Below are 50700 nucleotides of genomic sequence, written 5' to 3' on the forward strand. Positions count from 1 at the left end.
CTCTCAAATGCATTGCCTCTTCCACCTTTGTTCTGCTGGTCCAGAACTGTATTAGACTAACTAGTTAGTGAGATGCACGTCCCAACGGTCCCAGAGAATCACTTTGGATACCAATTATAGCTGGCCATTACTGCTCAACTGCTGCACAAATCAAATCTTTCTAGAACTGCATCCTCTCTAAATCTGCTACAGGTCCTTGCAAGCACTCAATCTTCTTTTGCTCCACTATCGCACTTGTTGCGTCCTCCACGCACTTCAGTTTCAGCCTAGAGAGCAGAAAAACTGTCAGAAAAAGTAAGCATTATTTTCATTTCATATGTCAGCACGGAAAAAGAAGATAATCCAAACCTCAACATCTATACCACCTGAAGTGGAAGGCCAACATGTCTCCACCATCCACCAGTGAGATGTGCAACTGTTTAATGTTAGTCAATATATGATCAGATGCTTTTCAGAGGGACAGAATAAAATATGCACCCCATCAGAAGAATTAGAAAGTTTAAGAAAAAACATTACTACTTGAGAATGAGATTGTAAGCCACTTTGACCTGCACTGCTAATGACTAAAGTACAGCCAACCTAAAAGTTTATTGGAAGCATTGTACCAACAGGGCAGGGAAATAAGCAATAGATACAGCAGTCCAGAGTTGTTCCAGGCAAATCTATACGGCTAACTAGATTCTACCTCCAGAAATCCTATTAGTTGATCTGTCTAGGACTCCAGGAAGCCAAAATTTTCACCTCAGGACAGCTGTCAAAGACAAGTGAAAACCATGCAATCTTTATGCTATTAGTTGGCTACATGAGAAGATCTCTAGTATTGACATTCTGGGCTGTAATTTCCCACATAAACACATATATGCTACTAATCCAGTCTACTCAGCCATACTCATGTTATTTACTATATACAGACACTTCTATTAACACATTGAAGCAATAGTGGAAGAAAAGAGTTTTGTTTGGTTTATGTTAAAGTTCAAAAGACACAGGAGCATGGATTACACTAAAAAATTTTATTGAAACTTGTCCAAAATCCAGTCAGGCACACAATTTATCCATTCCACTAAGGCTTGTCGTTCTGTATGGCATAGAAAAATGCATCTCAAAAAGTTGAAACATCAAACAACTAAATTAGTGAAGTTAAGGCACTTGAGATGTGTGTTAATTTAGCAAAATTGCATAAGAATTAACATTCTACTCTGAATAATATAGTCCTTTCCAAGATTCAATCTAAAGCATCCAAATTCTGTAACCCCTTGAGACAGGGGAGAGGCAGAAGCAGGAGACAAAAGTCTCATCATATTTTCTTCTGACTAGTAACCTCCAAGGCCACCACGGCCTACAGAACGAAGTGTTACTGAATCAGGCTGCAAAGATTTCCTGTAGTACAGGTGCTGAACTACACAGCAGTTTGGGCTGAGGCACAACATCTTCCACTCAAGAATCCTTAAGGCAAAGAATCTTTGTGAGATGAGAGAAGGAGAGAGCAAAAAGCACATGCATTCAACTGTAAGGCTAACAAACCTTTCCTGGGGTAACAATATTTATCCTGAGATTAGATATCTCTGCCCACTCCCATATTCTCCCCAAGGATAAAAACTTAGAGAAAAATAAATGGAGAATGCAAGAACTTACACAGTGACCAAAAATCTGATACCTGTTGGTTTGTCAGGGTTCTGAGCAGTAACTGGAAAGCCAGTTAGCAACTTTTAATTCATGCTACAGGTAGCTAGTTACCTTTGTAGTTTTGGTTTGTATTTTTGAGAGTGTGAGTGTTGGTCAGTATAGGAATATTTTTTCTGGCTGGCTCTGAGCCAACATTTACAACTTAAATGCTGCAGTTTCAGCATTTGGCAAAGAAAGTTTTTCATTAATAACTGAATTAATAACTCAGTTCTACCTTTTGAAAATTCTCCCTTCATCTGTGAAACAACCTCTTGCATCATACAGCAGTTAAGGACTCCTCTCAAAAATGAGATACAACTCCAGGATGTGCACATTCCACACTGGAATTTGGAGTATGCTCCAAGGGTTGCATACAGACTGAAAGAAAAGATTTCCAGAAGATGTTTTCTCAACCATGAAAAGGCATGACAGAGAAGCTGTTGTCACCTGCTATGCACAAACAGGAAATAAAGTGATAAATATTTGAGGGAAAAAGAAACACATGGAAAACAGATTATCCAACTGAATTTAAAGTACTGTTTCTAGTTAGTCTATGAAAATGTAGCTCTAAGCATTAAGTTCTGAATTTTACTAGAAGTAGAGTTGTTTAAGAAGACATAAAGCTTACGAAAAAGAGATTGCATCTTAATACTCTGTGTCCTTCAGAGCAAATTGCTTGTTATATTTAAGGCACTACATGTCGTCTTTGGTTCAGTGTTTAACTATCTCATTCAGTGTAAAGAGAGGTAGCACGAACCATACATATTTAGCTCTTCCATTCCATTACACGCAATTTCAAAGTCGCCACCTTTCTGATGTTAGAGATTCTGGAATCCTTTAACTCATCAGGAAACTGCAGGAACAAAATAACAAACATTCTTATTAATTTTATAAGAGACAAAAGGTGTGCAACATTCCACTTAGCTTTCATATATGCTGAGAAAATCAGAATGAGAAACTGGGCCTGATGCAACTACGACGTAAGCAGCTGTGGAGAAGTTGCTTAAAAGCGAGTCTTCTAGTAATTCAAAAGCCAAGACAACCACATCTTACCTACAACAAAGTTAGCAGAAGTACGCAAGACCATTGCATAGACCAGAATCAAAGCTGACCAGTTATTAAAGAGTGAATAAGTTCAGCTCTCTTCCAGTCTTGAGAAGTCTTTATGAAATAACAAGTTTTATTATTTAGATATTTTAAAATAAGAACTGACTTCTCATAGAAAAGGGATAATATTTGCCTATGGGATTAGCCTTCCAGACAAATTAAACTCTTTGCAGAAACTGAAATGGTCAGGAGCTGGTCCCTTGACATGTATTTATTCCTTCAAAATTCCTAAAACCTAGTAAAAACACATAAGATACCTATACTGATCATATATATGTATTAAGCAGTCAATCAATAGTGTTAGACTCTTTACAGAAGCAATCCCAAAATGTATGCAGGTTTAAAGCATCAGCCATCCTCCTTGTTTTCACAAATAAAGATTAATAATCAAGATGTATGAATATGTAGGAAAAAGTAGAAAAATAGGACACACTTATTTTCAGTATAAACTGGCTGAAATATCACTATGAAAATAGAAATATTTTATAATATCTAATGGCATGAAAAGGAGAGTACCACAATCTTTCCTTTGGCCAAACTGAAAAATTGTGATATCCACCAAATACCGTTATTTCTGGTTATTATATTGACCAATATTGCCACTCTTTAAGAAGCAATTAGACTTCAGAAAATATGCTCTTTGCCTATTTCTCTGTTCTGGTTTATAATATTACCAGACAAGGAAATGCCAGTCAGCAGGAACAGATTCATTCATAAGCATGCAGTCCAAGTAAAAGAAAAAAATAATTAAAAAAAAAATCTTCTAGTATCACTCAGTCTTTTAAAGTCCTCATTTGTGTTTACCCACTTCCTTCAAAAACGTCTATACTGGTGTAGCTGTATTGCAATGCACAGGAAAACAATGAAGGAGCAAAAAAAGACGTACCTGTATGGGTAGCCGTGGTATTTAGACCTGAAGACAGACAGCAACCAGCTGAAGAACAACACCACCAAGCCAATACCAGCAATACACATAACTGCAAGAGATGCAGAATAAGATTCTGGTAATGTGACAGCTTGTCACTGAACACACCACAGTGACTGGGGTTTTCAAAAACATTCTGTAATATTTACAGATTTGGTCAGATGAGACCTCTAACAGAGTCACTGAGAACTAAATTTACCCATTTTCTTTCAAATTCCTACTGTAAATCAATTTTATACCATTTCTTCAAGACAAAGTAAGTGCCTTCTTATCTCCCTTACTAACAAAATGCTGCAAAGCATCTTTTTATCTCTCCATCTCCCAAAAGGGCTTTGAATTTATCTTGCAGTTTGCTAAGCAACTCCAAATGCTGCCGAAAAAACAAACAATTCACTTCTGCTTAGAGGTGGCAAGTGTACAAAAACCCACAGTGCAAAAGCATATCTATTAAATAGTGTATCAAAAATCTTTACTGAATATGCCCTCTCTTGGAAAGAAAAGTATTAGTACTCACTTTTTCTTTTCCCCACATCCATGTCAGAAGTAGCAGCTTCATGAAGGAGTACCATTCCTAAAGTAACACCACCATCTGTGAATGTTGTTTAAGGCTAAATCAACAAAATACAATAGACTCAATATAATACACTCATTCATAAGCTTATAAATGCAGTTCCCACACCATACCTGGGGCATTAAAACTCACTGGAAAAACTAGACTTCCCAGCCCAACCAGCAACTATGGGGGAAAAAAGCAACTGAAAGGCATTCATAACATCAACTTTTAAGAGAAAATAAATACAAACTTTAAAACATAAACTGGAAGGTATAGTAGGTGTTGACACAAAATTAAAAACATGCATGTATTATATCAGCTTGTAAAGAAACAGCATGCCTTCCCAGAGAGCTCAGTCCACACCTACTACTGTTCTACTCCACTGGAAAATCCCCAAAGGAATTCAACTTGCATTTTACTCAGGTAACAGAATGAATAAAATGCATGCAATATTTAATCTAACAGGGTATCTTTCAAGTAGCAATATTTCAGTCTTTTCTAATTCTTCAATTAAAAAAAACCTTAAAGCTTGTAAAATTAAAGAAGCACAGACAATTTAAAAGGCCTGACATTTGCAAAAAAAAGAATCCTAGCAAAGCAAAATAATGGATCCAGTGGAACAAAAGACAGAATTTCCAAATATTTAACTCCATTTCACTATAGATGTTCAGTCCAATCATCCTCCTGAAATGAGAAATATTTTTCATTGACTGCAACTGGACCGTTAGGAAATCTTTCCATTTCAGATGTGGTCTACCTTCAGCACAAGAGAAAAGTGACTTCAACATACAGAAACCTTGCTAACTTCTACAATTTTAAATGTCTCTGGTGCCTGGTAGATTGGGTCCATAATGTAATGGACAGCAATAACACAAATCAACATCAACAAAAAGTTTCTAGGTTGAACTTGACTGAGTGCATCAGAAGTACAGTAATAATTAGAAAAAGACCAGAAGTTCCCCTCCAAATGGATGTTTTAAGTTAAAAAAAAAAAATCTTTGATAATGAATACACAGCAAGAGAGTAAAGTTCTTTTAACACCAGCATATTTAAACATCAATTGCTTACTTTACATTATTTTGTTACAAAAAACCCAATGCATCACTTGCTGAAATTGGTATTTTGAATAGATAAAACAAAAAGAGAAAAGGGAGAAATGAGCAGAAGGCACCCTGTTAAAGAACACTGCTGTTGCAACAGAAGAGACTTGTTCATCATGATCAAGCAGTGAAGAGGACAGGTACTTTGAATGAAATTTTGAAATTATGTGCCTGTAGTAAGTCTGCTATTCTGTATACTTGTGTACTATAAAATGTAAACAGCTTGGGACTGTGAAGCTGCAAGAAAAAAAGATAAAATTAAATAAAATAAAAAATCCTGTATAAAAGATAAAAGAATGCACAGGCTGACACAGGTGACAAGACAAGGAAGAAAAGCTTGAGTCAGAAATTACTAAAGTTACAGATGATGGATCAAAAACATCCATGTGGGAAAAGAAAAGAACATTCAATTTTAGAGTATTCTTACGACTCCAAAGAAACATTTTTATACAAATAAGAAAGGCAAAAGCTCTCAACCTGCAAGTTCCCGCTTGCCTTTCTTGACGGCATAATACTAGCATGGAAAAATCCTGAATCCTTAGCATGAACAAGTGGTAACATTAAAAGTAAAGAAGGTAAGCAAAGAAATAAGAAAGATCTGTAACAGAGGAAGGAATTCAACACCAAAGCAAGAACTAAGTGAGATTGAAAAGATAAGAGACATGCACAGAGGAACAGGGGCTATCATGAAGAATCTTATGATTCCACAGAGATCCACATCTTCCAACACTGTATTCAGTTCAGTCATTAAGCAAGGAAGAAGGTGGTGAGAAAGCAATAAACATTTTTCTATTCAACTTAAAGATCACTGGCATAGGAAAAGCATAGTTGTCAACACAGAAAGGCTCTACAAGCTTCTGCGTCAGTATTAGGTGACAGTTATGAGCCTTGACAAGGCACTCTCATAGAAAAGGCAGCAGCATAAGCCAGCAGAAAAATCATCACCAACCCCATGCTTCTCAGTATGAAGGATACTAAACAGAAGAACAATGTGTGTTTCTGCCACAAATTGGGCTTGGCTGCTTCCATGGATATAGTTCTGTAAGAGACAAAGAGTAACTGATTTTAGAAAAGACTGAAGTCAACTTTGACACAAAAAACAGCTATAGAGCTTGGAACTGGGTTTTGCACTGTCTCTTTCAGAAGTTGGAGCACAAACAATTTCATTTGTTGACCACTGATTTTGGGGGGAAGCTGTGTCAGCATCAAAAATCCTTCTTCTATTAACATGCACAATCAGCCCTAAAGTACCATTCAGATTATACTAAGTTCAAGTGCAACTACAACCTTCACGGTCCAGATCCCCTGTTCAGCAGGGCAAAAGACTGTAATTATGCCCTCCTGCACCCACTGTGATCCAAGTCTGATCCATTCCCTGACTTAGATTCTTAGGTTACATACATTGCTCCTCCGCTTCGGGACAGTCTCTTCAATCTGCATGTGAACCCTACTCACTTGGCTGCAGAACCAAGCATTTGAAATATTTTTCATGGCATACCAGAAAAAGGAACATCACTACCAATACCATTGAAGCTTCCTTCTTCAGTCTCAAAAAGGCTTAGGAATGATGTAAACAGAAAAAACAAAAGGAAGCGTTTTCAAGAAAACATGTAAAATACGAGAACTTCCACTCGGTAAGTTGGCTCAGTTTTATTTACATTAATAGTTTACTAACCAACTGGGTTAACAGAAAATTTGAAATTTGTGAAAGAATACCATTTTTTAATCCCTTATGGGAAGCTCTACATCACTATGGCTGTGATGTTATATCTAAGCAGGAAAAAAAAAAAAAGTTTGATAAGCAGATCCACTTTTTATAGAAGAATACAGAGGGCCTGACCCACCTAACCAGGCATGAAAGGACATTTCACCAAATAAATTCCCTTCTGAGTAAAATACATGAGAAAAGCCACTATGTGATCTATAAGCACCTGAAGAAATGCAATGCTCTCAATACATTCTGACTGCTTTTACAGTGTATCTCATTCTATATTGTGTACAGAGCAGTATATTTCAAGTGATGTTAAAACTGATTTTTCCCAAGAATGAGGTTTCATAAGTCTAAGGTCACTAGACATTAATTTACCTCAAGAATCTCAAAGGAAGACATTTTTATATGGAAGTCATTAGATGGTTGTATAAGCTAAAAAAACCAGGTTAGACATGAAATTGCCAGAATCAGCAATAGGACTGTTTAGCATGTAAAGACTCAACATCACACCTTTATTTTACTGTTAGCAGCTTAGAACCATCATGTCTCTTCATCACTAGAGATACAATATATGTACGAGACAGAGGAAAGCGAATGTCACAGGTAAATAACTACTGAAAAGTAAACATGAAAACAAATAGGAATGGTTAAAAGACACATAGGAGGTCAGAGAAATGGAAGAGATCAGGTAATTTAAAACAATCTACCCCCAGAACCTAAGCAAAAAAAGCATTGTCATTATGCCTCCTCCAAAATGTATCATTTTTTTTACTTTTAGATTTTGAAGATGGAAAACAACAGGAGGGATGAAAGAAATGCTTACCTTCGGTTTTGAAGCAAGGGGGGGACCGCCCCCCCATCCAAATAATATGTCAGCAAATAGTCTTGCTTACTCTGTATGCTATCCTCTTAACCCTAGAGCATTTTTTAATTACCTTCTTAGCTTTCTGTGATTACTAGAATAATCAAAAGTTTCCACACACAAGATGACCTTGAACTCTCTGTGTATTAACACAACAAAAACTCCAAGGCAACACTTTGGAACCAGTATGTGCCTTTTCCAACACAGTACCATCCATATGACGGCTGTCTGATGCTTTACTGCACGGAAAGCACTTTGAGCAGTTTCTAACAAGAAACTGAACATGCTGCTGGATAGTAAATTAATCTTAATATTCCTTATCTGACTAAGAATTGTATTTTTTATTCTATCTCTTAAAAGATTATTACTGAGCACAGAAAGCAATACACCTAAAAAAACCCTGAGTAACATTTGTCCTTACTCTCTGAACATCACAGAACTAATGCCACCATTCTTCCAGAATTAATGAATCATTGAACAAGACACTGTAGGAACAACCTTCCTATCAAAATGGAATTCTAGGTAATGGTTGAAGTTATCACACAGCAATTACACAAGAGAGCACTTTGCTTTGGATTACAATCAGTATTTTGTGCTTTCTCAGTAGTAAAGTAAAAGTTTGCAAACAGAGTTTCCTCTTCTATTTGAGCCAAGAAAACCATAAAGCTAATTGGAAGAAAATCTAAATCATGACTGGAGCTCTAACGCTCCTTCTGTTTAACACAAAACAAACCCCCTCTTTTACAGGTGTATTTTAAGAGAAGACATATCCTCTCTGAACTAATCAACAGCTATTTTGCATTGCTCACTGCAGGAGAGGTTAGCATCACTGACTAACAAAGAAAGAAGTCAAAAATAGAATTTGCACTCTGACTTGCCTCTTTTAGTATCAGCCTTATTATGTAAAAATACAGTAGAAATGCAGAATAGAAAACGAAGAAAAGACTTACAACTTGTCCTGTATGGGGATTCTTATGAGCATAGGGTGGACCTCTAATGTGGTTCCACATCTGGCCTGATGTCATTGCTAACACAAAACACTGAAAAGGGAAGAAAAAAAACACTATTTAATAAGGGGGTTTTATTTTTTTATGCAATTTTTTTTCATTTCCATACCAAATCATACTGGTTTGGAATACAATCTTAGGCTAGGTATTGTCCTAACTTTTATTATCTTATCAAGCATTAACTGAGCTGAAAAGACCAAGATCAAATAATATTATCAAAATACCAAAAAATAAAATTAAATGCACCTCATTTTCCTCTACCAGGTTTAAGCATCTTTAAATACAAAAGCTTTTAAAGACTTGAATTACTACAAAACTCATGACAACATGCAGACAAGACTTGCAATTACTCACCAAAGCAGCAAATGCCCAGCCAGTTTTGTTATACAGAAAATCCAGATTGCTTCCACGCAAATATACGAGGCCTCCGATGACAGCCAGCAGCAGTCCTAACATCAGCGGTCCAGCATAGTTTGGTGGCCTTATCACACGAATCTAAACAGAAGGTACTTAAATTGTTTTCCCTCAACGGGATTATACATTATTGGGATTGTAAATTATATCCGCACTCCTGCTACCAAAATCCACAATATATTAGACTGGAAAAAAAACATCAACACACAGAGAAAAATTTTCTGTATAATAAATCTGACTTGGGAAGTAAATAATGCTTCTTCCCCCATTACTGTAACTTCAGTTTTATACACATTTACCCTACCTAATAATTTAAAGACTGTTTTTCTTCCACAGGAACAGAAAAGGCAGAAGGAAGGCGATGAGTTTTACCATCTTATCAAATGCAAAATTTCACAAAATATTAGAACACAGAATATAAGGAAACTTAAAGATGTAGTTATGGGCCCAAACTAGATTTTGTAGACAAGAACTACTTAGAGTATCCGAGAGTAGATTGTTAGCCACAGAACACAACCAATATATTTCATAGCTGGAATTACATAGTAAGGGAGTCCTGCAGGGGTGGTGATGGGGAAAGTCTGTACATACTTACATTGACATCAGTTCTGTCAGCCACCCAACGAGCAAGCTGTTCAGCTGCAAAGCCACGCACCTGAAGTTCATATGTGTCACCCCGTTTAGGCTTCCCTTTAGCAGGAAAGTTAATGAAGGTTGGAGCGGAATTCATGTTTAGCTGTATTTAGAAAATTCAAAGAAGATACAGCACCATGAAAGCTCTATTTAGTAACACAATTCTATTCCATTTGTATCTTGCAACATCATCACTAAATCAATTAGAAAAAGTAACTATTCAATAAACAGATTTCACTGACAATAACTTAAAAAAAAAAAAAGAGACAGCACACAGTATCTTGCAATTCTGTATTTCATAAAAGTAATCAATATACTCCTGCAATTTTCCTTTTGTGTTCGATGCTGTTTTCTCCTTTTGATATTGAGAAACGAAATTTTTTTTAGTTCTGTCACTAGCTGTTCTGGATTTCTTCCAAAAAAATTGTTACTTCTTAGTAGGCTTTTTTTTTTTTTAACACAGTTGAGCATGCTTTCTGAAGTGATTGACATTGCTTTGTTAGTACTCAGACCTATAACTACTGATTCAAAAGATTCAGACAAGTTCAGAGGAGATTATAATAGGTAAATAGAAGTAGTTGTTTACAAAATGCAGTTCTATCTTTTCCTAACACTGTTTTTCCCACAGCATTTCAGGTTTTTTGAATGTTTCTTCTCTAAATACTACTTTTGGGAAAGAAATGTGCAAAATAGGAATATATAGAATGATCTATAAAGGCCATAGCTTGATGAATGAATTTTTGATGTAACACTATGGGAAAACTTAACAATAATAATGAAGGACATCCCTTTCCACTTCTCCAGTCCAAAAGCTTCCATTTAATATAATATCATTCCCTGAATTGTGTAGCTTTTAAAGAGAGATAAGTATCTCTTAAAAAAAAAGTTAAGATTTGCAAAACTATAATGAACTATTAATGCAATCTACAATTGCAAGCATACATGGAATGTTCTCATATGTTTAAAAAAATCTGGTTACACGTTAAAAGAAGAGCAAAATGACTGGGTACTTGAAAAGAAGTAAGTTAACCCATACTGAAAGTCTAATCTATCATCCTCTAGTAATCTAAAAACTGTAATAGCTGTTCCTAACGACATTGGCACTTTCTATCTTGCCTCTTAGTGTATCATAAAAGAATTCCATTAAGAATTACAGTGTAAGTTATTATAGGAGACAAACTCAGAAAAAAACAGTCAGAGAAGCCAGCTCACTCCTTGTGCCTATTCCTGATTTCTCAGTTCTGTTAATATTACTGCCAATATGCTACTGCCCTCTGCTCTTCTCATTTCTTCTGAGTGGCAACCTTTAACTTTTCAATTATTTCTTTAATCATTGTAACACTAAATTTTGTATTCATCTTTACCTTCTTGCCCTCAGTCTCCAAACCCCAGTTAAAAATAACATTAGAGGAGAAAAAGACAGGCATTACCATCTGAAATACATCTGAGCCTTCATCAAAATCTACCATAGCAAAAAAAATCTTATTGGTAAATGCACTGGAATATCGCCAGGAGTTTGCCAGGATCTGGTATTCCTCATCAGCTTGCCTGTAAAACACACAAAGTGAGATGCTGTATCATATGTTTGTCCAGAACACAAGTTATAAAACAGCTGAGGGAGCTGTAGCCACCCACCCCATTAATGGGTGCATCCCACACACCCCTGCATTAATTTTCTAGTGTTAAAGAAAAAATTTAAGGCCAGATGCTCATCTAACAATCAAGTGAAGCATCCAGCACCACTGATTCTTTAAATGCAAGGACAAGTTTTGTTGAGGTCATGAACACAAGCAGTGATAATTTCTAAATTGAAATTTGAAGTGGAACCCAGCAGCTCATGATTTGCTAGTCCATGGAGCACCAAAACAAGTATAGGTATACCCTCTTTTTCATGTCAGAGGATGGGAAACCAATTAATTTCAACTAACTAGGTATAAAAATCATCTTTACAGACCTCTGCTACCTCCAGATTAATACATGAAAGCTATAATATGGTTAAGGATCCAGCACATTACAACTGTAAATAATTAATACGTTGATTGGCAACAGCAACTTTTAGACTGCATGGCCAGCAGTAATTCTACAAATATTTCTTCAGCAGCTCATGCCACGTTAAGTTGAGTTTTCACCCTATCTTCCTCCAAAAGCCCATCTGTATGAATCTTGTTTCTGCAATGCAGTGATTATTTTAGGAGGGAGATAAATAATTAAGGACTATGTAGTTTTCTCGCATACATATCACACGCATATTTCCACGCATTTAATTTCAAAGATAATCCTACTATAATGCGCCCCAGCATATTCCTCCCACATACGTGAAAGTTTTATCCTAGTCTTAATTTCCTACAAAGCATATGATGACTTTCAAGTTCTAATTTAGGACTAAATTAAGCCCATACTTGCACACAACACACTGTCTGTGAGGCTGAAGAGCAGTGAACATCACAATCACCGAGTAATTTCTGGGTGGTGCCTTCACAAGGCGTCGAAATTTGTCTCCATTCATTCGAATAACCGATCTTTTACTAGCCCACTCCATCAGCTGGTTCACTTTTTCCGATAAGACCATCTGAAAATAAAGTCAGAGAAACCCTGTTGGTTTTTTGTGTGATTTTTTCCTAGTCTCACAGTACACTCTTGAAGGGTTTCAGATTTGACATAACAAACAGCTGCACTGTATTTCATAAGAACACTGACCGCATGATGTGATTCTTCATTAAGATTCTTGAAGGCATTCACAGATCCTTTTGACAGTCATGTTAGTATTATTCATTTACTTTAAGCACTTAGTAATACACACGCTTTAAGCACTTTGCCTTTAAGCAGTTCATATCACACATGCTGGTGAAGACTGTTAGCTCACTACTTCTTCCTCATGTCACTAACTGTAAGATTTCTTTCAGATGTACGTGCTGCCCCAAACCACTCCACAGTATGTGATGCTAAGCATCACACTCTGTTTCAGATTTCAAAACTTGGTGAAAGTAGAATCAATACTAAAGATAGAAGCACTATGGAAGCGAGCTCAACATCTAATTTTCAGCGTTGCTGGAAAAAACTTGATTCAGTACATATTTGGAGAACTCGGGAACACCCAGTACACTAAGCTCTTCTTCAAAAACGGGCCAAGCAATTCTATAACATTATACAAAGAAGCATTAGATAAGTGAGAAAAAAAAACCACAAACGAATGTTGCATTTATCATAAACTAATTCTCTACTCCTTATTGACACTATTCTCCAGGCAAATATTTTAGGGTTAACAATAAACTACTCTTCTTTGACTTATCAACGGACACAAGTATATACAGAGGAATCTTTTCAAACGCTAGGAGTCAAGCCTGTGGAAATAAGTGACACCTTTGTAATTACAACCAAATACAGCCAGTCCACCCGCCCTCCAAATCCCATACAGCCGGAAGACAACACTCTCACGGCGCTTTTTACAAGAACATTAGAACCTGGAACTAGACACACTCGAAAAGAAAAGAAAAATTAATTAGAACTGTACGACCCTCAACAGACAACCGCTCCGCGCGGCCCCCAGGCGTGCCCGCGGGCTTCCCCTCAGAGCCCGGCCGCCGCCGCCGGGGAGGGCCGACCCTCAGCCCGGGGAAGCCCCGCCGGCGACCCGGCGTAGGGACAAGCCGCCCAGTGCGCGGCCTCCCGGCCCCGGCCTCCCCGGCGCTCGGCGCTGTACCGCCTCAGCGCAGGCCAGCCACCGCGGAAACCCGCCGCCGTCGAGCCCTGCCCTGCCGTGGCCGGCACCGCAGGCGGGGGCAGCCCGGCGGAGGGGGGTGCTCCCGGCGGTGCCTCACCTCCTTCCGCTTCTGCCCGGCGGCGGGCGGCCCGCCCCAGGCCAGCAGCAGCACCAGCAACGCCAGCACCGGCAACGCCGCCATGACCGCCCCGCTCTACCGCCTCACGCCCATTGGCGGGCGCCGACTCACCGGCAGCGCGGCCCCGCCCGGGCACTTCCTATTGGCGGCGGCGCCGGCCCCCCCGCGACTCTGATTCGTTCAACCTGTCTCCGGCACGGGCTGCCGCTAGCCCATAGGAGCGAGGCGAGCTGGAGCCGTTCGATTGGCGGAGCCCTGAGGGAGGGCGGGCCCTGCCGCGCTGAGGCGGGCCGGGACCCCCCGGACATGGCGGCAGCGCCGGTGGCTGTGGGGGGGTGGGGGTGTCTCGTCGGTGCCCGCCTTGAAGCTGCGGCAGCCCCTCACCTTGAGGATACACCCGGGCTTTCCTCAGCGCCTGCGGCTCTTTAAACGTTGCAAAATGGTGCACGGCCGCAGTGTGCTCGGGGTCCGGGGGGGGGGGGCACCCCGGCGAGGGGCCTGGCCTCACGTCGGTAAGCTCTTAAGAAACCAAAATGGGAATTTAGAATAAAACTCCAAGGAGCTTCATCGGTAGCTCCCCAAAGGCGTGCGCTTGCTTGATTTTATACGCGCACGTATATTGCTGGGTCGTGTGTTAAAAAGATTGTTAAAATCGTAAACGCCCTCGGGAAATCCTCAGCCGGGGTGTAACGGGTTACGGGCTCTTGAGAGTCGTCGCCACAGAAAAACGTGGGTTTATTCATGCTTCGGGTTTTTTTTTATTAATTTCTCTATTGGAGGACGTGCACACTACGGAAATTATTTCTGGCGCCGCGGGCCTCGGTGCAGTTTCTATTTGCACTCAAATCTCTGGCTTTAGCAGCGACCTTTTCGTGATTTTAAATTCGCACAGAAAGGAGAAAAAAAAAAAAGTAAAAAAAGTGGTGTCAGAAGTGGGATTCGAACCCACGCCTCCATACGGAGACCAGAATACCCAACCCGCCACGGGAAGGCGCGGAACGCCTTGAGTCTGGCGCCTTAGACCACTCGGCCATCCTGACACTGCAACTACACCCTCCGCCGGGAGGTTCTTACCGCCTTCCTCACGGCCGCGGCCGCCTTCCCCGGCCGTTCGCGGGGAGCGCTTCCGAGCCCGTGAGGCGGAGAGGAGCCCTTCTCTCCCCCTCTCTCCCGGCTACGGAGCTTCTCCCCGCTCTCGCTCAACGGCAGCGAGGCGGCACCTTCCCGCCGCCGCTGCGCGCCTACATTACCCACACGGCTCCGCTCGGCGCCGCGCACCGGCCGTTTCCGGCGCGGCCATTTTGTTTTTCACCGCTCGCCAAGGGTAGCAGCATCCCGCCGGGGGAAGGGTCGTACGCCGCTTGTCAGCATGTTCCCTGTGGCTAGGGCTGCTCTGAACCTCACCGGTAAGCAACGAAGAGGCTTTCTGGAGTGCTGGGGGTGTTTCTTGGGAGTAGGCTGTTTCGTCAGGGGGTCTCTTCCCGGTTTCTTGTCGTCCCTGTGAGGATTGTCCCCTCAGCTCTGGGCTCGCTTCGTTCCCGGAGGAGGGTCGTGAGGGCAGCTGAGGGGCGGCTCTCTCGTCGTCCTTCATCTGCTGCTCTTCTTCTTTCTTTCTGTTTCTTACCTCCTAGTTGCTTTTACTTGAGCTGACCTTGGGTTCCCTTCGTCAGTGCTTTTCCTCCTTGATAGTAACTAAAGGCACGTTAGGTCTTGTAACCTGAGGTGGCAAGGTGTAGTCAATGACCAGCCCTTAAACTCAAGGGTAAGGTTACCTCTTCAGTGATAGACTCCCCAGTGCTTAACCTGGTCCTCTCAAATCCGGTCCTGGTTGTTGATGTGCTTAGGCCGAGGTGCATGCACCTAAAATAAACGTGCTTAGCAGTGTTTCTCTCGGGAGATACTCAAGCTTCTTTTTTCTGTTTAAAAAAAACCCAAACGCTAACTTGTGCGGCCTCACAGACCATGCTAGAGACATAGTAGCATTATGGGTATTGCCATCGTTTTCTCTAGTCATGTTTGGGTAAATGGGAACCACTGACCTGAAACTAAAAGATTGTATTTTGTAATGTCTATCTTTATGCACGGATCACTGTCTCATCAAATGCTTTATACCCAACTACTAAAAAATCTCAGTGTTTTGAAGCCAGTGGTTTGATTCTTCATTCTGTCTTCTTAATAAGCATAGCTTTTATAGTGTACAGTTGTAATGCACATCATACATTCTGTCATCTGAAGATATCCTCCTGTATTTCGTTCTCTATTATTTACCTCATGTGAAGGCCCACAGTTATTTCCACTTACTTCTTCACCTCCTTCCCTTCCCTTCAAAAATCTTGAAGGAATGAGAAAGGTGTTACCCATACCCACTATCTTCAACCGCTTAATTTGGTGGTGAGCTTCACCCTGAAAATGCTTATATTAGGTACATATACTGACAATATAGATACTTACATATAGAAATCTGAAACTTAAGTACTAAAAAAATTATTTTATTAGAGAAATAGAACTTGAATTTCCACACTGAGGGCCCAAAGAAAGCATACTAATGAAAAGGGTAACTTAGAGGATTTTCTTACTGGAATTAGACTTCAGGAATAACTTTCTAGAGAGAAATTGGGAGAGCTGAAACAAAATGCAAGATATTCAGCATATCCTGTGTTTTGGAATCATTCCAAAGCTCTAACTCCAAAAGATTGATTTTTTTTTCCAGCTTTTCTTCAAGTCTTTTAATGCTTACACTTGCCTCTGTTGGTGGGAGATGAGGATTGTGAATGGTTTGAATGTGTATTTCAGTTGATTGCTGTACTTTTAATTCTCTTTAACATTCATTAGCTCGTGGCATTCAGCATACTGCAGTAAGACAAGCTCATCGCAAATATGAGCCTAACTTCCATGATAAATATGGAAACCTGGTACTCCTTGGTGGAGCTGCAGTTTTTACTGCTGTCTGGGGATATGTAAGTTGTCCTTTTTTTCACCGCTCTGTTGTGACTATAGCTGTAAACTTGCAAGCTGTTAAGTTTCACAAGGGCTTACTTCTTTGAAGTGACTTAGGTGGTCAGAATTTAGAAGCATTTTATATAAGTGGATAGTAATGTGATAGAAATAAAAGTTGTGTTAGCTCGTATTTTGATTTTGAGTTGTTACACAAATTCAGTCTATTGCTTGATTTTAAAATGTAGTAGAAACACAAGCGTTCTGTATTTTACTTGGGATTTCTAAGCTATACAGGTAGAGCTTTCAGCAGAAAAACTTATAGATTAAAATTACAGTATTGTGATAGGGTTTTACATTACAGATTGTTTGTTCTAAATACTTTGAAATAGACAACTGAAGTATTTAAATATTACTCAATATGTTCCACTTGCTTTATTATAAGACGAATGTCATGTTCTAATACAAAAAATCTACACTGAAAACAATAGAAATAGCCTTCTATCAGAAGGTTTCTTTGATTTCAGAGTTAATCATCTTTATTTTTATCCTCCTACAGGTGTTTACACAAGCTGGAATTGAGTGGGGCTTGTCACCTGTTGGCAGAGTCACTCCAAAAGAATGGAGGGAGTAACAGCCTTTGCTTATAATGAACTGGTCTAAACTTTCACTGAAAAAAATGATGGTGTAATGGCATTTGTTCCCTGATTACCACTTGTACAGTGGCATTCCTGGTCTAATAAACATACCTAGAAACCTGTCTGGTTCTTCTAGGTTTCCTCTATGCTCCTTGTCTGCTGAAGTATGAGAAACAGTGTAAAAACTCAAAATTATTAAATCATATTTTAGGCAGTCCCAGTTGTTCCTGTAAAGGTCACTAGTGGATAAAGGATAAATCCAAAACATCGTATAGTTGTCCATTTAGCCAGCTGTGCGTGCTTAAATGAACCTCATGTGCATTCCTACTGCAGAGTTCACGTCGCTTTACCTCTGGCTTCTGCTGCACGTCTACTGATGAAGTTGAGATCCCTTTTTTTTTTTTCCACAGAAGTACTTTTATGACTTGAATCACTCTGCAAATAAGCTGCTTCTCTCCAAGGCTTATGAGAGTTGTGAAGAACATAAGTTAGTTTTTGAGTGGGAGATGCTCGATGGAAGTAGGCAGTATTCCAGCACTGATGCTGAGAGAAATGTGACTTCTCTAATGAATTCTCTAATGAATTATTGCATAATCAAAATCTGTTAGGAAGTAGATCAGGGCTATAGGCAGACGCTGTAAACCTCCCAGTCATTTGAATCCCTGAAAACCACAAATAAGCCTGCTTTTTGATACGGCCGAGATGTATGAAGTGGCTGCCTTTACTCTCCTCGGAGATTGGAGGTCCCAGACCGCCGCTTCTCCCGGGGCCCAGGAGAAAACGCTCCGTGGAGCGGCCGGTGCGGCTCGGTGCCCTGCCCCGGCCCGGACTGGAGGGATCCCTTCCGACGCCGGGCGCCTTCCCCCTCCCGTCAGATAACGCGTTTCGGCCTCGGGGGCTCTGTCGCGATGCGGCGCTAAGGATCGGTACCGATAACGACCGCCGCGCCTCCGCCGTCACGTGTCCTGCGGCGCCCCCTCCCACCGCCGTCCGGCCGCGGTCACGTCACGTGAGTGGGCGGGAGGAAACGGGCGCCCTCTGGTCACGTGACGCGGCGCTGCCGGGCCGCGGTATGGGGCAAAGTGCCAGGCGCGATCCCGGGGCGGGCGGTCCGCGCCGCCCGCAGCCTCCGGTGAGTGCGGGGCCGGGCTCCGGCGGGGCTGCTCCGCCACGGCACGGGGTTTTGCCTTTCCCCCGCACGGGTTGGACGGTGGGAGGTGGCTCCCCCTCGATCGCGGGGTCAGACGGTAGCCGGTACGCAGTTCCTTCGGGGTTGTCCCGGTTCCCTCTGCCCAGCGCCGGCCGAGCCGTTGTCACGGCGTCCCGGGCTGCCGGGGGGGGAGGGTTCGCCGGGCGTTTCCCGCGGGAGGCGTGAAGGCGGCTGCGGTGGGACGCGGCGCCAGGCTGGGCTACGTGTCCCCTCAGTGAGGGCGGGGGGGGGAGGGGAGGTCCCGCCGCGCCCCTGCCTGAGGCGCAGCGCGGGAGCGGGCCGTCCCTCAGCGACCCTCCGCCGCCGGGGAGGGTCCGAGCCCGAAAATAGCGGCTTCGTGCTCGGCGACGGGTCTTCTCCGGCCCCTCCGGGCGGTCCGCTGCGGAGGTCTGCCGCTTCGGAGGGACGAGGATGTGTGGTGAGGTGTCCGCCGGCTTCTGAGGCAAAGCCCGCCGGGTAGCTCCTCCCGGGGGAGCTGGCGTGGGCTCTGGGGGGTGCGAGCAGCGGGTGGGTACGGGGGGTGACTCGGCTGGTCGGAAACAGACCGACTTAACCAGGGCTCCGGGTCGAAAACACGGCTCTGGATCCAAAACGGCATTTCCTGCTCAGCTGCTTCCCTCTCTGCGAACTGCTCCTGCCTGCCTTTTTTTTTTTTTTTCCAGTGCTAGGCAAACACTGATGGTAGGGAGTCACATCAACACTCCTGTGGTTTCAGAAGGAAACTGGAAAATAGGTTGTTCTTATCATTTGAGATCCACATCCACATTTGAGATCTCGTTGCTCCTTGGTAGACAGTAAGTGTGCGCTCGCTCATGGACTTGAAAAAGTACGATCTTCCGAGAAAGACTTACAGTGAATTTTCATACACAAGTCGCTGAGCCTTTTCTCCAAGGTCGTTTTTTTCAAATCCGAGCTGCTTAACTTGTACCTCTGAAACATCTTACTTAGGGTTTTGCCTTGTGATAGCAGCACTCTGTGCACAAGTACGTTTTTCCAATGTTTTCATTGAAAACATAGCGTAAATATTCTGGAAGAGGGAAAGTACTTGTTTACGATGCTTTGGGGTGAAATCTCGGGAAAAGGAGCAAGAGCAAACCTGGCTTAACTATTGCCTCTCTGTATCCATGTTCTGGAAATTGTACGTAATTATCGTTAGTGTAAGGTTCCTTAAAATCTTTTATGCAGTCACCAAAGATTGCATTTCTGTACTTAAATGCTTGCTGAATTGTATTTGTGGATGTAAATAGACCAAGAAATCTTTTTTTTTTGTTTGGTAATGTGGAATTTAGTCACGTGTATTACGATGCACTGTGTGAACACAAACACAATTTGATTAGAAATTAATAATTATTCTGTATTTTATTGTAGAGAAAAGACCTGAAACTTTTTTTCCTTCCCAGGTGGCAAACCAGGAAAGTAAAAGCTAGCATTACATGTCATTTACTGTTCTTATTTTCATTTGTATAATGCATTCCACATTGTTCAGCCTTGCATTTTGAGACTAAGCTCAAAAATGAGGAGCCCCAGTTGGCGTTGGTATGCTCATATAACAAGGGTTTATAAATTATATTCTGTTCCTAATATTTGCTGTGATTCTTCCAGGGGAACGTTGTTGTTTTCCAAAAATTTGGCTTGAAGAGGTAGTGGAAGGACACAAGTAAAAGGATTTGCTAAGAATTTGTCTCAAGTTTTATAAAACTGTTGTTAGAAGTGAAGTAGAAAGTTTTCCATGTGTACTGTTTTTTTCATCCAGCTTGTATAGAAATAAAGTTCCTCAGAGCAATTTCCATAGTCTGCTGACCAAGCAAGACTTGTCAAAGGTCTTGAGCAACATGAATTACAACCTAGAGTATCACGTAGCTGCAACAGATATTTATTATAGATGTGCAGTTTCTCCCTCAATGATTAAGCCTCATATATCTAGTCATGCTTTCAAATGTATCTGTTTGCCAATGAACATAATAAAACCTTGTTCTTCTGTATTGGACCAGGTCTCCTGTAACCCATTCTCCAGCGCTTCTGTAAGCCCAAGGATGAGATGATACAGCTTCTTCCTTTCATGCTGTCCTTTGATCTTTTTCATAGGTCTTTGCAGACTTTTAGGACAGGTACCTTTTTTCCATTTAATGTAATTAGTAATTTAAAGCAAGCTATAAAGTAGGACTCAGCCATTTAGAAATTTAATAAAGTCCAAAGGCTGTAGTTAAACATGATAGATTCTGTTTCTGGTGTTTATGTGATTTTTGCCTAGCTTTGACCACTTTTAGTTTCAGCAGCTCTAAATTCAAGGTAATTATGTATAGAAAACTTTGGTGAAAACTGAAGTTGTACACTTAGCCAGAAATATTGTGTGCTTCTCAGTTATGTATCCTTACTGATCCTAGAACAGGAGCAAAGCATCTCTGTGGTGCACAGCGCTTTGTTAAACTGTGATGCCTGGGTTAGCTCAGATACTAGAAGCACTAAAGTGGGTTTTTTTGTGGGGTAAAGTGAGAGCCTGGGTTTTTATCGGTGTATTTTACATGCGAAGACTGCTGTTAGCACGTTTTAAAAAAAAAAAAGTTGAGAGATGAACCTGAGTTTCTCAGTCACCTTGTGCTTGATCACTGTTTAATTTTCCTTTCCATAGGAAGAAATTGCAGTTGGAAGTAGGAATTATTTCTCTTTCTGTTGCTTCATTTACTTAATAGAAACACGAGTTGACTTTCTTCAAGAAAACGAAATGTTTGGATTTTAACTTGCACACAGGCAACCCAAGTGTTAAGCCTAAAACTATACCTGAAAAAAAACATACAAGGACTTAACTTTTATTTCCAAATATTGTTTTGGTTTTAATTATCCTTTGTTAGCCTCCTGTTCTGTCACTGAGCCTTGCTCTTCCACATGTAGCCTGCCATGTTCAGTTCTGCACTATCGCAGAGCCAGATTATTTCTAGGGCTCTGCTGCTTCATTGATGGTGTTAATATACAAACAAGGAAATACTACTACCTTGTGTACTGCAAAACATGGGGGAAAGTAATGAAAGAGAATAGAAAATGGGAGTTTCTAAAGTTATTAAGGAGTAAATAGTATAGTAGAGAATACAAAAAGCTTTTACAAAGTTTATTCAAAGCCAAGGTTCTTCATAAGATGAAGCCATTTTAGATGATATTCCAAAACAGCAGTAGTTGAATTAAAGCGTCTTGGTTTCTTGTATTCTAAATACATAGCTGTTAGATTAAAGGGGGCGGGGGTGGGGGGAGGCGGCTGCTGTTTGTTTGCATCGTCAAATCCTAAAATTCTTTACTAATTGGTGAAGGTGTTTTATAGATGGAGCAATGCATTGGTTAAGAATAAAACCATTACTCTTCTCTAAAACAGTGTGTGATCCATAACTTAGCATCTCACTTAAAAGAGTATGTCCATGATAACTTTGAATTTGCCTTGCAGTCAGTGGTAATAATTAAGATCTTCAGTGTCATCTTACCAATTATATGTTGCCAACTAGAAAGCTTTTTAGATGTTCCAGAAGTTTTAGATTTGCTTATTGTTTCAGCTACATCCTGCCAGAACCATAAATGTCCCTTGTACAGGGACATTCTCATTTGAGCTAATGCATATATATAGACACGTGTGTACATATGCATTGTTTTATATATATATGTGTGTGTATGTATATATATAAAAAAATTATAAAAAATGGAGGGGTAAACCAAACAGATATATAGTGATGGATGGCAAGAGTGAGGAAACGGCTTGTTCAAGTACACGCCATCGCTGTAGTGTACACAGATTGCTACACAGCCTCATGCAGATCTTTTTACTTCTGCATCCATTTGCATGTGAACTTGGTAAAGTATTAACACGTGTAAGGAGAACTAGGATTAAATTGTCAATATTTGTATGCCTCTTGTGTGCATCTAGTCATAATTTATTTGTGTAGCAAATATTTTTCAGGCTGCCTAGTCATGAACTTTTCTTCTGTTGTCAGAAGGAGGAAATTACGACAAAAATATTTCCTCTAAGTTTCAGTCAGAGGATTTCTACCAGGAAGCACTTGTAAGGGAGGCAGAGTGTTGGAAATGAAATGGAATATAACAAGGTAGAATACTGTCTCAGGTGTAAGCAGATATTAGCTTTTAAATTTAACTTGTCCTGGGCATTTTGTAAGGGGAGGAAAAAGGATGTGTGTCTACTTACAGTCACTATGTATTAACCCTATACTTTCTTCTGAGAACAAGATCTCTTTAAAGCATCAGGAGCACTGGAAATCCAGATAATTTTGTCTTCAGAAATCTCAGTAAGGCTCTACAGAAAACTGAGGTTGTGAATGTGCTGTTTCTCTATTCAATGTCAATAATACAATGCAACTGATGTGAAGAGACAGTATTGCTTACAACTAGCTCATTTTCTACTTGCAGATTTGGACACATTTTATAGAGAACAGTGTGTTTTAAAAATTATGTGAAAGCTGTTAGCAATTGCAACAAAGCAAATAAAAGTCCTCATTTGTCGTCTCCCCCACCAACAGAGAGCTGTTAATGATGCATATATCATACAGATCCAGTAGTGTTTCTTAGTTAAAAGTCAGATAACAAAAAGAAGAGACAGTTTGATCCAACAGATAAATTCTATGATGGAAGTTCTGGATTCAGTCCTAGTACTTTGGGGCCTTGAGGGGTAAAAAAAAAATAAATTCTTTTTCTCTTACACCTTTATACTTTTTGCATGTTTGAATTACAATCTTTTCCAGGAAAGGATTTTCTCTACTATGTTTATACAATGCGTAACACCATGGGGCCATGCTCAGTTGGTCCTAGGAGAGCAGTCTTTAAAAAAACCTCCCCAACCCAACGAAAAATCCTTCTTGGGGCAGTGGAATGATTGAAGCTTGATTGCTTTTGACTTATTACTTAAATCCAAACACAAATAGCAGATGATGCCTTTTATTTTAAAGGAGAGGTTGTGTCTGTATGAAGCATTCGCTTGAAACATAAACAGGACATTGTACTGACATAAGAGGATTCTAACGTGCTTTCTAAGTGGTCCTGAATTACTGCAATCAGAGTATTTTCTTCCACTTCTGTAAATATCAGCCATCATATCTGAAGTCCCTTTACAAACTTTATTTACTTAATTAGGCCAGTAAGGCAGAATAGCCCTAATAATCCCTGTTTCTCTTTCCACATGCTGCCTTTTAAGTAGGAAAACATGGGTCTGTGTAAAAAATGGTGGAAGTGATTATATGTGAAATGAACAGCAGAAGGGCAAAGAAACAAACTGAGAAAATGGAGGAAATACTTTGTCCATAACAAACTATAATAGTAGATGTTAAAAAAAAAAAAGTATAGTGTTATTTTTACATACACAAGCAGTTAATTCTTTTAATGCATTGGTGGGCATTCGGTAGCAGTGCTCATGGCTGGTATAATCACTTCAATAGTACTAGTACACCATATTACAGGCGTGGCTGTTGTTTGTTTGACATATGACTTACAGGAAAGACTTTAATGCTGTATCCTAGTTTCTTGTAATAATGGATACTATTGTACTGTAGCTTGAGTCTCTTAAACCAAAGAACAGGCAAGATAGCCAGGAGCTCAGCAGACTTTCTCAGACTGGCGTACAGCTGTACCAGAGCTTTCATCCAAGGCAACATCTTGCCAACCTTTGATTATCTTAGATAGCAGCTCACAGCCAAACTATACCCTTACTTTATTTTTTTTCAAAATACAGTAATAGTGCAGTTGTCAGGGCAGTTCAAGTTGATCACGTACCTGAAATGCTTTTACATTCACTTACATCCAAATCTTACTAGAGGACAGATTGACTCTGCCTATGATAGGCTATTGTGTCTCAGTTAGTTGGATGTGTCTGGACGTGCTCACAAAGCACACTGTAGGTCAAGTACTTTGTGAAACCGTATTTGTACTTCAGCCTTCTAGGATATTCATTGCTCCCTGACTGTGGAGTTACGATTGTATCTCTGTTAGCTCTATATGGACTGAGCATTCCTTATGGAAGAGCTGAGATAATCAGTAAGGATCATGTTTCAATATAATGACATGAAAGCATGTACTTTCTTGGGTAGCTTTATAGTGTTTTTAAAAATATCTTGTACTTCTGAGTGTGCACATGAGCCTGAGAAAGGACCTACCACGTGAAGTTTGCTTAAAATACACTTTTCCGTCAATTCATAATTCTCTTGTGTGTCAGGTGACAGTTCTCTATTTCTGTAATGTGTGAATGTTTATGTACAAATATTTGTGTGGTTTCTAATAACTCAGATCTTGTAAGAGTAGGTAAAGTGAGATCTGTAATAACTTCAGGTAGAGTTAGTTGTCTTATTTCTGTTCTTAGCAGGGATGAGTTACTGTTCCTGTTTTCTGCTGACTATAGCATAATATGATGCCTTCTTTAGTAGTAGTAACTTCCTGCCACTGTTGATATTCTGAGGCAGCAGCACCCGGTTAGTACAGCCAGTGCAATTGTTAATGCTATTTTCTTGGCCAGCCTTAGCAATAATCAGAGTTGTCGTTGCCTGAGGCCCCACTTTGTGGGAGCTCTTTCCTCTGTATCCTGGCACTGAGACCACGTCGTGCTGCAGTGTGTCCTGCACGCACCCACACCTGCATCCAGACGCAGGACGCGGCTTTTGATTCTGATTCCACAGCCACCCACCGACTCGTCGTGCTTGCAGCCCTTACGCCTCCTAACTTCATCCGTGATTGTGATAGAAGAATTAAGCATTAGCGCTTTATGATACATTCAGAGTAAATACTTGATGCCTTTCAGGAGAGTCCGATGTTGCAGGTTGTTCAAGGTTCTGATCGGATTTGATCTGTGGGAGTGCTGCTTAGGCTCTCTGCACCTTTCAGTGAAAAAGGTCCCTACGTTGTTGCATAGAGATGTTGAAAGTCCTTATGGCTAGGAGGTTTCCTTTATGCCTTACTGAACATCCCTGTCTGTTAGCCATGCTTATCATTAATGTGCGCTAATTCTTGGTTTGTCTAGTTATTTACTCTGCAGTTCTTGAACAAAACTCTTATTGCCTATCAGAATACAAAGGTTCATGCCACATTTTAGATGAATTAGCTGGTCATTTGAGGATATTAGGAGATGCATTAGGAAAACAAATCTTTAAAAATCAACTTCTGAGACTATTTTCATGTTGTTTACATAGTTAAACTTCTTCTTTTTTTGACCTAGAAATTATAGTTAATTTCTCCCATAGGTTAGTGGCTGACAGAAATTTGCAATGTGTTCCTGGCTCTTCACAGAAAATGTTAAAGGAAAAATATGTATTTCATCTATTTAAAACTTCACTAATTCACAAGTTCATACCGTCTTTATTTCTTGTTGATTAAGCTTCAGCATTTAGTTTTGTGCATCAGTGAGGTAAACCCATTTCTATGATGCAACATCCTTGTATTCTTACACAGTTTGTAGCATGTCTCAAAGTGAAACCAGAAACTTTCAGATTTTCTATAACAGGGAACAGTTCTGAAATGTCACCAAGGAGCAAGAAAATTAATTTTATTAAACATCGTTAATACTTAATGTAATTTAGTTTTCCAAGATAAGTCCCCAGGGCAAAAAACACTTTAAGCACGTGCTTAAGTTCAGCTGTTCAGTTAATCATCAAAATTTGCTGTTGTTTCCACTGCAGCCAAACATTAAGCAGTTGACTGTGATAGTTTTCCTGGTTGCTAACCTCTCTGTCATTGGAGAATGTAATGCAAATTTTCAAAAGGTTAAAAAAAAAATAATCTGAAACCACTTCTCTTGGCCTCTTTACCCCTCTGTTACTTAACAGTTTGTGCATTGGACAAAAGAAGTCCTTTGTATTAGCCATTATTTCTACAAATTAATTTCATTTACGTTCAGTCATTTGGGGGGGGGGGCTTGTTGTGAGCAAAAATAATGATAATCTTCAGAGGAGCAGAAATCAGAGTTTTCTGAATGAGACGTGGAAAAAGCTTGATTAGCTTCCTAGGGCTAATTTCAGTATCACTTGTTTTTGCTAGCATAGGATAATATATGAGTTATAAGTGTGGAAAAACATGATTGTCACCTGCGCCACTGTGGCTTACGTGCCGTCCTCTGTCATTCTAGCATTCTGAGAGCTGGTGTGTCTCTTTCTCACTCGCTTCTCCCTATTGTTTTATCTCACACACCGGTGAATCACAGCTTGCTGCATGCGATTAAGTGATCTCGATTATAACACATGTGAAATAATAAATGTCTGAACGCTTTCTCTTTTTTGAAAATTTGTAGGAATAAATACCTGAAGTTCTTCTTCCTGTTCAGCTTTGCTCAGATTTTGACATCTGCTAGAGTTAAATGTGGCCAAGTATATCATCTGTTAAATCCCTGGTTTGATTTCAACCTTTGTGAAATGATTTAAGAACAAATGTCTTAATTGTTTTTCGCCAACAGCAATGAGAAGACTTGAGTAGAATTTCACAATGGAGGCAAAATCCATAGTCATTGGTGTGGAGGGGATGACATGCAATTCCTGTGTTCAAACCATTGAACAGCATGTCGGGAAGATGAATGGCATCCATAACATTAAAGTAAGTGACACTATCGCTATTTCTTACAAAGCTTTGTTCTTACATAAAAAAACATTATGAAGTATATACCAAGGAAGGAAAATATGTGGAAAGAGTATTTTCTGTACGTTTCGTGGGAAGCTGATGTTAGAATTGCATTAGTGTATTTCTGATATAAGAAAAACCAGTGCTTATTTTACTGCAGTGGGAGCTAAGCCATTATCTGTTACTCTTAAGTAATTTTCTGCTTTACAATTAATTCAGTATAGTGAAATAATGAGAAAAAAGTAAAAACATGGCAAGAACAGGAAATTTTTAAATAAGCTAAAGCAAAAGCCCTGGGACTTATACTGGTGAAAAAAAGCAACCTGTCCTTGTCCCTTATACTGAATAAATGTCAATATTTCCTCACAAGCCTCCAGGCCTTTTCTTTCAAACTGATAGTACACAGAGATCACTTGCACAGGTTCAAAAGCATTTGTGGGCTTGAGGTGTCCAGTTAATCCTGTGGTAGTTGACCCACCATGAAAAATAAAGCTGTTTTGTTGTGGTTCATGAAATAAGAGTAGCAGCTAATCCAGGTGACAAAGGATAGTTTTGCTAGCTCTTTCAAGCATTAGAAGTTTCCTTTCCTTTGTACTGTCTACAAGGAAATGAGAGAAGGAGAGCAGAACTGTAGTCTTGAACTGTTAACTGAGCTACTTGGTTTGCCCTTAATCCAGACTTCCTTGATCTGACTTGATTTTAACTTTTTTTTTTCCTTAGCTCAGAGGAGATAACAATATTTTGTTAGTATTTTTTCTGCCATGGGCAAAATATTGGGACTGTAGAGTACTCCAGGGTGAGCTGGTTATTCCTACACAGTACATCATTTTACAGTAGTTTTAATAATGGAAACAATTTAAAAGTTGGGAGATTCCTGTTAGTTTTATGACCTAAATTGTGCTAGAAATAACAGTCCTAACAGCAGCAGCAACAGAAAATTGCAGAGTTTAATTACTTGGTATCTAGGTACTGAAATCATGCTGTAACATTCTGGTTGATTTTACTTTAAAGAAGGCAATACCTTCCTGGTTAGTGGGTATGTCTTAGGTGAACGCTTTCCTTCCCAGAATAGGGTACACTGTCTTAATTTGGGGGCATGTGACTGTTGCCTCTAGCTGATTTGGAAGGACTCACTGTGGTGCGCCGTTCGGTACAAAGGTAAATGATGCACTAGTTAGTACAGTTCTCTTTTGCCTGAAGTAGGTATTCATGTACACACACAGAAGTTTTGGTGAACAGCAGCAATACTTACAAGATGCATCATTTTTCATCTTCCTTCAACTTTAATGGAGCTTTAACGTGATATGATGCTGGTGACACCAGAACCTTGGAGCACTGAACAGACTGTTTTAGAAGTAGAGGTACCACTGTTAACATCTGTGGCATGGTATGGTCAGATAAATCACTGGGTATCTGCAAGCACGAAGTGCAATGAAGGCCAAAAGCAGCCTGTAAAATAATACCCCCAAATAAACCGACTTCAGAAGCCTTCCTTTCTCCCTTATTCTACCAAAAGACTTAATTGTCAACCTTGCATTTTTGTTGTTTCAGCTAATTTCTGAGAATATGCAGATGACTTGAGGTAGGAGAAGGAGAGATTCATACTTTAACTTGATTGAATACAATGTGCATCCCATAGTGTCTTTTACATAAGGAATGAAGCAGGTTTTTAAAAGGACAGTATTAAGAGTTTTGTATTTAGGTTTTAAAGTAAATGCCTTATCACAAAGCTGAATACTATTTCTAAAACTACTCTCAGCAAGAAAATTTATTACAAAAACTTAGTCTATAGAACAGGACTATAAGAAACTTTTAAGATGTCATATTTAGTAATTATCCTCATTATAGCATCAGAACTTCAATTTAGCCAGATCATTTGTTTCAGAAAAATCTCTGAGAATAATAAAACAGGGTTTTGTTTAGTGATTATGAATTAGATCGGCAAGGGAGATGAGTGTTAGATGGCTAATACAGATAAACAGAGCTGCATTTAGGTTATTTTGCCTCCAACTGCAATGAAACCAATAAATGTCCATGTTGCTAATTCTGCTAAGGCCCATAATTGGGACAAAAATGAAGAAAGGTGGTTCTTAAAGTGATTTTACTGGTCTAATTTAATCATGACTGTGGTCTTTAGGTTGTACCTTTGCCCAGGGTAAAGATAGAATTGAATGATAATGTGTTGGGCCTCTGGCAGGCATCAGCTTTCCCTTTTGGAAACTGCAATAATTGTGTTTGCTATATCATCAGTTGGGAGCAAATTAAATTGAGGATATTTGTACCATCTGATGTGAAAGGTTAGTGCCAAATCAGGACGTCTCTGGATCACCAAAATGACAAAGCTGTTTTTCCTCTCTCTGTACAATGTTTGTCATATATCAAGTTTCAAAACTGAATTTTGCTCTGTGAAGTCTGATGCACTTTATTGCTCATAGCAAGTTAACAGCCTGTGCCTAAGATGCCTAGTAATACTGGACTCCTTTCACTGCTACTTAAATCTGTGGGTTTTTTCAAAGAGTGTTTTCTTCCATGCTTGTAGCCTAAGGGTAATTACTACTAACTGCAGAATTGTACATGTGATTAGAATTTTTTCTGTGGGCTGTTTTGCTTTTGGGATTTAATTGGGTTAGTCATCATAATTCAAGAGAGTTTGGCTCTGGAAGTTTCATTAAATGCATTGATGCTGTCTGGATGTTATAAGTCAAAGTGGCCAGACAGACTTGTAAAGGATTCTGAAACTGGTGGGGGAAAAAAAAAAAATCTGTTCTTTCTAGCTGTGTTGTTGCACAGATGAGCAGAAGTTACTTTATGGTGGCTATTGGTATGGTTTTACTCTTCAAGGTGTGTAGTGATGGATAAAACTATACCAGACAAGTATTACTAATATATGCAAGTAAAAGCTATCTCTAGTCTCATGCAGGATATTAGTTCTCATCTCTTAGTATTGCAGTTTGCTAAGTTGTTTTGGTTTGGTTTTTTTTTTCCCTTGCAAGGTATCTCTAGAGGATAAGAATGCAGTTGTCATTTATGACTCAAAACTGCAAACTCCAGCAACACTGCAGGAAGCAATATATGACATGGGATTTGATGCTACATCAGCTGATTCAAACCCACAACCTGTTTTACCTGACACTATTTTTCTTGCAATTCCTACTCAGTCAGCTCTAACGTCTAAACAGATTTGTAGTACACTTCTAAAGAACAAAGGTATCTTGGATGTTAAATTGTCCTCCGATCAAAAAACTGCAGTGGTGACTTTCATTTCTTCCATTATAAATGGCAAGCAGATTATGCAAATGGTCCCAGGAGTAGATTTAAGTACCTCTGCACCAGAGGTAACGCCTGGAACTTGTGAAGATTCCAGCTGGTCTCAAGCGAGTAGTGTTGTGCTGCGCCTGAGGGTAGAGGGCATGACCTGTCACTCCTGCACCAGCACCATTGAGGGGAAGATTGGCAAATTGCAAGGAATTCAGCGGATTAAAGGTAAAACCTTACTGTTTTTTTATATAAATTGAAGTTGACCGTGATGTTCTCTGATGGCATTGTGAAGAGATCTTGGGTTTAGACTAGATAGCTTAGTGTGACAATTACTCTTTGTGGCACCAGGTGTTCAGTTACGTGTTTAATTTGGACTAGAAGTGAAGAAAGGGGCCCAAATTGTGGTGCGGCTGTTGCTGTTACAGTAACAGTATTCAGTGGTTTCTTTGTATTTTGGTAGGGAGACTGGAGTAGTCATGTTCCATAATTTTATTACCAGTTACAGAAATCTGTAATACCAGATGTCTTTTTTTGTATTGTAATTAATATTAGTTTATATTTTTCTGTTGGATTAAAAACTAATATTGGCATGTATGTGATTGTACCTAAAAGGTAAAACAAAATTACCTGTATAAATAGCGCTGGCATAAATGTATTGCCACAGACCCCTGATAGAAGGATAAATTCAGTAAGAAATAGTAATGCCATTTGTGAAAGTCCTGGGGAAGGAGCAGAAACTGAGGAAAAGAGGAGTTGAAAATTGTTGTAGTACTAGACAAAAAATGGTTGAAGAGCTCAATTATTTGATATTTACCAAACCAATTAAATCTCCTTTCCATAGCAGTTACATTTCTAAGCATTTAAAGCATTCTTGGAAAGCTTTGACGAGATCTGTTGCTCTTAGGGCAATATGCGTATTATGCTTAGGGCAGTAGTACACACTTATTTTTATTGATTAATTTTCAGTGTCCCTGGACAATCGGGAAGCTGTTGTTGTCTACCAGCCTCATCTAATTACAGCAGAAGAAATAAAACATCAAATTGAAGCTGCGGGTTTCACAGCATCTTTCAAAAAGCAGCCTAGACCCCTCAAGCTCAGTGCTATTGACCTGGAAAGGTTGAGGAATACTCAGACCAAATGCTCGGAGACAGCACTGAAAGAAAACTCAAATGTGAATGATACAAAGACAATTGTCTTCAGAATTGATGGCATGCACTGCCGTTCATGTGTCCTCAATATTCAGAGTACCATATCAGCACTCCCATCAGTAACAAGTATAGTTGTCTCATTAGAGAAGAAATCTGCTATTATAAACTATAACCCAAACTTAATTAGCGTAGATGTACTGAGAAAAGCCATAGAGGCAGTGTCTCCAGAGACATTTAAAGTCAGCCTTCCTGACGAATATGAAAATGTAGCACTTTTCTCCACGCTGGCTTCTCCACTGAAGTCTCCTCATCCTGCTTTGAAGGATGCTAGCCAGCCACTTACTCAAGTTGTTGTGATAAATATTGAGGGAATGACTTGCAACTCTTGTGTGCAGTCCATTGAGGGAGTCATATCCCAAAAGGCAGGTGTAAAATCTATTCATGTCTCTCTCTCAAATTGTAATGCGACTATAGAATATGACCCTCTGCAAACATGCCCAGAAGACTTGCGATCCTCAGTAGAGGATATGGGATTTGATGCGTCTTTATCAGGTAATGACATATTAAACTTTTAAATTTAAAAGGATTGTGCAATTCTGTTCACGATTTGGTACCACACAAGATGAAACTTTGCAGTTGACATATACGTTGTACTTGCCAAGGGAAACTTTATATCTTCACTGTCAACAAGATAATTAAATATATCTGCACTTCCTTTAATATATCAGATTAATTAAAAATGATTGAGGTATCTGGAAATATAAATATGTCAGATAAACACTGATGTTCAAACGGTGTTCCACTTTGCTATTGTATAATATTCATGGCATGAATATGGAATTGGAGCTTTGCTAGCTGTGAAGAATAGTACGGATTGCTGCACTGAAGTTTCTTTAATAGTGAATTATCAAAGACTTGGCTCCTGTGGAGTAACTAGTGAAGGGATATTTAACCAGGCTTAGGCATGACTGAGGAGTGGCAAGAATCTGAAGAGTGTGGACATCACTGAGGAAGTTAAAATGATGCTGTTGTGAGATAACCCCGGTAGGCAGCTAAGCACCACCCAGCCACTCATTCACTCCACCACGGTGGGATGGGGAAGAGAAGGGCAAAAGAGCGAAAACCTGTGGATTGGGATGAAGATAGTTTAATAGGTAAAGCAAAAGTTGCACATGCAAGCAAAGCAAGGAATTAATTCATTACTTCACATCGGCAGGCAGATGTTTAGCCATCTGCAGGAAAGCAGGGTTTCATAATGTATAACAACTACTTGGGAAGACAAACGCCATCACTTCGAACATCCCCCTTTCCTCCTCCTTCCCCCAGCTTCTGTTGCTGAGCATGACATCCTATGGTCTGGAATATCCCTTTGGTCAGTTGGGGTCAGCTGTCCCGGCTGTGTCCCCTCCAAACTTCTTGTGCCCCCCCAGCCTCCTCGCTGGTGGGGCAGCATGAGAAACAGAAAAGGCTGTTGGTGCTGTCTAAGTACTGCTCAGCAATAACTAAAACATCGGCGTGTTTCCAACACTGGTCACAGATCCAAAAGATAGCACCATGCAAGCTACTGTGAAGAAAATTAACCCTGTCCCAACCAAAAGATGTACAGATGCTTACTGTGATGACTGGTACACTAAAAGTAATTGCACGGTGGGAGCAGATGGCTAGATAGTAGAAGGCATATGGTGAGAATACAGGCGTCCTGAGAGGACAGGTAGAAGGCATATGGTGAGAATACAGGCGTCCTGAGAGGACAGGGAAGCTCCATTTCTTGATTCAGTAAGATTAAATTTAGAGAAATACAGTACGTGAGCTATTTTATGGCAATCACTGAAGAAGTGGTCATTCCTTTCATACTGCTCCTGCATAAACATAGCATCCCGTGAACTGCTGTAAGAAGCAGTTGTCCGTAGTTTGAGAACCCTTCTCTAAGGTCAAAAACACTGGCTTTGCTTAACGAAACATGCACTTGCCTACAAATTGAGCTTTGTGCCCCAGGTAAAGTCAATAAAATTGTGCATAAAAGTAAGGTTGCAACACAGAGGCTTAGCTTACAACCTACAGAAGAGGACAAAGGATGTGCAACAGAACAGACAAATACAATGAGGAAAGGCAAAAGGAAAAATAGTAACAAAACGGTAAGTTAATCAGTGGCCCAACCCTTTGTCTTGTTTTCTTTTGCTTACTCTTAACTGACAGACAGATGGATGAATCTGATTGACAGGGCTTGTACAGTTACCATTTTTTGGTCTAAATTTACTGCAACATGTATTTATGGCCAGTGTAGTACCAGCTTATGCCTCATTGCAGTGGCTGTTCATAATGTTATGCATTGCAATCTCTTTTTCAGCAAAGGCAGAACTACCTGTGGGAATAGCTCAGCCCTCAGCAGAAGTGCAGCTGGAATCTCACAAAACCGAGCCTCCTTCCAAAGTGTCACCAACCCACCTTGCTAGACAAGAGACAAAGACTATATCAAAGTGCTACGTCCAAGTCACAGGAATGACATGTGCTTCGTGTGTAGCCAACATTGAGAGAAACTTGAGAAGAGAAGACGGTAAGATACATGTCAGTGTAATCTCTTACATTTCTAAGCGTTTCTTTTAGAGAATCCATCTAGCTTTTGTACGACATTTTTAATGGGTGGATTGTCAAGAGAAGTATCATTGCTGGAGTGTTTCATGGATGAGAACATAGCCTGCTCACTGCCAGTTCATAGGATGAAAGCAGTGTTGTTCTTGCTGCTTTGCAGGCATGCTGGCTAGAGACTGTCTTCACAAAAGCAGGAGTTGGAGTGCTCCAAAGAGAGTATAGGGATCAAATGTGGATCCTTTTGAAACTAAAACTGGAGGGACGTGCCCAGATCTGCAACTTCAAGGCAGAAGCATATGTGCCTGTATTAGGAAGGGAGCTATTGGAGAGGGACAGTATTAATATGGATTAAAGAGACATAAGTTAATTTTAGCTCTGAGAGTCAGGACAGCTAAGTCTATCTTCTGTCAGTGTGATGATTATATTTGCAGGGACAAATAGTTGCATGACTATGATGTAATGAAGAGTCATTAATTAGACTGTTTAATTATTGTAATGAAGATGGATGTTTTCCAAGTTTACCTGAAATTTAATTTTTTTCATCCTACAAAATGGATGAACCTAAATCCTTTTCACTTAGTGTACAGTAGGATTGCACATTGTTAGATCTACCCTTTCTCATACATATTCTCTCTTGAAAAAAAGGCTTTTAGAAATGGTAAATGCAGATCAACAAATATGCAGAACTGTATTTTAGAAGAACTTTTAAATAAAAATAGCTCATCTCTTCACATGATTGAATGTTTGTAATTAGACTGTTATTCCACATGAGTTGATGTTTTTAATACTTTCCTCTCACACCCACACTCAGGTGCTTTTGTAGCATTGTTGATGTATCTTCCAAAATGATGATGTTTTTCTTTATATGTACCTACAATGTGGTAGCTTTCTCAATTTCAAGAAATTGCTATTGTGCCATCGTGTTATCCTAAATGCAGTGTTTTTCTTAAACATGATCTGCCATTCGTGCATTTTGTTTTGTAGGAATACATTCAATACTTGTTGCCCTCATGGCAGGAAAGGCAGAAGTGAGGTATAATCCTGCTGTCATACACCCTTCAGCTATTGCAGAGCTCATACGGGAACTGGGATTTGGAGCTACTGTGATGGAAAACTGTGGTGAAGGAGATGGAATTCTGGAACTTGTTGTAAGCTAGTAATTGAAACCAACCACCCCCATCTTTATTATTTTTATCTATTGGATGTGCTTGTGTAAGCATCCACTTCCTAAAATGTTAATCATATAATAGAGCTTAATTTACAAAAAATAAAGTGTAAGAGCACATCAGGTATGTATCACAAACTGTATCTTGTTCTGCAAACTGTGCTGGTTCACTACTACTACACTGAAGTTGGAGAAGTATTTCTGTGGTTTTTTGAGTACTCTGCCTACTGCAGGAATGTACTTTTTTTTTTTTTTTTTTTTTTTTTTTTTTTTGTACCTGAGTCTGGCTCATTGTACCCCAGCTCTGAGTGTGAAGAGCCAGCAGGGCTTTAGCAGAGGTTAATAACCTTGCCTTTATGCTATGCTTCCTCTATAATGCTCTCATCCTTAACTAGAGGGCTCCATCTCACTGCTTCAAACCCCAGAAATATGCGATAAGTAGTTCAGGACAGTCATAAGCACTTTTCCTCCTTTTTAAGATCATTTACTGAGTAACCTGTGGCTCTGATAACAGGAAGAAACCTTTGTTTTACAGGTGAGAGGAATGACATGTGCTTCTTGTGTACACAAAATAGAATCCACGCTCATGAAGACTAATGGTGTTTTATACTGCTCAGTAGCTCTTGCAACCAACAAAGCACACATTAAATACGATCCCGAAATTATAGGTCCTCGAGATGTTATACAAGTGATAAAGGTAAGTTTCATGAGGGCACCAAGTCTCATAAAATACCCAGTGTTCTTTGAGGAGTTACATACCCCAGAAACAGAAGGGAAGACTATTAAAGGAAAAACCTGTGTCTTTTCTTCCATCTACTATCTTCTTAGTGCAGGTTTCTGCAGATAATATGCATGTTCTGGCTCAAAAGCAATGCTTTATTATGACTTTTCCTAAGTTTGTTGACAGAAGTACTAGGAAAGCCAGGCTGTGGTAGAGTTGAAGATACCAGCTATAGGTTTGCAGAAGAGCAAAGCAAATCCATGAGTACTGTAGCAGGACAGAGGTGAAAAAAGTTTCTTTTCTTTCTCCCTCAATTTCCCTCCTTCTGTGCTTCAGGAATAACCATTTTGGAAAGCCACATTTTAGAATAGCATTTTAATGTTCTAGAAAGGTTGATTTCTACATCAGATTGCATTTCTGTCTTTGCAAGGTAACTAAAAAATAGTAACAGTTGCATCAGAAATGTTAATAAAGTAAATCAAATGTAAGGCTGGCACCATCAATAATCTGTCAATAACTTCATATGAACACAAAATATCTTAAAAAATCTACTGTTCTCTTCTTTATTATTATACTTTTTTCCTTAGGATTTGGGTTTCACTCCTTCGTTAGTCAAAAAAGATAGATCTGCTAGTCATCTAGATCACAAACAGGAAATAAGGCAGTAAGTATTCCTGAACATATTTAGATTCTATAAACATTTTTGATTTTTCTTTTTTTAATCAACAGTAACGTTGTGAAATTTTTTTTTTGTGACTGCAGACTTGCTAGCTAAAATGTTATCCAGCACTTGACTGCAAAACAAATTTTTTTTCTCTTTTTTTTTTAAATCTGAGGTGGAAAAGGTCTTTTGTCGTGAGTCTTGTTTTCTGTATTCCTGTCATGGGGCTGATGATTTACATGATGGTTATGGACAGTCAGCTTGCAGATGCTCATGTACATCACAACATGAGCAATGAGGAAATGGAAGCCCTTCACTCCTCTATGGTCCTGGAATACCAGCTCCTACCAGGATTGTCTGTTATGAATTTTCTGTCGTTTTTACTCTGTGTCCCTGTACAGGTAAGTGGAAATATGACAACTCCTCGTTTGTTGGTCTTAAACACTCAAAATGGAAGCCTATGAAGAAATTAAATTTGAAAAGGTGACTGTAATTATGCTGATTCAGAATGCTTTTGAGGTTGTTACATGCTTCTGCTGTTGCCAAAATAAGCGGTGCTAGGGACCATTATGGGCAGGCCACTGAGGGTAGAGGTGCTCTGCAGTCAGGCAGCATCTGAGGCCGCCCAGCTGTGCTGTGGTGGGAGCAGGGGGGAGCTGGTGGCACTGCATGGAAGTGAGAAGAGCTGAGAGTACTGTGGTAGAGATCATAGCCTTAGCTAGAACTGGGATTTTGTTCAGGAGGAGATGGAAAAGGCTAATAACACAAATAAAAAGGGTGTCTCCTTCTTTTATGGAAATGCTGCTGCTGTGCATTACAGATGTGTGTATAAAATACAACTGATGCTTTTTTTTATTACAGATGTTTGGAGGCTGGCACTTCTATATACAGGCATACAAAGCACTGAAGCACAAAACTGCAAATATGGACGTGCTCATTGTTTTGGCAACCTCCATTGCATTCGTCTACTCATTTGTTATTCTTCTAGTTGCAATGGCTGAGAAAGCAAAAGTGAACCCTGTAACTTTCTTTGACACACCTCCTATGCTGTTTGTGTTCATCTCTTTGGGCCGGTGGCTAGAGCATGTTGCAAAGGTAAGGAAGATAAAAGCCCATGATACCTACAAGCTGCAAGACACTAAGAATCATATCAGAATGTTGTGTTTTAAAAAAAAAAAAATTAAAAAGCTTTGTTAGGTTCTTTTTAACCTTCTTTGTTGTAAAATCATCTTAGGTAACTGAACCAGTAAAAATATGAAATGACTTAATATAAGTCTGTTTGCAGAAAGTATTTTCTTAATAGGGTAAATTGCAACATATGCAGTTGTCATTTACCCAGCAATTTTTTCAATAGCATAGTCAGAAAAATATGAAAATTATTATTCTAGGGTAAAACATCAGAAGCACTGGCAAGACTAATTTCATTACAAGCTACTGAAGCTACTATTGTTACCTTGGGCCCTGATAACGTTCTTTTAAGGTATCTTGCTTTGTCATTTGCTTTTTCTGTTGTTCCTTTTTTGTTGTTAATATGCTTAACTCACAGACAAATGTTACCATTCTGTAGAACTATGAAGCAAATAACATCAGATTCGCTGGCAGATTTGCCAGACGTAAAAGTTAAAACGCAGAAAAATTAACACTGCTCTGATTTGTTTTATTGGAATATTGCTAATTTTTGCTGTGATAAGAAAATTAGTGGATTTTCTCAATAGAAAGTAAATAAAATTATGATAAAATAATCATAGTGCACATTAAAATGGCCTTTCTTCTGATAATTCTTGTATATGTTAACAATGTCAACCCATGGGATTATGCTTTGTGTGTAGTGATAACTCCTTTTGCCTGGGTAACTTCAGTTAACAGTCTCTTACTAAAAACACTATACATCATTTTAGTGAAGAGCAAGTTGATGTCGAACTGGTTCAGCGAGGTGACATTGTCAAAGTGATCCCAGGAGGCAAATTCCCTGTGGATGGTCATGTTATTGAAGGACACTCTATGGTAGACGAATCTCTTATCACAGGTAAGCATTTGCTTTTTGCAAGTGTGAAAATGTTTTACTTTAAACACATCTGAAGAAGGGAAGTTGAAGCTGATGTTCTTCTCAGTCTTCTAATTGCATGTTAGGAGTTGGTAGCTATTACAGTATTGCTGGAAAATACACCGTAGTTTCTGTTGTTGACCTTTCCTTAGGTGAAGCGATGCCTGTGACAAAAAAACCTGGCAACACAGTTATTGCAGGTTCCATTAATCAGAATGGATCACTGCTGATTTCAGCAACCCATGTTGGAGCCGATACAACTCTTTCCCAAATTGTTAAACTTGTGGAGGAGGCCCAGACCTCAAAGGTAGAGTATTATGAAATTAAGCACTTGAGTTTTGTCTTATCGTTTAGGCATCAGCATACCAAGTCATTTGAAGAGTGGATAAGATTGTTTAGATTTGAATTGCAGTTGCATAATGAAGTATCTTGCTGAGTAAGGACTTTGATACGGTCTACTGTTCCAAGTCTCATTGTCTTATTAAGTAAATATGTAATTATAAAGTGTGGAATGCCAAATGTGCTGCAGACAGAAGCTGTGATTATATCTTATGTCTGAAGGCGTAGAAGAGAGTAAGCATAATGTTGCTGGAGCTGACGTGTTTCTCTTTCCTAGGCTCCTATCCAGCAATTTGCAGACAAACTCAGTGGCTACTTCGTTCCTTCTATTGTGGCTGTCTCTGTGGTTACCCTTTTTGCCTGGATTATAATTGGATTTGTAGACTTTGAAATAGTAGAAAAATACTTTCTGGTAAGTCTTCTTAAACACCGCCTGAAATATTTTTTAAAAAGTTAGCCTACAAGTCTAGTAGACTGCAGTGGTTCCCTTTCTGAATTATCCTTGTAGGCAGTTGCTGACTACAGATATGATATATTATTGTTATCGTTGTTGTTATGTTTTTCGTGTTATATTTTTTTTACATTGTATCACTCCTACATTTATACTTAAAGAGAATCTGCAGTAATTAGTCAACTCCTGAAAGTTAGTATTACAAAAAAAAAGTTAATAAAAAAAGTAAATACTGAACATCTAAATTTCCCACTTTCCATTCCTTCTCTGTGGGGGAAGGAAGTCCCTTGTGTCACAAGCTCCAATTCTGCATCTGCTCTGTGGAAGTTCTTCTTTGAAATCAGTGGAATCTATCTTCATTACAGATGATAGAGGAGGATCAGGATCCTAACTTGTACCTTAGGGTTGCTTAAATCACAGGTTTCTTGGTTCATGACTATTTCTGATTAGAATTTATTAGTTTCCAGGAAAGCAATCTTCATATCCTCTTTCTTTGTTACTGTATATGTTGTTGATAGAGTATCTTTTATTACATTACAGTGTAAAAAAGTTATAGCATTCAGTACCTTATTTAGGAAAATGTCCTATAAATAAAACAGATCACGGGTACATGCAGTATAGAACAGAACTTAGTCATTAGTTAATTAGTCATTAATTCAGTCATTAATCATAGCTTTTGCATAATTTGCCTGTGCTTTACTTATTAATACTTTAGGTTATACATTTGCAGATTTTTTGTTTCTGTTGTTCAATGTCTTCTATTACTAAAATAAACTTCTGTCACTAGGGTTACAACAAGAGCATTTCTGCAGCCGAAGTGATAATCCGCTTTGCTTTCCAAGCCTCTATCACAGTCTTGTGCATTGCGTGCCCCTGTTCTCTGGGATTAGCCACCCCGACAGCTGTGATGGTTGGTACTGGAGTAGGAGCTCAGAACGGCATCCTGATCAAAGGAGGAGAGCCATTAGAGATGGCACATAAGGTAAGATATGTGGGTTATTGTTACAAGGACTTTAAGGGCGGATATCGGTGGCATTTTGCCAACTGCCGCCTGAGCAGATCATTACATGTACATCAGTACGTGTTAGTAAGTGATGTATGATTGTACATGTTAGGAAGTTTGGTTAAATTGGGTGGTTTTCTGAGGAAGCTGTACACTAAGGCTTTGTTCATGGAATAAAGTCTTCCTGTTTTGCTGCAGGTAAAGGTGGTTGTATTTGACAAAACAGGTACTATTACTCATGGGACTCCAGAAGTGATGCAGGTGAAGTTTCTAGTGGAGAGTAACCAGCTACCACATAATAAAATGCTGGCGATCGTGGGGACTGCAGAGAGTAATAGCGAGCATCCTCTTGGAGTAGCAATAACAAAATACTGCAAAAAGGTAAGTTATTTATACAGGAAAAGAGTAGTTTGTGTTGTGGAAGAACCTCTTTTGCGGTACTTAATATGTATGAATAGTCTGGTGTTACTTAGAAGGTAATTGATGTATTCAATAGGGAAGGCTGAAAATTGTAGAGCCACATAAATCGCTTAATACCATATTAGATGCACTGGATACTCAAACTTATATTTTGATGATTGATTGAGTATTTCTCTGCTCCTGTTAGAGTTAGTTTGACTGCACTTTATTTTGTGGGGTTGCTAAATGTGGCATGGTTTTATGTATTTAAGAATTTTCTCAGTTTGCATCCTTTGTCTTTAGGAACTGGAATCAGAAACCCTTGGGACGTGTACAGATTTTCAGGTAGTTCCAGGCTGCGGCATTAGTTGTAAAGTCACCAATATTGAAGCATTACTCTACAGGAAAAATGAAATGGTTGAAGAAAACAATATTAAAAATGTGACACTTGTGAAAATTGAGGAAAATAGAGACGAATCAGTGCAGCCTGCTTTGATTATCGATGCTGAACTACCAAGTAAGCTAAGTCTGGTTTGTAGGATAAAATGGATAATTTTTACTTTTGTGTCTTTAGGATCCTTAAGAACAAGGTCACTTTTTTCTGCACTGGAGAGCTGGGCTTGCATCAAGGCACATGTGAAATAGCTGGTCATTAGTTTATTTCATGCTCACCCATCACTCACCAATCACTGTATTGATTAAATACAATTTGAAGTTATATGTTTAATATGGAGCTGGAAAATCATATAGGAATTGTCTTTTCAGCTCTTTCTGGTTTTACTTTGCTTCATCCCAAGTTACCATTTGCTACCTAAAGTTATGTATATTTGCACAACTGACTGGTTTTCAATCAAGAACAGCTCATTGTTAGATCTTTCAACTATATTGGGCTGGTTTATATACATACATGTTTATATACATACATGTATATATTAGAAGCACTGAGAAAGGGACTTGGTCCTTTACTGTCCTTTGACCTGTGATTCTTGGTCCACTGGTGTGGTAACTACCCATTACTGAAGAAATGTTAGTGTCTATCATGTCAAGAATATGAGAAAAGATTGGTAGGGCAGAAAGTATTGAGAGAGACTGTCTTTCTCTTTGGGTTCTCTGTATCGACATTTCAGTGCATACTGGAAGAACCTGGGTAGGATTAGCTGGAGGGAAGCTTCCTGGTTATCCATATGATGGTAGGATTGTATTTTCTTCCTTCAGCTACTCTGACTTCTCAAAAATACTCTGTTCTCATTGGGAACCGGGAATGGATGAATAGAAATGGCCTCCTTGTTAAAAATGAAGTTGATAAAGCCATGACGGAACATGAGCGGAGAGGTCGCACAGCAGTTCTAGCAGCTGTTGATGGTAAGTTTGGTGCTGGTTTTTGTTTTGGTTTTTTTTATTCAGAGGTTGATTTGTCACTGTTTAAAATAGAAAGTAACAAGTAGTAATGTCATAGCAGTTATACCTGAAGTAGAATAATGGGATGAAAAGAGATCATTACCTATTTTTATAACACTTTCATATGAGAGACCTCTTCCTGCCTTTCTAGTTGACAGGAGAGTTAGAAATAATGCAAAGACTTCAAAGACAGCAAAGGGGAATCAAAGGAGAAAAAAGGACTTTTTTGGTTGTTGGACAGTCTGTGCTCTGTATTGCCTTAAACATTGCTGCCCTGATACCTGTTCTCACTCTGCTTTTTACTGTCGATATTACTGTTTCTGGAATTGGTCTTACTGGGGAAAAAAAAATTATGTTTTTCTCCTAAAGCAATAAAGTTCTTTATTACAAACACATTCATTCTTTCTGTTCTTTTAGGAGTGCTTTGTGGCTTGATAGCTATTGCTGATACTGTGAAACCAGAAGCTGAGCTGGCAGTCTACACTTTGAAGAGTATGGGATTAGAAGTTGTCCTAATGACTGGTGACAACAGCAAAACAGCAAGATCTATTGCCTCTCAGGTAAGCTGTTCTACCTGTGTTTAGGTCTGAAGCTTGCTACAGCCCACTTACAGGAAGCGTGTTGTGTCACATTGGTACGGCTTGTGACTGGCATAGGACTGGTCTGTTGTAAAAAACGGTAATGTAAACAAATTCAGAATAAGGGGGGATGAAAGAAGCCTTTTTGAATGGAAGCAGCATTAGCATTGAATTCAGAGCTATTCTCATATCAGATGGGTTTGGTCTTTAGCTCGTGAGTGGCAACATGGGTTTCGGCCTTCCTAGTCACATTATTAAAGGCAGAAGCTCTGATAGCTAGTAGAAAAGCTGCAAGACAGTTTTGTACTTTCTCTTCCTTTAGGTTGGCATCACCAAAGTGTTCGCAGAGGTTCTTCCCTCCCACAAAGTAGCCAAAGTGAAACAGTTACAAGACGAAGGAAAACGGGTGGCTATGGTTGGAGATGGTATCAATGACTCCCCAGCTCTTGCTATGGCCAATGTGGGAATTGCTATCGGCACGGGTACTGATGTAGCCATTGAGGCAGCTGATGTGGTTCTAATTAGGGTAAGGAATAAGAGTGCTTCATTAAAATGAGATGATAAGAGGGGTTAGAAGGCCCAGGATGTCTTAAATGAGGTGTACAGCCTTCATAAGCCAGGAGAACTGGAGCAGGGAAGAGATTGTCTTCATCATGTTTGTTTAGTGTAGCAGTAGTTATCCTAGGAAGGAAACTTCCCCATTTTCTGGGTACTACAAATTTGGGAGTAATTAAAGTTTGAGACTGGACAAAGGAGGAAAAAGTGACCTGACCTTTGGCAAACATAAATTATATTTCAGTAACATACCACAGTACCTCCAAGGTTATAGTCACTTCTTCCTACGTATCAACAACACCTTGACAGAAGTTGTGGTCGGTGTCTAGAGCTGTACTGAGTGGTGCTGTATACATAATTTGCGTTACAACGACATCTGGAATAAGATTGGCACTGATTGTATGGGCTCTATGCAGACAAACTAGAGCAGCCTACAGAATGGTTACTATATATAGTCTGTTACATCCAGCGTATGGTGGTCAGCTTTAAAATAGGAGTATGATGACACTTGACACTACATGTATGCTTTTTTTTCTCTTTGACTTCTCCAATAAACATATTAACTTGCAGGATGACTTGATGGATGTGGTAGCAAGTATAGATTTATCGAGGAAAACTGTGAAAAGGATCCGGATCAACTTTGTCTTTGCTCTAATTTATAATCTCATTGGAGTTCCCATAGCTGCTGGTATGTGAGTGTTTCCCTGCAGCAATAAGATTGTGCTTAGTGAGTAGAAGATTGTGGTGATTTACTATTGTGTGGAAGGGTATCCATTTTCTTTATTTCTGACTGTTGGCAAGCGCGGAATTCTCTGCCTGGGGGTGTTGCAGTGGTATATTTGTGAGCTGTCCTTCTCCCACATTATGGCTATTATGGATATCCTCAGCACATCAGAATAGCTTATAAGATAGAAGGTTTATTGAATGAGCCCGATCCTGTGAACAAGCAGTTTACTGCAAGGTGAGCAAGACATGCCTACCTCTGAATTTCAGACTGCATAAGTGACACGTTCAGCTGTATTCACCTGTAGGTTCTAGCTGAGATAGAGCACAAATGTTTATTTATCAAATGTTTGTCATTTAACATTAAACCAAAATCCTATTTATTAACATATTGAAGTACAACTAAAATTAGACAGTCAATGTGAAATTGGGTGTGCTAATATATGAATAATGCTGTGCTCCTGCTCTGAACTTACTGCTATTTTATTTTTCTAGGTGTCTTCCTGCCCATTGGTTTGGTTTTGCAGCCCTGGATGGGATCTGCAGCAATGGCTGCCTCCTCTGTTTCTGTTGTACTTTCTTCTTTGCTGTTAAAGATGTGAGTATGAACAATTTTGTGGTTTGTAACTTGGATTTGAAGCTCAGGTCTTTCACTTTGAGTGGTAGAAAATAAGGTGGGACTACGACAGATTTCAAAGCTTCTTGAAGAATGGTTCAGGCAAGTCTGTGTCTAGCAGTAGTTGGTTTTGTTATTGTGTGAGAGGAGTCAGTTGGTCCAAAGCGCTTCAGACAGTAGTGTTTAAAAATGTCATTTCTAATGTGAAGAGAAGTGTACAAATCAGAAGTGTTTTCAGAGTGGAAAATTCCTTAGTGTCCTTTGTGTATGTGTGAGGAATCTTGTCAGGACAGGCTGGTTCTGAGACAATGCAGCTGTAAACACCACACTGGCACTGAGGATCGTTGCAGTAAGTAAACCAAGCTGCAGCATTTGTCATTGCATTACTGTTCCCTGCTCCGCAGTTAGGAGCGGTGTAGCACTGTGGTGGGAATGGTATCTTTTGCGATTTAGTTAACACACGAGGTTTCAGAAGGAGAGTAAAGAGTTAGTAAGTAATAGCTGTAGTGGTCCACCCTCAGTAGATATGTTTTGCCGCTATGTTTTGCGGATGCTCAGCACCACCATAGCAGTTAAATACCAAGTGATGCATGTCAGCTTTACCTGTTCTGTGTCCTGGCCAAAAAAAAAACCCACTGAATTAGCTTCTGGTTGTATAGTAGCCTTGCAAAATCAGAAATTTTCATCACTATATAATAGATCAAATTATAAATGTCTCATGCATGATCATAGCATGTAAGCTAGGTTTTTTCCATATTTTAGTGTACTTTACTTCAACCTGAGATGTATTGTCATCTTTTGGTTTTTTCCTGCTTTAGGTATCAGAAACCAAGCGCTGAGAAACTCGAGTTTCGGGCCCGTGGCCAAATGAGGCACAAGAGCCCATCGCAAATCAGTGTCCACATTGGAATTGATGAGACTGGGACAGGCTCTCCTAAACTGAGCTTAATGGATCAAATCATCAATTACAGTAGAGCTTCTATAAATTCTCTCTTTTCAGACAAGCGTTCAGTGAACAGCATAGTTCTTAATGAACCAGATAAGCATTCACTTTTGGTTGGAGATTTTGGAGAAGATGATGACACAGCATTATGAAGGGCTTGCCCCTTCCCTCCCACCCCTGCTAAGAAAAAAAAAAAAAACCAAACCCAAAACTGAAGCAAGATGAAGAAACAACCAAAACAGCTGTCCAGAAGTCTGTGCATGTACTGATCATTTCTGGAGGTCTTTTCAAATGTATTTCTTCTTTAATGTAGAAAGCTAGTTTTTGCAGTGACTTTCCAGCGTCTTTTTTTTTTTTTTTTTTTTTTTAAAAACTAGACTTACCAAAAACAATGGTGCATGGGCTGTTAATGCTTGCAAACAGGGCCATGTTACCATTCCATGAAGCTTGCAGTATAGGATTTTTGGGGCAAAATGTCAAAATACAATTAAGGAAACTAAGGAACCACAAACTTATTTCCCAGCCTTATAACAGGCTACTTTATGCGTGGTCAAGTTTAGTACTGTGTTAAAAAACTATAAATTTTTGCATCTGCAAAATACTGAAGGTTCTGTGTTTGCAGATAAATGTGCCTTACTTCAAAACTTCCAGGACCCCTCTTGTTTCCATAGCCTGTTTTCTACCAGAAATGGTTCCTCTCAAATGCCTTTTCTTTTTACAACCATCTTCTGGTTCCAGCTTTTCACACTCCTAGTTTCAAATCATCTCACCATTTGTGATCTGGCCTCCTGTGAGGTAGAAGAAACCGAGAGGTTTTGGGTTTGCTTTCTAACATCATACCCACGTTTAACTCTATACATTCATGCTCCAGTACACTCCTACTAAGATTGTTTACTTGAAGGTTGAATGGGTTGGGAGGTTTGCTCATTCCCAACCTCTCCTTAGCCAAAAAATCCTACAACATCTCAATACGATATGAATGTGATGTGGCATTAGCCAAAATGTATAGCTTTTAAGAAGGCAGCAATGTAGTTAGTGCTCACTGCCAATATCTGCTAGCATTCTGTAAATGAACCAGAATAGTTTGGACCGGTGTCACACAGACTGCCTTTAAAATCTTTACAGTTCAGTCTTTGCAGGTATCTAACAACATAAAAAAATTTATTGTGTGTCAGTTACTGCGCTAACATCAGTTGCTTGTGAAGATAAGTTTAAGTGTCTGTATACCAGGAATGGTCCAGGCTTTGTGAATTAAGACAGTCTTCATTTGTTACTGAAGTGAAATACCAAAATACAGGTTTTGATCATGAAATCATTAATATTAAAAATATTCTCAATGAGAAATAAAGGTGTTCATCCCCCAGTAGCTAGGTACCTGTTTGTCACTTAATAAACCTCGTTCTTTAAATCCTCTGCTGAGATGGCTATCTGGAGCAGTTACTAGGTTTGATAATGTTGAATTACGTTATGAAATACAGTCCGTGGTGTAAACATATAATTCCAATTTGTGCTTATAGAGGAGAAATATTCAGTTTGGAGTATGGTGAAGAGATGTCTATCATGTTCAATTTTTTAACTTGAAGTCTAATGTCAGTGCATAGATTGTGTATATAAAAAGTCATAAGTAAATAGCTTTTGCATTTTTTCTGAAAACTACCAGAAAAATACCAGTGTATGAAAACAGAAGAGTTGTGCTGTGGAATATGTTGTTAGTAAATCAGTGTACTTGTTATATTGCAGTGAGGAGAACAACATAATCTGTTGCTGCCGCTAGTTTAAGAAACAAAATATTTCTCTTCCAGGATTTTGGTTCTTAGTATCTCTACATGAGTGTAGATTGTTTTGTTTGTTTTTTTTTTTATTAGATTATAGCTATATAGGTATATATTGAGTGTCAAAGAAATCCTGAGATACATTACTGCAAAGCCATTCTGTAAGATGTTGTTCTCGGTTTTCAGCAACAAAACTGTTTTTTACAAAGCAGATAGTTATCTAAAAACTGATCATGTTATGATGGTTTTTTAGTGCTTCATAACCATGCAAACTGTTTCCAAAGATTTCAGTTTTCTTGTTTATCCACACTTATTCTTGGTGGTGCTCTTGGCAAGATTCCGCAGCTGAAAGGGAAGTATTCTATATACTTTTGTCTGGACTGTGCTGATGGGTGGTCTTAATTGTGCAGACACAAGGCAGATCGTAGTGTGCTTTCTTTCAGATGGGAGTCTCACTACTGCAGGTGTTGGTGATGGTATGTATATATGTCATGTAAATGACAGACATCGTGCTCTTACTGCAGGAAATAGAGTAGTAATTTAGGATTAAATTCCTGGTTGGTAGATAAAACAGCATGAAAAATTTGTTTAAATTATTTCCAAATATGTTTTTAGGGCACTTTGGCTTTGACCTTTTGTTGTCCAGTTTGTGCATAGGTTGAATGTCTACAGTGGAACGCTGGCTTTATCACCAACTTTTTCCCAATACAGATGTTTTTCTAGGCTTTTCCATTTTCTGTGAAACCTGGCATTTGATCCAGTTACACAAAAATAAGGCTACTTTTGAAAACCAGGATAATTAATGAGGTGCAGAGATGATTATTGGGGAATAAGGAACAGTGAAATGCTGGCTGGGAGGGAATGGGATAGCAGCTTTTAAGTACAGATGGAGGATCAAACTTGAGAGAGAGGAAATGACTGAGCTAAAGATCAGTGTTAGCCCAAGAACGAATGGGTGTCAGGTGGTTGTGGTAAATCTAGGCTTGAACTGAGATGAAGCTTTTTAACTATAACAGCTATCAGGTTCTGAGACAGCTTCTGCTAGAGCTGGTATGGGTGGAAGCCAAATTGCTCTCGTCTTTCTGAAAGAGGCTTGTATGAAGTGATGCCAGCAAAAGCAGTAGTCAGGACTTACTGACCCAGGAAGTCCCTTTCAATCTAGTTTTCCTCTTTAGGAAAGTCTGTCTGGACTTGCCTTTTGAACTTCAATTTAGTACACAGTACGTTTGAGTAACGTATAATTGATTAAAAAATACAGAGTCCAGATCTTTGAAAATAGGTTGTCTGTCCAACATCCCCCCCCCAAAGGTGTGATACTGACTTACAGAATGTTTATCTTGTGATAAAGATGTTATATAAGGTGCTTTATGTTGAAGAACCAAAATATTTTTCAGTTTCAATGTACATTACAAGTGAAATAATGTGGGAGCTAAATGTTTTCCCAAATGTAAATGTTTTTATATGTAAATATGTTATTCCTGTTGGAGACAGTTTGGATTCAGAAATTTAAAATATCACTTGGAAACACACAGTTACAAATGAAATTGTTATTACTAGTTTGTCTATTTTATTGTATACTGTAACTAGCTATTTATAAAACCTGTCCTTTATTTAAAAAACAAAGTACATATGCTCGAGGCTTTAAAAATTGCTCTTTGAATCTTACCAATAAACTTTTACAAGACTAGACACTTGAAACTTTATATGAAAAAGAATGTGAAGCTGACAAAACACAATGGAAGCAAGCAAGCATTTTTATTTATTAAAAACTATGTTTATTGTTTTGCTTAGAACTTCCAATGAAATGGTTTAAACGTGAGATTTTTTTTATTCAATTTTGGTATGAAGAATGGAGAAACAAATGCTGTTCTGGAATGTTAATTTAGTGCTGTTACATTTCTTTACATCTAGAAACATGTAGTCTCACACCTCCTATTCTTCTAAGACTGTGCCTCCATCATTATAATGGCAATTATAAGCTATATAATAAAAATGTAACATCCGAAGACTGTTTTAAATCATATTCTATCATCTCCTCTAAGTATTTCTTTTGCTGACTTAACAAATTTTATTGCTAGCTGTGCAAAATTTCTCCCCATTCCTTCCTCCGCACTGTTCAATTAAAAAGCCGAACACGGCACCTCGGGGAGGTGACGATGTTGAATTGCCCTGCAGGAGGTTGAAATGTGCCCGTACAGGACGGAGGTTCTGAAAGCAGCTTTGCGTGGTTCATCTTCCCCAAGTAAGAGTGCTCTGGGTGAAATGGGAAAGGTGAAGCACTGTCGCTTTTTACTTGTTTGGCAAAAGGCTGAGGATCAGGGTTTCTTATATATGTTTCCAGCTCTGCTAAACTGCGCATCCTTGAGCAAGACGTTCAGCCGACATCAAACTGTAGGGCTGTTGGCAAGTGGTATTAGTGAAAGTTGGGAAATTGTGGGATAATCATTATGTAAAACACATTGCTGTATTACAAACTCATGGAGTAGCTGAGGCTGGAAGAGGCTGCTGGAGGTCACGTAGTCGAAACCTGTCGACGCAGGTGAGCTAGAGCCGGTTGCCCAGGACTGAGATTTTTACTGTCTCCACAACCTCTTTGGGCAGTCAGTCCCAGTGGTCAATCGCCCTCACAGTAAAAAAGTGTTTTCTTATGTTAGGATGAAATTTCCTGTGTTTGAATTTGTGCCCATTGCCTCTTGTTCTTTCACTGGGCTTTACTGAGAAGAGCCTGGCTGAAGCGCAGCGGTTTATGCAGTCACTCCATCTCCCAAGGAACAGTGCCAAGCGTGAAGTGGTGGGGAAAATTCCATGTGAGTGCTCCTGCATTCCTCTCGTGGAGATGGCCAGGCTCCCATCCCCAAAATGATCATTTGAATCAAAATCTAGCACAAATCTCTTGCCAAAGCCTAGATGCTATCCTGAACGGTGTTTGAAGCAATGAGGAGCAGTAACAGAAGATCCCCTTCTCGGCTCCCCAGCTGACCTTGTTAGCAGAGGTCCTGCCAGCCTTTCTACCTTCAGTTTGTCAGGATAGAAAAAAGGTGTGAAGCCTGAGCAGGTGTTACATTTTTGAGGTTTTTCTAGAAACATCTGTCAAGTGTGTTAAGTAAACAATGACTGGATGCTCCAGTACTTCTTTGAGCCTTTTTTCTTACTTTAAT

General features: G+C 39.4%; 3 protein-coding genes and 1 non-coding gene across 7 annotated transcripts; 2 read left to right on the forward strand and 2 right to left on the reverse strand.

The window, feature by feature from the left end:
- Positions 1–994: 994 nt before the first annotated feature.
- On the reverse strand, positions 995–13923 carry MAGT1 (magnesium transporter 1). Of its 3 annotated transcripts, XM_075053855.1 has the most exons (10): positions 13796–13923; positions 12377–12546; positions 11408–11525; positions 9940–10080; positions 9285–9425; positions 8874–8963; positions 6326–6389; positions 4212–4286; positions 3659–3749; positions 995–2518 (listed from the first exon to the last, which is right to left on the reverse strand). In XM_075053855.1, exons 1-10 carry the CDS (start codon positions 13877–13879, stop codon positions 2503–2505), a joined length of 990 nt encoding a protein of 329 aa, XP_074909956.1. In that variant the 5' UTR covers positions 13880–13923; the 3' UTR covers positions 995–2502. The 3 variants fall into 3 exon arrangements, with proteins under 3 accessions (XP_074909956.1, XP_074909958.1, XP_074909957.1); XM_075053857.1 differs by lacking the exon at positions 13796–13923 and having other exon boundaries at positions 12430–12548; XM_075053856.1 differs by lacking the exons at positions 995–2518; positions 3659–3749 and having other exon boundaries at positions 4285–4305; positions 6300–6389.
- Positions 13924–14740: 817 nt separating this feature from the next.
- On the reverse strand, positions 14741–14856 carry TRNAL-CAA (transfer RNA leucine (anticodon CAA)). The gene is made up of 2 exons: positions 14819–14856; positions 14741–14786 (listed from the first exon to the last, which is right to left on the reverse strand). It is a non-coding gene; the product is annotated as a tRNA-Leu (tRNA).
- Positions 14857–15063: 207 nt separating this feature from the next.
- COX7B (cytochrome c oxidase subunit 7B) lies at positions 15064–17534 on the forward strand. The gene is made up of 3 exons (XM_075054159.1): positions 15064–15222; positions 16649–16773; positions 17310–17534. Exons 1-3 carry the CDS (start codon positions 15186–15188, stop codon positions 17382–17384), a joined length of 237 nt encoding a protein of 78 aa, XP_074910260.1. The 5' UTR covers positions 15064–15185; the 3' UTR covers positions 17385–17534.
- Positions 17535–18385: 851 nt separating this feature from the next.
- Positions 18386–49555, forward strand: ATP7A (ATPase copper transporting alpha). Of its 2 annotated transcripts, none has more exons than XM_075054528.1 (23): positions 18386–18520; positions 27018–27154; positions 30172–30661; positions 31403–32137; positions 33933–34139; positions 35159–35322; positions 35875–36036; positions 36648–36724; positions 36897–37122; positions 37583–37816; positions 38110–38201; positions 38620–38747; positions 38918–39072; positions 39382–39516; positions 40343–40537; positions 40757–40939; positions 41261–41474; positions 42173–42319; positions 42773–42915; positions 43256–43459; positions 44059–44176; positions 44707–44809; positions 45646–49555. In XM_075054528.1, the coding sequence occupies exons 2-23, from the start codon at positions 27047–27049 to the stop codon at positions 45920–45922; spliced, it is 4497 nt and encodes a 1498-aa protein (XP_074910629.1). In that variant the 5' UTR covers positions 18386–18520; positions 27018–27046; the 3' UTR covers positions 45923–49555. The 2 variants fall into 2 exon arrangements, with proteins under 2 accessions (XP_074910629.1, XP_074910630.1); XM_075054529.1 differs by lacking the exon at positions 18386–18520 and adding an exon at positions 20623–20706.
- The last annotated feature ends 1145 nt before the right edge of the window (positions 49556–50700 follow it).

This window comes from Buteo buteo, chromosome 22, assembly GCF_964188355.1.
Source record: "Buteo buteo chromosome 22, bButBut1.hap1.1, whole genome shotgun sequence".
NCBI lineage: Eukaryota > Metazoa > Chordata > Aves > Accipitriformes > Accipitridae > Buteo > Buteo buteo.

Bases quoted from the DNA above. Each gene is read 5' to 3' on its own strand.
- MAGT1 (XM_075053855.1), bottom strand. From the start codon at position 13,879: ATGGCGGCGTTGCCGGTGCTGGCGTTGCTGGTGCTGCTGCTGGCCTGG. The intron at 12,547-13,795 runs GTGAGGCACCGC...CTTTATTTTCAG, and splicing joins CCGGGCAGAAGCGGAAGGAG to ATGGTCTTATCGGAAAAAGT. The intron at 10,081-11,407 runs GTAATGCCTGTC...TTCTAAATACAG, and splicing joins GCTCAGATGTATTTCAGATG to CTAAACATGAATTCCGCTCC.
- COX7B (XM_075054159.1), top strand. From the start codon at position 15,186: ATGTTCCCTGTGGCTAGGGCTGCTCTGAACCTCACCG. The intron at 15,223-16,648 runs GTAAGCAACGAA...AACATTCATTAG, and splicing joins GGCTGCTCTGAACCTCACCG to CTCGTGGCATTCAGCATACT. The intron at 16,774-17,309 runs GTAAGTTGTCCT...ATCCTCCTACAG, and splicing joins TTACTGCTGTCTGGGGATAT to GTGTTTACACAAGCTGGAAT.
- ATP7A (XM_075054528.1), top strand. From the start codon at position 27,047: ATGGAGGCAAAATCCATAGTCATTGGTGTGGAGGGGATGACATGCAAT. The intron at 42,320-42,772 runs GTAAGTTTGGTG...CTGTTCTTTTAG, and splicing joins AGTTCTAGCAGCTGTTGATG to GAGTGCTTTGTGGCTTGATA. The intron at 42,916-43,255 runs GTAAGCTGTTCT...CTCTTCCTTTAG, and splicing joins CAAGATCTATTGCCTCTCAG to GTTGGCATCACCAAAGTGTT.